This window comes from Haematobia irritans, chromosome 2, assembly GCF_050003625.1.
Source record: "Haematobia irritans isolate KBUSLIRL chromosome 2, ASM5000362v1, whole genome shotgun sequence".
Taxonomy (NCBI): Eukaryota; Metazoa; Arthropoda; class Insecta; order Diptera; family Muscidae; genus Haematobia; species Haematobia irritans.
The window spans coordinates 45431506-45503594 of record NC_134398.1 but is presented as its reverse complement, the minus strand read 5'-3'; the positions used below and the strand labels follow the sequence as shown (position 1 = coordinate 45503594).

The 72089-nt window shown below is 29.6% G+C and overlaps 5 protein-coding genes and 1 long non-coding RNA gene across 6 annotated transcripts in view; 1 reads left to right on the top strand and 5 right to left on the bottom strand.

Annotated features, from left to right (window-relative positions):
• Positions 1–977, bottom strand: part of Ance (Angiotensin converting enzyme) — a 17422-nt gene extending 16445 nt beyond the window's left edge. Inside the window, exon 1 of the mRNA XM_075293936.1 lies at positions 847–977. The gene's annotated coding sequence lies outside the window, so the exon portion shown is untranslated. The remainder of the gene's footprint in view (positions 1–846) is intronic.
• Positions 978–18541: 17564 nt separating this feature from the next.
• Acer (Angiotensin-converting enzyme-related) lies at positions 18542–26453 on the bottom strand. Its single transcript, XM_075293935.1, has 6 exons — positions 26199–26453; positions 25437–26001; positions 21404–22116; positions 20982–21337; positions 20645–20817; positions 18542–18812 (listed from the first exon to the last, which is right to left on the bottom strand). The coding sequence occupies exons 1-6, from the start codon at positions 26268–26270 to the stop codon at positions 18793–18795; spliced, it is 1899 nt and encodes a 632-aa protein (XP_075150050.1). The 5' UTR covers positions 26271–26453; the 3' UTR covers positions 18542–18792.
• A 3734-nt stretch (positions 26454–30187) lies between these two features.
• LOC142227511 (uncharacterized) lies at positions 30188–31217 on the bottom strand. Its single transcript, XR_012719869.1, has 3 exons — positions 31116–31217; positions 30722–31050; positions 30188–30657 (listed from the first exon to the last, which is right to left on the bottom strand). It is a non-coding gene; the product is annotated as an uncharacterized LOC142227511 (long non-coding RNA).
• Positions 31218–32477: 1260 nt separating this feature from the next.
• LOC142224147 (uncharacterized) lies at positions 32478–38185 on the top strand. Its single transcript, XM_075293933.1, has 3 exons — positions 32478–32799; positions 36786–36952; positions 37270–38185. Exons 1-3 carry the CDS (start codon positions 32547–32549, stop codon positions 37852–37854), a joined length of 1005 nt encoding a protein of 334 aa, XP_075150048.1. The 5' UTR covers positions 32478–32546; the 3' UTR covers positions 37855–38185.
• A 4064-nt stretch (positions 38186–42249) lies between these two features.
• Positions 42250–64657, bottom strand: LOC142224146 (uncharacterized). The gene is made up of 7 exons (XM_075293932.1): positions 64504–64657; positions 63795–64433; positions 61592–63467; positions 58877–61143; positions 58610–58808; positions 58349–58545; positions 42250–45970 (listed from the first exon to the last, which is right to left on the bottom strand). Exons 2-7 carry the CDS (start codon positions 64429–64431, stop codon positions 45408–45410), a joined length of 5739 nt encoding a protein of 1912 aa, XP_075150047.1. The 5' UTR covers positions 64432–64433; positions 64504–64657; the 3' UTR covers positions 42250–45407.
• A 4689-nt stretch (positions 64658–69346) lies between these two features.
• Positions 69347–71312, bottom strand: RtcB (RtcB RNA ligase). Its single transcript, XM_075293931.1, has one exon. The coding sequence runs from the start codon at positions 71184–71186 to the stop codon at positions 69666–69668; it is 1521 nt and encodes a 506-aa protein (XP_075150046.1). The 5' UTR covers positions 71187–71312; the 3' UTR covers positions 69347–69665.
• Between the last annotated feature and the right edge of the window lie 777 nt (positions 71313–72089).

Sequence of the window (72089 nt, the reverse complement as noted above, 5' to 3'; positions counted from 1 at the left end):
TTCTTTACTTTAAGGAAAATGTACCTTACTTCAAAGACTTGTAACTTTGACAGAGAGACGCGAATTTCAAAGATTCGTGTCTCTGACATTTAAAGAAGAAAATTTTTTAAAGCGAAGACTATAAACTTTCATTTAATTTAAAATTTCTTTATTTTTAAGAAAATTTACCTTAAAATTATGCAAATTGCGGTTTTTGAGTGAAGAAATTGTTTTCCATGAAAAGATATTCACAAACATTTATAATGTTAATTTTTCTCCCAGCATTCAATGCCATCTATCTACTCTAAGTCTTTTTAATTCATTCTACAGTAAATGCATGTATAAAATATTGGATTCACAAATTTCTAATCGAAATGCGTGCCATTGACTTTCATTTCAAGTCTTTGTTTCTCTCTCATTTTATTTTCACTCAAAATCAAAATCACCAACAACCACCACTTTTGAGAAAATTACCCACGAGATATAAAAAAGCAATCAAAGTAAACAAATTAAAAATAAATAAATTTTGCAAAAACAAATTGTAATTAATAACATGATAAACAACAAGCCTTCGAAAATGCCGACAAACATGAACGCGGATTTGATACCAAAAAAAAAAAGATGCAAAAAAGTCCAAAAATAAAGTTGCATAGAAATTGTCCTTATATTCAGCAAACAAAATTATTATTTTTGTTTTCGTATAATGAAGTTGCATATCTTTGTAAACTTGACACAGAAATTTAATTCGTTTGCGGTCTGATCTTAATTTATTTGAAAACACTTTTCTATTCAGATTTGTCTCTTATAAAATATTCACACACAATACAAAAAAAGTTTAAATTTTCTATTGTCAATTATCACACTTACGCTTGACCGCCTTCGCTTTTATGGGACGGACGGAATATTAAAACAAACCAAAAATTAAACGAAACACAGATCGAAACAAGTGTACCTAACGGCCAGCACACATGAACTGAAATTCAAAACAAATGTATAGCTCTTATATATGATCCTACAAAGTCTACTCAATGGGGAGCGTAATCAAAACCACTCTCGCTATATTTCTCTCAAATCAGCATAGCGTTATCATCATATCATAATTGATTAGAGCTCTGCTTACATTGTACAAACGCCGGTTATTTCCAGGGGAATAATTCTTGAGGCCTGTTTTGAGTAGAGCCTTTCAAGGTCAAAATAATGGTTTAGCTAGAAAAAAACATACCAGAATGTGGTAAACCGTTTTGACAAAATTTTGTATAGAAATAAAATTTTGAAAAAATTTTCGATAGAAATAAAATCTTGATAAAAATTTCTATAGAAATAAAATGTTGACAAAAATTTCTATAGAAATAAAATTTTGGCAAAATTTTCTATAGAAATAACATTTTGACAAAATTTTCTATAGAAATAAAATTTCCTATAGAAATAAAATTTTGACAAAATTTCCTATAGAAATAAAATTTTGACAAAATTTTCTTTAGATATAACATTTTGACAAAATTTTCTTTAGAAATAAAATTTTGACAACAATTTCTATAGAAATAAAATTGTGGCAAAATTTTCTATAGAAATACAATTTTGACAAAATTTTCTATAGAAATAAAATTTTTATAGAAATAAAATTTGACAAAATTTTCTATAGAAATAAATTTTTGATAAAATTTTATATAGAAATAAAATCTTGACAAAATTTTCCATAGAAATAAAATGTTGACAAAATTTTCTATAGAAATAATAATTTTGACTAAAATTTCTATTTCTTTATAATTTTGACTAACATTTTCTATAGAAATAATAATGTTGACTAAAATTTATGTAGAAATAAAAGTTTGACAAATTTTTTATAGAAATAAATTTTTGATAAAATTTTATATAGAAATAAAATCTTGACAAAATTTTCCATAGAAATAACATTTTGACAAAATTTTCTATAGAAATAATAATTTTGACTAAAATTTCTATAGAAATAAAATCTTGACAAAATTTTCATTGAAATAAAATTTTGACAAATTTTTTTTTATAGAAATAAAATTTTGACAAAATTTTCTATAGAAATAAAATTTGACAAAATTTTCTATAGAAATAAAATTTTAACAAAATTTTAAAGAACTTTAAACATTCTAATTTTTTATTAGGGCGTCAGAGTCTCCATTCTTCTCATTTATGCACTCAAATAAATTGTCGATATTAGGAGTGATCAAAAAATAATAATAATAATTTCTTTTTTTATAATAACCACAAAAATTTGAACAAATTCTGCAAAAAAAATTATTTGGTATTTTTTTGGTAAAATTCTCTTCAATTTTTGGCAGATTATTTTTGGTTCGAATGTCAACCGTGAATATGATGCAACTTTTTTACTAATAGAAAGTCGAGGAGTCAAAAGTCGACTTTTCGAAAATTCCAATCCGATTTACAATTTATTCTATTATATTTATTGTTGCTTTTATCTCAACTCCTGCATTTAATCACGTTCACCGCTATTCTATACTAATAAGCTTTAAACTCTATATGACCCGGCTGAATTATTACAAATCTACTGATCATCGTCTTACCCCTATTCTATTGTTCGGGTCACCTGTAGTATTTTCGAAGCCCTATCTGCCGTCTCCCTGTTTCGAAACCCTACACTTAAAGAAGTTTACTTAAAGACTTTGTTATTGATTGAAAGATAAAGATACACTGAAAAAAATGGACGTATTCAAGCTAAATTTTAGGACATGTAAATAACACAATATTAAGTGCATATTTGAAAAATTCCAATTTTCATTAAAAATTCTAATTTTGCATTAAATTTAGAACACGAAACGAAATTTCCGTTGAAGTCAGATTTCTTTGAAGTAAGGTAAATTTCCTCAAAATAAATAAAGGCATTTTATATTTATATAATAGATACTAATAGACAATCTTTAATTTAACTGAGATATGAAAAATACTTAAAATATTGGCTTTTATTTATTTGAGGATTTTGCATCCTTGGTTTAAAGTTTTTTTTTTTTAATTACACTGAATAAAATATTTACGTGATATTAAGGATTACGCAAACTACATTTTAGTATGCGAAATTTACAAAATATTAAGGACATTTTTTTTTAAATAATGACATTTTAATTAAAATAAAGTGTATAATCTTTGCTTCAAAAATTTTTTTCATTAAATTTAGGACACGAATTTTGTAAATTTGCGTCCCTCCGTTAATGTCGCATGTCTTTGAACTAAGGCTAATTTTCCTTAAAGTAAAGAAACACATTTTTGATTTAAAGAAATTGTCATTAAATTAACTGAAATATTGAAACTTAAGATTTAAGATAAAAACGCTTCAAATATAGGTTAAGACTTATTTTGAGGATTTAGCATCTTTGGTTTAAAGTTTTTTTTTTGGAATTAAGAAAACATTTTTAACTTTGACTTTAACCGCGAAAAGTGAATGGAAATTTGATAAATGAGATCTGTATCCTATTTTTAATTTTATTGGTCCTAGATTTAAAGCCAGATAGGGCGCTACCAAAATCCTTAAGGTAAGGTCAAAATCTTTGGATCCAAGTAAACTTTTTTTTCAGTGTAGGAAAACATTTATTTCCTTTCCTGTTTTTATTTGGATTTTCAAACTGATATTTATTTGCATGCGAAGAGCTTTGTCAATATATAGCAAAAAGATAATACAAATTAGATAAATTGGATCTGTATCCCAAGTGTTAATTTTTAGATTAAGCAACTTTAATTTTAGGATGCACAATTTATAAACTATTAAGGGCAATTTTTTTTATAATAATGACATTTTAATTAAAATAAAGTTCATAATCTTTGCTTCAAAAACATTTTTTATTCAATTTAGGACAAAAAGTTTGGAAATTTGCCTTCATCCGTTAAAGGTGTATGTCTTTGAACTATGGCACATTTCCTTAAAGTAAGTATGCTTAAATTTTGAATTTTTAGATTTAAGATATAGACGCTTCAAATATAGGTTAAGACTTCTTTTGAGGATTTTGTATCTTTGATTTAAATGTTTTTAAAGAATAAATCATTTTTTACTTAGAAGTATCTGTTTCTATTTGGATTTTGAAGCCTACACTGAAAAAATAGTGAACCCACCAGGAAGAAAACTTTTGGTTAATTTTAGAAAATTTTGAATATTTGTAGAAAATTTTAACTAAACAGTATTATAAACGTTGGCATCACGCCGATGTCATAAAAATAATTCAAAAAAATTTATTTAAGTTTTTTCACTTGTTAAAGAAAATTTTGTAGTTTGGAGTTAAGAATTGCAAGAATGTCTTTAGTGACATACGAAGTTCATGATGGACGCATTTTTGGTAAAATTTAAAGAAATTCTGAACTATTTTGTTGAAGACACGATTTAGTTAATCTTTATGCTTCATTAGAGTATATTTTTTTCCTCGGTTTTAGTTAATTTAACTAACGTACACAAAACATTATTAGAGTAAATAATAATAATAATTCCATGAACTAAAATAAAGTTAAATTGGCTTTAGTGAAATATAGAGTTCACTTTTTTTTTTTGAGTGTATATTTATTTGCACGTAAAAAGCTTTGTTAATATATTGCAAAAAAAAGAATGAAAATTCAATAGACGAGATTCTATGTATTCTAAATTTAATTTTATAGATTCTAGATTTAATATTAAATAACTTCCTAAAAATGTCTTTATTTTAAAGAAGCCCAATGTTTGACTCGAAATGGTGATGCGGAAACATTTAAGCTCCTACAGCCGAGTCAGAATGTTTGAACCACAGTCGGCTAAGAAAGCTCTATCTTCAAAAAATGTGACATATGTATGGTTTTCTTATATATTGGTACAACTACATTCTTTTCATATGTTCTATTTGTTTAGTCCAGGCTATAATTTTAATTTTCTTAATAATATTTTCTTAATAAATAATGTAAATATATTATATGTACTTTTTGGTATAATTTCAATGAATTTTTTATGATATAGTATATATTCCTTTTTTTCTTATACTCGTTAATAAATTCTAATGATAATTTAAAAAACTGAAATCAAGAAATGTCATTTCTTATCATTGAAGTGTAGAGTATTATATGGTTAATATATTGAGTTTCTAAGAAATAATATCAATAAGATAATTTCAGAAGAATTTCAAAAAACTGGCCTTACATGGAGAGAAACATTTATGTCAATAAAATTTCAAATTAAGTTTTAATTGAATAATGACATTGAAAGCCCAGCATTATAAATCATTTAATTTTTTTTAACTAAATACAACAATTGCTTTATTTGGATAAATTAATAATGTTTAATCAACCGTTTGTTTTTTATACCCTCCACCATAGGATGGGGGTGTATTAACTTTGTCATTCCGTTTGTAACACATCGAAATATTGATCTAAGACCTCATAAAGTATATATATATATATATATATATATATATATATTCTGGATCGTGGTGAAATTCTGAGTCGACCTAGCAATGTTCGTTCGTCTGCCCGTCCGTCTGTCCGTTCGTCTGTTGAAATCACTCTAACTTCCTAACGAAACAAGCTATCGATTAAACTTGGCACAAGTAGTTGTTATTGATGTAGGTCGGATGGTATTGCAAATGGGCCATATCGGACCACGTTTACGTATAGCCCCCATATAAACCGACCCCCAGATTTAACTTGCGGATCATCTTGAAGGAGCAAATTTCACCCTATCCGGTTAAAATTTGGTACGTGATGTAAGTATATGACCTCTAATACCCATGCAAAAATTGGTCCATACGGGTCCATAATTATATATAGCCCCCATATAAACCGATCTCCAGATTTGACCTCCGGAGCCTCTTGAAGGAGCAAATTTTATCCGATTCGGTTGAAAATTTCTATGTTGCGTAAGTATACGGCCACTAACAACCATACAAAAATTTATCCATATCGGCCCATAATTATATATAGCCCCCATATAAACCGATCCCCAGATTTGACCTCCGGAGCCTCTTGGAAGAGCAAATGTAGGAGGATTCTATCACCTGCATGCCGCGTTCGTTTTTTTTGTTCACTTGTTAATGAAAATTTCGATGTTTGAAGGAAAAAATTGGAGTTCATATTTCCAAAATGTATTTAGTGCCATACGAAGTTCATAATGGGCACATTATTGATAATATTTAAGAAATTCTGAACTATTTTGTGGGAGACACGAATTTAGTAAATCTTTATACTTCATTTGTGTATAATTTTTTCTCCTCTTTTAGTTGTTTAACTAAGGTACGCCAACAAAAAAATATAAAAGTCAAGAAAACTTTCTCAAAACTTTGCCATATAGGGTTCACTTTTTTTGAGTGTGAGAATATAAACTATATTTATACAAATTCACTCATGCCATACACATTTATACTCCTCACAACTGTATGGACCAGGGTATAAGTACATCTGTTTGTGGACACATTTTTGTAATCAAAGTCTAGATCACAGTTTTTGTCCAATCAACTTCAAATTTGGTATATGTATGCACCCTTCGAAAATAAAAGAAAAGAAGTACGGCAGTAAGTTCGACCAGGCCGTATCTTATGTACCCTCCACCATGGATTGCGTAGAAACTTCTACTAAAAACTGCCATCCACAATAGAATTACTTGGGTTGCGGTGACACTTGCCGATGGCAAGGCATCTTAAAACTTCTTAACACCGTCTTCTAAATTGTAAGTTAATCCATACGGGCTATATATTAAACAAAAAAAGCGGATTAAATACGTATATAATTCAGTTTGACAAAATTTTCTATAGAAATACAATTTTGACAAAATTTTCTATAGAAATAAAATTTTGACAAAATTTTCTATAGAAATAAAATTTTCACAAAATTTTCTATAGAAATAAAATTTTTGTAAATTATTTTTGGCGAATTTTACCAATTTTTGTGTGATTGGCGATCTGCGATCGGCTATATATAACTATAGACCGATATGGACCACTTGTTGCATGACTGTTAGCAGCCATACCCTAGTGCTATGTACCAAATTTCAACCGAATGGGATGAATTTTGCTCCTCCAAGAGGTTCCGGAGATCAAACCTGGGGATCGATTTATATGGGTGATATATATAATTATGAACCGATTTGGACCAATTTTTGCATGGTTGTTAGAGACCATATAGTAAAACCACGTCTCAAATTTCAACCGGATCGGATGAAGTTTGCTCTTCCACGAGGCTCCGGAGGTCAAATCTGGGGATCGGTTTATATGGGGGCTATATATAATTATGGACCGATATCGACCAATTTTTGCATGATTGTTAGAGACCATATACTAACACCATATACCAAATTTCAGCCAGATCGGATGAAATGTGCTTCTCTTAGAGGCTCCGCAAGCCAAATCTTTGGGTCTGTTTATATGGGGGCTATACGTAAAAGTGATCCGATATGGCCCATTTGCAATACTATCCGACCTACATCAATAACAACTACTTATGCCAAGTTTCAAGTCCATAGCTTGTTTCGTTCGGAAGTTAGCGTGATTTCAACAGACGGACGGACGGACATGCTTAGATCGACTCAGAATTTCACTACGACCCAGAATATATATATACTTTATGGGGTCTTTGAGCAATATTTCGATGTGTTAGAAACGGAATGACAAAGTTAATGATTTGATTTTGATTAAGTTATTTTTTTTTTTTTAATAATAAAATTTACTTGATTCAGTAAAATGTTCCTAAGCTGAAAGCAGTTAGAAATAGTTCATTAACTATAATTTTACAAACACTGATTTCTTCTCGGGGAGTACGAATTTACAAATAATAAAGAAATTTTTATTCGTAAAAATAACCAGATTTCCTCAAATTTTGTCAAAATTTTATTTATACAGAAAATTTTGTCAAAATTTTATTTCTATAGAAAATTTTATCAAAATTTTATTTCTATAGAAAATTTTATCAAAATTTTATTTCTATAGAAATTTTTTTCAAAATTTTAAATCTACAGAAAATTTTGTTAAAAAGTTTATTTGTTGTTGTTTTTTTATTTCAGCTTAAAACCATACATTGACTAAACTACAAGTGTAGCTTAACCAACAGAGGAAAAGAATATTTGTCAAATTTATTTGGGCAAAGCCCTATAGACTGCAAGATGGTTGGATGGACGCACGTTTCGGAATTACCACATTCCTCATCAGCATCCTCTACTTGCAGCAAAACTATCAACCAATTATCAGAATAAATTCAGGCAGTTCATTAAACCCAACAATGAACCACACTTGAACCTTCCGAAAAAAAGGTTTTGTATGATATCCGGCTTATGCCGAAATAAATTCGAAACAAACATATCTCTTTTCCTATGCCACTGTCAAATCATCGATTTGAGTGTAGTTGGCTGGGTCTATTTTGAGCGCGCTTCCTCTTCTTTTTCCATACGAGTAGAGGATGCTGATGAGGAATGTGCACGGACGAAAAAGATTGTTTTTCATATGTTTGGGTATAAACATTATATGTTTGGAACTCAAATTTTTAAACACAATATTTTTGAGTACAAACATATAATGTTCATAAACTAGCATAATATGTTTGGGACATATATGTTAATATGTTAGAACATATTATGTTTGGGACATAAAATGTTTGTAAATATAATATGCTTGGATGCAAACATATATTAATTTAGAAATAGCACATAAACATATATGTGTTTACAAAGAGAGACAAAGTGTATGCTGGAAGTAAAATAATGAAAGTAACCAATTGGCGCATTACAAATATATATACACAAAGAAAATTTCATTAAATATAGGAAAAATACTATGTGTGAATATAAACAAGTATAAATTTACATATTATGAGTAAAAATATATATGTTGTGATATAAGACTTCGCCAAAAATTGTATATGCTTAAGTAAAATATTAAAATGAGTATTCGGAGAGAAAATTCATTCGGAACCAAGATAAAATATATTTGAAAAAAGAGCATGAGTTTTGTTTATCATTTTCGCATTACGCGCTGAAAAAAAAGCATGCCCGGTTCCAAAGATTTTGTCTTTACTTTAAAAATGTTGGTATTGATTCCGAGCCAAAGAAGCGGAGTATACAAGTAAGGATACTTTTAAGACACTATTCTCTTTTAAATTTGGGTTTTGTGCACTTGCTTCTAGGAAACAAATTTTAATTTTTCGCTTTTTCAGCTTTTTTTGTTCATATGCTATCAAAGTCCTTTAAAAACGAGTTAACGACAACTTTATTTTCCAAATTAAGACTTGACTTCGAGTAGAAATTATGCTATGTTCCAAGTAAAAAACGTCTTTAAAATAAAGTGTTGAAAAACATGTCCTATATTTGAACGATTTTTTGCTTTGTTGTCAAAATGCAAAAAGACAACAAATTTAAAGACAATTTCATTAAATTTAAAGAATTTTTCTGAATTATCAAAGTCAAGTTGACCTTAGCTGAAACATTATTTCTTTCATGTTATGATACTCATTTTTAAGTGAAATCGCTTAACTATAAGGCCAATACGACTTCACTGAAAAGTTTATTGACTTTTGGACAAGTAAAAACAAACTTTATGTTAGAGAAATTCTTCTTCTATGCTAAGCAACATTTGTATTCGTATTTTAAAGACATGAAATCTTTGACCTCACGACAATATTTTTTAGTGCGGGCACAATTTTTTTGTTTCGTCAAAACAAATCGGAACGTAGGACGAGTAAGTCAAAATATTCAAACAAAGGTAATTAAAGGGATCTTCATAAAAACTAACGAAAGGGCACTTTTAAGACAAAATTCTCTTTTAAATGGGGTTTTGTGTACTTGACTCTACGAAGCACATTTCAATTTTTCGCTTTTTCAGCTTTTTTTCATATGCTATAAAATGTCCGTTAAAAACAAGACTTCCAGTAGAAATTATGCTATGTTTCAAGTAAAAAATGTCTTTAAAATAAAGTATTGAAAAACATATCCTATTTTTGAATGATTTTTGCCTTGTAGTCAATATGCAAAAATGCAACAAATTTAAAGACAGTTTAATTAATTTTAAAGAATTTTTCTGAATTATTAAAGTCAAGTTGACCTTAGTCGAAAATTTGTTCTTTCATGTTATGATACCCATTTTTAAGTCAAATCACTTAATTATAACGACAACACGACTTCATTGAAAGTATCGACCTTTGAAGATCTATAAAAACAAAGATTAGTTCCTCTTTATTAATGAGTAGTCCAAGAGGAGTTGACGGATTTTTTCGAAAATAAAAGTGGGCATTGAGTTCGAGTTTTGCCGCTAAAATTATTTCTCATTTTAGCGGCAAAACCAGAATAACATTTCAACTTTTTCCGGTAAATTGTATTATAACATGGTGGGGAAAGATCCAAAGCAACAATTGAATAAGTTTATTTTCTTTAAAAGAAATTATTAAAGAAAAGTAAAAGGGTAAATTATACCGGCCTTAAGAATTAAATTAAGTACAAAATTATTCGTTAATAAAAATTCATATTTATTTGTATTTCTAAATTAATGGTGTTACATGCTAGAAAACAATTGTTCACAACAAAATAAATTTATGTGCTGTTTTAAAATTACTGTTTAGAATTTAAATATAATGTGCTTTTGAATGGTTATCGTTAACCTTAGGATTCGATGGAAAAATATTTATATACACTCGACTTCACGTTCTTCTTTTGTAAGAGTTTTTGAATTTCTTCGAAAATTTTAAACTTGTATACAAAAACCTTTATTTGTTACACAATTTTTATTGTTGCAATAAAAAAAATAATATTTGATTTGAACTCAGTCCATTTCGTTTATATCAAGCACTTTTCTTTTCTGACTTTAAGTCTTTTATAAAACACACTTTACAATTTCGTAGTAAAAATTTAATATAATAGTATGTAATGCTGAACACCTTTTCGGGAACTTCCGAACGTATCTGGAATATATGTTAAAAAATATATTAAAAAAAAAATGGTGTTGGTCGAAGCAGGGATCGAACCCAGGTCCCCTGTCACGCAAGGCGGACGACCAACCACTGCTCCACGCTGCCAACAAATGTATGTTTAACAATGTTATGTTGTTAAACAATGTTATGTTTGCATCGGCTCGTGGGCGCCTCAAGCTATGCTATATAAATATAACTTATAACGATAATTATCTCTTGATGACCATAACAGCTATGTCGGCCAGTGGTTAGTGTGCTGGCTTACAAACTGTGTGGTCCGCTGTTCGAATCCCCGTCCGGCAAAAGGTAAAATTAAAAAAAAAATTATAAAATATAATAATTTCTTCTAAAATGTTTGTATTACAGAAAAAGGTGCTAAAAACTCGTGGAAGTGAGAAAAATGTGAGGGAATATACAATTAGGCAGAAAAAAATTTGAGCACAATCTTCTTTGGGAGAAAATTCTTCTAAGCATATAATATTTTTGGGTTCAAAATGTTTCCAAACATATTATATGTTCACATAAGAACATATAGTTTTTTGGAAGACAACATTATTGAATTTGGATGGAAAAATACAAAATGTTTGGAACTTAGACTACCCAAACATATTATATTGTTTAGACCAATATGCTTTGAAACATATTATATATTGGAAGAAATCAAACATATAAATGTTTGGGCAATACCCAAAAAATTATATGCTTGAAGCAAAATATGTTTGGGAGTATATGTTACAGAAGCGATTTTTTTGAGGGTGTGGTAATTCCGAAACTACACTAGTAGTTAAGTCTATGTATGGTTTTAAGCTGAAATAAAAACACAACAACAATGCTTAAAGAACAAAACCAACAATAACAAAACAAAACGAATGCAAAATTTTATTTCTATAGAAAATTTTGTCAAAATTTTATTTCTATAGAAAATGTTATTTCTATAGAAAATTTTATCAAAATTTTATTTCTATAGAAATTTTTTTCAAAATTTTAATTCTACAGAAAATTTTGTCAAAATTTTATTTCTATAGAAAATTTTGTCAAAATTTTATTTCTATAGAAAATTTTGTCAAAATTTTATTTCTATAGAAAATTTTGTCAAAATTTTTTTTCTATAGAAAATTTTATCAAAATTTTATTTATTTATTTTTTAGAAAATGTTATCAAAATTTTATTTCTATTGAAATTTTTTTTCAATATTTTATATCTATAGCAAATATTGTCAATATTTTATTTCTATAGAAAAGTTTGTCAAAATTTAATTTCTATAGAAAACTTTGTCAAAATTTTATTTCTATAGAAAATTTTGTCAAAATTTTATTTCTATAGAAATGTTGTCAAAATTTTATTTCTATAGAAAATTTTGTCAAAATTTTATTTCTATAGAAAATATTGTCAATATTTTACTTGTACAGAAAATTTTGTTAAATTTTTTTTTCTATAGAAAATTTTGTCAATATTTTATTTCTATAGAAAATTTGGTCAAAATTTTGTTTCTATAGAAAATTTTGTTAAAATTTTATTTCTATAGAATATTTAGTCAAAATTTTATTTCTATAGAAAATTTTGTTACAATTTTATTTCTATAGAAAATTTTGTCAAATTTTATTTCTATAGAAAATTTGTCAAAATTTATTTCTATACAAAATTTTGTCAAAATTGTATTTCTACAGAATATTTTGTCAAAATTTTATTTCTATAAAAAATTTTGTCAAAATTTTATTTCTACAGAAATTTTTGTCAAAATTTTATTTCTATAGAAATAATGTAACATATACTCCCACACACACATTCTGCTTCAAGCATATATAGTTTTTTTTTTCTGAGGAACGAAATTTTAGACGAACTAAATTTTCTTTTGATTTTAATATATGGAAATATAAACTACCAACAAATTTGAAGAGCTTCAAATGACATCGAAAGTGGTGGTCTACAAAATAATATAATCGGTCCCGCCAGACTTTGGACTATCCTTTCCATTCAAAGAAAACTGAATCCAGCATGAAAGAAAATGCAAGTTTATTTTATAGAATTTTAACTAAAATATTTTACAAATTGCAACATAATGTAAATAAGAGTATTATCTTGTTTGTCAAATCGAAGAAAATTCATTAAAAATATAAACATATTTTTTGTTGTTTAAGAAAATTCAATATTTTGAAGAAAAAAATAGGAGTTAAAAAATATTAAAATGTATATAGCGTTAGGCAGATACAATTTAAATAAAATTAACATATTTTCGAAAATTATTAAATTGATTTAAGTAAAATTTTTCACATTTGGCAATGTTTAACTAAAATCAACAAATTTTCATAATGCAAACCAAAGTTAAATTTCTACTGAAAATATATTAACAAAATATTTCAATCTCTTTGAGCTTTTCATTTCTAAGACCATAGGCAATGTTATTCATTCATTATGTAGTGCAATGGAAACATTTTTATTCCATCTAATTGACCGCAAATAACCTTCCAATTATGTGTCAAGTAATTATTTGAAATTATCATATAACAATTCAATTATAAAATCAATTAATATGTACACGCTCACAAAAAATCGCTTCTGTAACATATACTCCCAAACATATTTTGCTTCAAGCATATACATTTTTGGGTATTGCCCAAACATTTATATGTTTGATCTCTTCCAATATATAATATGTTTGAAAGCATATTGGTCTAAACAATATATGTTTGGGTAGTCTAAGTTCCAAACATTTTGTATTTTTGCATCCAAATTCAATAATGTTGTCTTCCAAAAAACAATATGTTATTATGTGAACATATAATATGTTTGGAAGCATTTTGCACCCAAAAATATTATATGCTTAAAAAAAATTCTCCCAAACAATATTGTGCTCAAAATTTTATTTATTTATTTATATATTTACAATCATAATGAATTATGAAAATAAACAGGTAATATAGGTGCTAACAACATAGGTTTTCGACCTGAATGCTCAAAACTTTCTTTCTGCCCAATTGTATATTCCCCCACATCTTTCTCACTTCCACGAGATTTTTAGTTCTTATCACCTGTTTCTGTAATACAAACATTGTAGAAGAAATTATTCAATTGTATGATTTTTTTTATTTTAATTTTACCTTTTGCCGGACGGGGATTCGAACAGCGGACCACACAGTTTGTAAGGATCAAAGAAGTAGCAGATCAATTGCCCAAGGAAAAATAAAATGTTAATTTTGTAATAACAAGCAACAACCACCAACTTAATTCAATATCGCTCCCTGTTAAATAGCGTTCCAAGCTACTAAACACATATATGTTTATAGGCTATTTCTAAATTAATATATGTTTGCATCCAAGCATATTATATTTACAAACATTTTATGTCCCAAACATAATATGTTCTAACATATTAACATATATGTCCCAAACATGTTATGCTAGTTTATGAACATTATATGCTTGCACTCAAAAATATTGTGTTTAAAAATTTGTGTTCCAAACATATAATGTTTATAGCCAAACATATGAAAAACAGTCTTTTTCATCCGTGTAGTTCAGGGCTAAAAGAAAGTTTTGGTTCAATTTGAAATCTTTCATAAAATTTAGAGATATAAAATTAATATAATTTTAGCATATTAGAGTGTAATGATTTATTTATTAATTAGCAATTTAAATCGATACTTTGTTAGTATTTCTTTATAATGAAAATAAAATTTACATAATATTAAAGATTACACAACCAAAACTTTAGGATGCGCAACATATTAAGTACAAATTACTTTAAAATAATGAAACTTCAATTAAAATAAAGTTTATAATCTTGGCTTCAAAAATTTTTGTACTAAATATAGGAGACAAATTTTGTCCAAATTGTATCAAAAAATTATTTTCTTTAAAATCTTCCTTAGTTCAAAGGCATACGACTTTTACGTAGAGACATAAATTTCCAAAATTAGTGTTCGTGCATAAATTATAAACTTTCTTTTAATTAAAATATTATTCTTTTAAATAAATTTGTGCTTAATATTGTGTAAATTGCGTGCCCTAAAATTTATGTTGCATAGTCATTCATATTAGATCAATACACCAATAGAAAAAGTTTCGTTATATTAACGAAATGTGTTGTTAAAAGTCAGCCAATGAACCAAGTTCGTTAATACAACGAAATTTTTCGTTATTATAACGAATTTTCTGTTAATCAACGTAGCGTTTCGTACCATTAACGAATATTTTAATTGTATTAATGAAAATGTTTCGATATATCAATGAATATTTTTCAGTGCGATCCAAAGACGCAGCTATTTGCAAACATTGATCTTTTTAAAACAACCTGACTTTAAATCAAGCCTTTGTAACCTTGAAGTTAGAAAGTTTTCTATTTACTTGTTACAATGCAAAGCGATACAGCGGTCATTGTCTGAATTTGAAAATTACAAACCACCGTTACAATCTAATATTGCAGTATTTGAGAATCAAATGGACTGGATTTGAATATTGATATTCTTCAACATAGGAATTTAATTAAATTCATTTCGTGGTTGGACATATTAAATACGGTATATACAATTTGAAATAATTCGGGATTATGTTGTTGTTGCTATAAGTGTTATATGTTACGGTATACGATTCGATAAGCTGGCATCAGACGGAGAAAGTTGTCGTGGGTGTACAAACATAGATTGAATAGTTTATCAATCGGAAATTAATCCCAGAAATATAGAAATAAAATCACCGCATAAAAATTGAATAAAAAAAGAAACACTGATAATGATAGAGAATGGATACATGCACTCAACAAAAATATGTTAAAGCCACTATTTAAGTTCATGGGAATTATTAGGTTTCATCTTCCTTGATTTAAATAATCAAAGGGGGGAAATGGAAGCAAATTCTATTTCCCAACAAATCTGCTTTTATATAAAATCCGAGTTATGTTTGTTTGTAGGTTCCTAGTAAGCTGGGAAACGACTGAACCGATTTACTTGTAATTTTCAGAGAACGTTCAGGGTGATCATGTAGTAAAAATAGGGTACCTCTTTTTTGATATTTTTTAGTCAGAATTGGCGTCTAGACAGGGATCCACTACTCGATATTTGGTCGGGGAGGATGGCCTTCCCTTTCCCCGACTTTTATTTAAAGTACAGTGAAAAAAACTAAACTTCTCTGATTTACTTTTTACAGAGGACGTGGGGGAGATTCACACAAAGTATTTCTTGAAATGTGCTGGGAACATGGTTTCCATCCAAGCCAAAAATAATCTTCCAAAGTTTGGAGATTTTTTTATATAGAAAATTTTATAAAATTATTATTTCTATAGAAAATTTTGTCAAAATTTTATTTCTATAGAAGATTTTGTTAAAATGTTATTTCTATAGAAGATTTTGTCAACATTTTATTTCTATAGAAAATCTTGTGAAAATTTTATTTCTATAGAAAATTTTCTCAAAATTTTATTTATTTATATAGAGAATTTTGTCAAAATTTTATTTCTATAGAAAATTTTGTCAAAATTTTATTTCTATAGACATTTTTATTTAAAGTTTATTTCTATACAAAATTTTGTTTCTATAGAAAATTTTGTAAAAATTTTAATTCTATATAAAATTTAGTCACAATTTTATTTCTATAGAAAATTTTGTTAAAATTTTATTCCTATAGAAAATTTTCTCAAAATTGTATTTCTATAGAAAATTTTATCAAAATTTTATTTCCATAGAACATTTTGTCAAAATTTTATTTCTATAGAAATGTTTATTAAAATTTTATTTCTATAGAAAATTTTGTCAAAATTTTATTTCTATAGAAAATTTTGTCACAATTTTATTTCTATAGAAAATTTTGTTAAAATTTTATTCCTATAGAAAATTTTGTCAAAATTGTATTTCTATAGAAAATTTTATCAAAATTTTATTTCCATAGAACATTTTGTCAAAATTTTATTTCTATAGAAATGTTTATTAAAATTTTATTTCTATAGACATTTTTAGTAAAATTTTATTTCTATAGAAAAATTTTGTTAAAATTTTATTTCTATAGACAGTTTTATTTAAATTTTATTTCTATACAAAATTTTGTTTCTATAGAAAATTTTGTCAAAATTTTAATTCTATATAAAATTTAGTCACAATTTTATTTCTATAGAAAATTTTCTCACAATTTTATTTCTATAGAAAATTTTGTTAAAATTTTATTCCTTTAGAAAATTTTGTCAAAATTGTATTTCTATAGAAAATTTTATCAAAATTTTATTTCCATAGAAAATTTTGTCAATATTTTATTTCTGTAGAAATGTTTATTAAAATTTTATTTCTATAGACGTTTTTATCAAAATTTTATTTCTATAGAAAATTTTGTCAAAATTTTATTTCTATAGAAAATTTTGTCAAAATTTTATTTCTATAGAAAATTTTGTCAAAGTTTTATTTCTATAGAAAATTTTGTTAAAATTTTATTTCTAAGACAGTTTTATTTAAATTTTATTTCTATACAAAATTTTGTTTCTATAGAAAATTTTGTCAAAATTTTAATTCTATATAAAATTTAGTCACAATGTTATTTCTATAGAAAATTTTGTCACAATTTTATTTCTATAGAAAATTTTGTCAAAATTTTATTCCTATAGAAAGTTTTGTCAAAATTTTATTTCTATAGAAAATTTTGTCAAATTTTTTTTTCTATAGAAAATTTTGGTAAACTTTTATTTCTATAGAAAATTTTGTTAAAATTTTATTTCTATGGAAAATTTTGTCAAAAATTTTTATAGAAAATGTAATTAATTTTTTTTTTCAAAATTTTATGTCTATGGAAAATTTGTACCTCTTAGTTGGAGGTACAAATTAGGTTAGTTTACGAAATCAAGAATTATACCAATCTACCAAACAGTAATCAATCTACCATTTTTGGTAGATACCAACTGTGGCTGGGAAGGTAGAGGGTGGTCCTTGTATGGAAAGTACATAATTTTGTGATATTTGCAAAAGAGGACTTTTTTTAAGTAAAAAACCTAAGGTTAAACAATGTAATTGTGCATATCTTACTGTTAGAGTCAAGAAATTTGAAATTTCTATTGAAGGTGATAAAAACTGAGTAACACATTATCGGAACATTTTTACTCCGAATTAACGTATTACAATTAAATGAAATTTTATTAAAATTTTTATCAAATGTTGATCGGAGAAATTCACTATAAATAAAACTCTTCCATGAGTGAAATCTCTCCTAGAAATAAGTACTGGCTGAACGGCTTATGGTGGTATGAGTGACATCACTTGAAGATAAATAAACTACATCTGAAAGAAAAATTATCCCCCCTGTTTTGGTTTACGAATTAGCAAAACGCAAAATTTCCCTCTATCGCTAGTTTCCAAACCATAATGATATATGATACAACATTTTTACATACTGTTCCTATGGATAAGAAAATTAAATGGAAGAAATTTCTTTCAAAATATGAATTGGTTCAGAAGTTATTTACAGATAAAAAATTTTGCGTTTTGCGAATTCGTAAACCAGAACATGGGGGTATATGTTCTTCCTTAACCTAAAGAACCAGCATCAATTCCACCAATAAATTGCAATTCGTATGCATGTGAATTTCGAAGTTATCTTCAAATCCTTTGCAATTTAGTTCAGGAGGATTATTTTATTATCTTATCCTGCGAAATATTCTGTGAAAGATAGGGTTGACTTACTTAATCCAAAATATTCATTAAAAATGCATTGCTTCATCAGTTTGTTTTAATATATTTTGAATACAATTAAAGGTATGTTTTTGAACTTATTTCATCTTTATTATGAGATTCTTAGAAATATTTAGAAACATGATTATTTAGCTGTAAAAATTGTAAAATTGAAATATTCATTTCAGGAATTATTTACAATCTTCTTGTTAAACAGATGCACCATAGAATCCATGGTACATCTAAAAAATACGATCACACCTTAAGTATTGTATCCTTTGATTGAATCCGCATTCTAGCAATTATGTGGAACTTCTAAAATAAAATATAAAATATTTGGATTAATACTCGTACATAAAAGTTAGCATTATTTTTTTTTTTTTTTAATTATTATGATAGTAATACGTATTTTCCATAAACATAGTGATAGGGAGAATAGTCCATGGGGATTAAGAAAAATCGTCCACATTAAAGGAGAAATAAGAAGTATATACAGTAGTAAGTTCGGCCGGGCCGAATCTTAAATACCCACCACAATGAATCAAATATAATAGTTTTCTTTGACAACTCTTCGTCGGTGCGGGTATCTTGATATATGTAGGATTTAAGGGGGTTTGAGGAAAGCTATTCACCCAAGCAGATGAATTGAGCCAGTATACTTCCCGAAGATAAATTTACCTATGAATACTAGATAAGATTCTGCCTATGAATACTAGATCAGATTCTGGATTTATAAGAACCAATTTTGTTTGAATTTTAGAGAAATCATAAACATATCGTGTAAATGATGAAAAAAGCCTTGATTTGAAATCTTAAATCCGTAGATTTTTACCGCAATTTTACTTTTCGTTTCAAGCAATTTATATGATCAGTGCTCCTGCTATACCCTCAAGATTTGAAATCGGTCGATCGATCAATGTCTTACATAATGGACCGGTAGAAATAAATGCGATACAAATTTTTGAGGGTCTAAAATACCAGTATATTTACAGTTTCAGGTAAAGTGGATAAAAACTACAGATTTTAGCAGCCTAAGAAATAAATCCGGGAGGTAGGTCTATATGGGGGCTATACCAAAACATGGACCAATACTCAAAATTTTCGACACACCTCTTCATGTTCCTCAAATACCTCTAAAATTCCAATTTCAGACAAATTGGGTAAAAACTACGAAATCTAAAATCGGGCGATCAGTCTATAAGGGGGCTATACCAAAACATGAACCGATACGGACCATTTTAGACACAACTCTTTATGGTCCTAACATACCTCTAGATTTCTAATTTCTGGCAAAGTGGATAAAAACTACGGATTCTATACACCTCGTTATGGTCATAACATACCTCTAGATTTCCAATTTCTGGCAAATTGGATAAAAACTACGGATTCTATAAGTCCAAGAAGTAAATTTGGGAGATCGGTCTATATGGGGGCTACAAGGAAACATGGACCGATACACCCCATTTTCTGCACACCTATTTGTGGTCCTAAAATACATCTCGATTTCCAATTTTAGGCAAATCGAATAAAAACTACGGTTTCTAGAAGCTCAAGACCCCAAATCGGGGGATCGGTTTATATGGGAGATATGTCAAAACTTCGAGCGATACTCCCCATTTTCGACACACCTATTTGTCTTAAAATACCTCTAGATTTTCAATTTCAAGCAAATAGGGTAGAAAATATATTATCTAGACGCCCAACAAGTAAAATCGGGAGATCAGTCTATATGGGGCTATACCAAAACATGAACCGATACTCCCCATTTTTGACACAAATATTTGTGGTCTTAAAAAACCTCTAGATTTTCAATTTCAAGCAAATCGAATAGAAAATACAGTTTCTAGACGCCCAAGAAGTAATATCGGGAGATCGGTCTATATGGGGGCTCAAGATATCTCTTTACATAACTCGCATAAAAACAAGATTGCACTAATTTAAGCTGGAATACGGCAGCACTTGACTATGTACCGAGCTTCCTTTAACTACGCATAGCCCATCAATTTTGATGCCACAGGCAGTAAATCTATTAAACCACAGGACTTACAACAAAGCTGGCGTTGTTCCCTGTAACCATTCAACCTAAGCTTAAAATCTGCTCCTTATTATAAAAAAAAAACAGGTCGACAGTTTTCTTCTAAACTTACTGTCAGTAGCTCCCCATCCAACAGATACGTTTTCTTTACGATTTTCTTCCTTAAGCCAAACACGCAAAGGCTCGAAATATTCAAGCAAGGCAGCTGGGTCCATAGTAGTTTCTCCAGTAAATTCTTTTAGAACTTCAGTCCAGTGACGAGAACTACCAGCAGATAGAAAATGCCTGAAAATATAAGGACAAACAAAATATAATAAATTAGGAATTTCCATGGATTGGATTTACTATAAAGCATATTCTCGTTCGAAATTTTAGCGATATCTTACTACGTGGGGAAGTTTAGTTTAGTTTTTTACTCAGTACATTAAATAGAGGTACAACAATCTTACCTGAAAGCATTCCCAGCCTCTTTGCTTTTATATATGTCGCAATTGTCCAATGTTTTGTGAGGATCTCCAGCTACATATTGACCAGCCTTTATACACAATGACTTATGGAACTGAAATTGGAATATATGTGCGGCAAAATAACGTAAGTACTCGACATCGGCCGACAAATGATATTTCGCTGGAGGGTCGAAATCACTATCATTGCGATTTATAGGAGGTTCAATACCAGTATATTCTGATCTCATTTGCCAAAAAGCACAATTCCAAGCAGATTTTTTAAAGTCATTACGATAAATGGCATAACGATATTTGTCCATTGTATATGCGAATGGAAGGAAGACAATCTTTTGTAATGCCTTAAAATAAATAATTTTTTTATATAAAAATATACGCTTACATAACACAGTATTCGGGGGACATACCGTTCTGAAGAGTTCATTTATGCGACTCTCTTCATCCAATTCAGCCACCGGTGATAGTCCAATGGTATTCAAATGTTTTACAGTAGCAACAGACAAAGCAATAACATCACCAACTGCTTCATGGAAACCTGGATTAGGGGCCCCTCTAAAGACGGTCGGTTGATCCTCATAAAGTAAATAGTATTGAATATGGCCCAATTCATGATGAACCACATACAAATAATGGGTATCTATTTCGGTACACATTTTGATACGAACATCACTATCCGCATATAGATCCCAAGCTGAGGCATGACATACAATAGTACGATCTTCAGGTTTTTCTAAAACACTTAAATTCCAAAATGATTGTGGCAGAGGACGCATACCCAGAGATTGGAAAAATTCATCACCCAATTCAAACATTTTCTTTACGGTGTAATCTTGTTTCTTCATTTCTGCTGTTACATCGGCAAAATCCTTTTTGGGGAAAGGTTTCAGAAGTTCAATTATTTCACCCCACTGTTGGCCCCACATATTACCCAGAAGATGCATCGGTATATTACCATTGGGCGCAACAATTTCTGGACCATAGTGTTGCGATAATCGTTGCCGCACATAACCATGCAATTCACGATAAAGTGGTAGAATAGCTTGATAGACATTGTCTAAGTTTTTCTCAAAGTTAGGATCCTCATAGAAATGAATCCAGAATTCTGCATTAGATGGAAAATCTACAGTAAAAGTTAGAAGTCATTATATTGTAATTGATCGCGAGTATTTCGGTCAAATTTTTGTTTATTAGCGAGGTTAATAGCAAATCAAAAACTTCGAGGAGTTGCTTTTTAGCAAACTGTGGTCACCCGAATTCGCACAATTTGGCCGAATTGAAATTGGTTGAATTGCAGGCTGCGATTTCAGTGTGTTATAGGTTATTTTTATATACAGTGACTCACAAAAGTATTCGTTTTTTTGTTTTCTTAAAATAAAATGTATTTTTTTGTAAACCGTTTAACATTTTTATTAAATAGTTTTATTAAAATTTTTCCATGGACATACATAAAAAAATTCTCACAAAAGTATTCGTCGCATCACTGACATTGTATGAAACAGTATTTTGGTCCACTTAGTATTTTGTATGGTGCCCCTTGTTAGCGCAAATGACTTTCTGTCGTCTTGGCATCGACTCTACCAATTTTCGACATGTTTCTTGAAAGATTTTTGCCCCATTCTTCCTGTAACACTTTTTAAGGGTTATCTTAGATTAAATTTAGCTTTGTCTGATCCACGATTCCAAATGAGACCCTAGTTTTCAATGGGGTTGGTATCAACACACAAAAAATTATCACCAAAATTTTTTCAATTAAACACTTAATTGAATTTGGAAACGGATTCAATTAATATGTTAATTGAATCAATTAATTATTTAATCAAATCCGAATAAAAACCAATTAAAAAATGATTGATATTTGTTACGTTTCCAATTAAAATATTAATTCATTCAATCAATTTGTTAATCATTTCGTAAATAATTTTCAATTACAAACGTGATTGAAATTTTTTCCGTTTCCAATTACACATGTGATTGATCCAATCACCTTTGTGATTGAAACTGAATAATTTTGAGCAATGGAAAGAGCGAAAAGAGAACAAGAGAATGGGTATTTATTCAACAATGTATGATGGCGAGATCAGTCTGTGGAAGTAACTCGTAACGAACGGTTGGGTTTTTGTTTTTCGCGTAAATTGAAAAACATGATTGGCGACATTCTGTCTGCTGCATTCAAAATGTGTGCATAGATATTTTGAACGCAACAACAAATCATAGCAAAGGGTTGAAATAAATAAAGTGTGCAACAACAAACGGCCACGTGGTAAAGATTTGAAAAAAATATATATATATATATGACAGAACGCATTTGAAATTACCAGTGTTTGTGGTATTGTAAAAATGGAAAACAATCCACGTTTATTGAAGGTAAGAAATTGTGAAATGTGAATACCGTTTTCCATTGAAGCCTGTTTACATTAAACGGACTAAAATAATATATTTTTTATTCATTTCTTTTAGTGACCAATTTTATTTCGTGAAATTGACCAATCAATCCCATCAACTCCATCATTTTATCAAATATATAATAATATGTTTGCAATAAAAAAGTGGGTACCGTATTGATCTTTTAAAATTATACATTTTTTTCACTCCTAGTTTTCTTAAAACCAAGAGCGGCATGGGTTTGTTGGAAGATTCACCTTGGAGTTGAGAAGTAGCGTTGGCATTAAATTGCATTTTTGTTTTACCCAAGTAGAGAGCAGTATATCTGGTATATAAACTAATGAGCTGAATTATGTAATGGTAAAAAAGTTCTTTCTTTTGGATTTAAAAATATGAAAAATATCCGAAAATAATAAAAATATGTATTTTCCTTTTATATTTTTTTCAATTTCCAAAATTTGCAAAGTATCATCAATATAATACCAAATATTACATTGTTTTCCCATTATTTTTGTCTTTGATTGGTTCAAATTTTAATAGACGATTTTAATGTGTGGAAATTTTGGAAAGGAATTGTTACTAAAATTAAATTACCGAGCTCCTTAATACACCTTTTTATGCTAAAAGACTACAACTGCAAAAGAAGATTATAAATCTGCAACCTGGAACTAAGAATTGAACTTGATATTCTATGCAGGTAATGTTTAACAAAATTAACTTTTAATTGAACAAAATTAAATTCGAATTATTCTGTTTACTTTCAGAAAAACTAGTTTAGCTTACAGGCTGCTGATTTATTGGAAATCTAGGCGCATCTACATATTAGAAGGAGCATGCTAACATGGTTATTATTATAAGGAAGATAATGATTTATATAATTTATTTTTTCACCCTATAGTTGTTATTTATAGTAGTTGTATTTGTAAGTTATGTTAGAACAAAATACAAATGACAAGAACCAAATTTATTTGTTTATTGCATAATTCAAAAAATAATAAAATATTAAATATGTTTTATAAGAAACACAAATGTTCTTTTTTTCAAAAGAAAAAAAAACTAAATACGATTTTGGGGTCGTAATATATAAATTTTTTGATCGAAATTTATAGCCAATTTCAATTAATTATTTAATTGAATGAATCAAATAATTGATTGATTTTTGTCGCGAAATTAATTAAAATTTTAATTAATTCAATTAAAACTGTGATTGAATTTTATGTTAAAAATCAATCACGTTTTTAATTGATTCAATCAATCGTGTCCGTTTTCAATCAAAATGGGTGATTGATACTATCATTTTCGTGATTGAAGACATTTCAATTAAAAAAATGATTGAATCCGCGATTTTTGTGATTGAAATCAAAAAAAAAATTTTGTGTGTAGGCTTTGCGGTGGCGTTTTGAGGTTTTTGGTGTTCTGAAGGAACCACATTTTCCCATCCCAGGCCGTGTGTTTGGGGTCGTTTTCTTATTGGAACAGGCAGTCTTTATCTCGGAATCCCATTTTAGCAGCGATGGAGTGAAGATTTATTTTCGAAATGTTTAAATACATTTTGATGTCTATTGTCTAATCAATAAAAACTGTGTTTCCACCTTAACGTGCTGACATACAACCACCATACTTCACACTTGATTTTACATTGTTTTTATTTTCAAGGCGGAAGTGATAAGAGAGAAGTTCACCAATTTGGTATTACAATGGACTGAACAGTCTAAGTGAGCCCGATACATCGGGCTGCCACCTAACCTAACCTAAGGCGGAAGCCTGGAGAAACCTTGAAAATAAAAAATGGGTTTTCCATGTCTCGGTTGAGTAAATTTTTGACACATAGTGCTAAAATTCGACTCCTATCGACATAAAAATATGAAGTGACTTGCCTTTTGAAATAGATGGACCAAACTAATTTTTTTCTTTTGAAATACGAAGGAAAACTTTCGTATGAGATAGGGGAATAAAAGGTATCTGTATTCTATCCACAAAACAAACAAAGACTAATCTCAAAAAGAAGGCTTACCAGTCTCCCCCTCTTGTTAACCTTCTATCACTTTCAAAACTTACTATTTAATTTGGCAGCTTTGTTAACCAATTCCACATATTTTGCGAAATTTTCTTTCATTGGTGTCCCGGCTTTATCATGCCACTCTTTCCAATAATGTGCCAACTCCTTGGGGTCACGGCTGTTTGATAGACGTTCTTGGATATGAGGCTCCAAACTTAAGGTACAGTCACTTGCATCTTTATAGGAACACACTTTTGTGCTGGCGTAATTTGATTCCATTTTGCTAATGGAATTCTGAAGTGTTTCAAAATCTTCAGAATTCAAAATATCGGCACCCATCTCTGCAGAGTATTGAGCCAATCGTTTTAGACAAGGATCTGAGAGTTTCTCATAATGACGTTTACGAATCATTTCCACTGATTTAAAATTTTCGGCTGCGTTACGGGCACTTATGGCAATCATACTCAAACGATTGTCTTCGGTAACATTTGTACTATATTCCCAAGCTGCTAGATATTCAATATGTTTCCTTTGCCTTAATAGTTCTCCTTGTTTGTCGAGAAACTCACGAATTTCTGGATGTTCAGCGGAGCAACTATCAGCGTACTGAGCAAGGTCAACAGTCTTTAAGACAGGATAGGAAAAATTAAGTTAAACTGCTTAGAATGGAGGAAGTTATTCCGCATTGGAATAACTGTAAATCAGGCATATCATCTTACACCAATTGGGACAGAGGACCGTCATCGAACAAAACAATCCCAGTTGGATTTGATAATTCTCTTTTACCGCATATCCTTCATTATGATGTTTCATCTACTCACCTTCAAACAGAGAAGGGTCATAAGCCCTATCCACAGTATTCGCCGCATTTTTATCACGTCAACATGCACCATCTGGACTAAAACTGGTTAATCGTTTTCTTTTGTTTTATAATTTTGCAAAAACAGGCTTTCCAGAATGGCAGTCTTTAAATGCTTATTTTTTCAAAATGCTCTTATCATGTATATGAACATCTATTTATAAACAAATTTTGCCGACATTAATAAAACAAAAGCTCTCAAACAATAACAAAAAAAAGCCGGCTGTTATTAGAGCTACAAAACAAACCGATAGCACTATCGATTGTATCGATAGTGCCATCGGTAGAATACCGAAAATTTCGGGATTCATGGAATCCCGAATCCAGGGATTTATAAAAATCGATCCCAATGGAAAGCACTAATGTTTACTACTGCTGTCACCCGGGATAAATCCCGAATCCCGGAATTTTTCGGGATCCCAAAAAATAATTCCAATTTATTAAATGTGTGGCTTTTTTGCATTTTTTTAAACACATTGGAGTCTTCATTCAGTACAAACAGCCCTTAGATTTCATACCCGACAAATTCAATTAATAAACATTTATGGTACACTTTGAGCAAGAATTTATTATACATGAGGTATTTATAAAAAGCACAATTTCGTCAAAAATCGAAGTAAACGATAAAAGTCTCCTTTGAACAATGAGTTCATGTAAAATGGAATTTGTGTCACATAAAGGTAAGTACTATGTTCGATTTCGAGTTGGAAATTTCGCGGTTACTTTATTAAAGCAGTTCAATATAAAGCAGATAAATTAACTCAATTGATGTGCAGTTTCTTGTTCCTCTGAATTTCGGCAAGAAATTATGGAAATATTTTTTTTTTCGTTTATAATTTTGATTACTTCAGGAAAAGTAATCGCGAAAATAAATTGATTTTCAACTCGAAAATCGAACACTTTAAAATAAAAAACAATGATAAATGTTCCATCGGCAATATGACAAGCCCGCGCTTATCTGATAAAAATTTGGGTGCCTTCCCTGCCAACATTTTTTGAATTTGGGGGCGCTTCTGAGAATCCCCACTACGTCGAAAACAGTCGTATACGATATCCAAAACTCCTCGGAAAAGCGCCGTCACTATTGAGAAGTTGTACCACGCCAAGTTACTACAAAAAAGTATCGCAAGAGTGCAATTATTAGGAGCCCTTCTGGATACATTTAGAAGGACGCCAATAAGAGCCCCTTCAAACAATCAGACAAAGGCCATTTTAAGATAGTTGTAAAAGAATCATTGTGGTCAAGTAAAACACGATTGTTTAGATGTTTATTAATTTTATGAAACATTAATAAATTCTCATAAATATAACATATACGACTATCACATCACATTTAACACATTTTTATGCATTAATAAGAGATTGATGTTGAGTTACAAGTTGTAAGTTAAATGTGGTAGCGTCTATCAGCCAGTACTTTTATTCCCAATGGAGGCAGCGTGTCTGGAAAAATATTTGAAAAACTAACACTTTATTCCATTTGGAAAGTCAAAAATTGTTCACCAATTTACTTTTCACAATTTTAAGCGTAATAACTATGTTTTCAGCACTTTTTTTTCGTTTTTATTGAAATAAATTATAATAAGCCAGTTGCGCTTGGTGTTTCACAAAATATAAAATGGCTCTTGTAACAATAGCGATGGCAAAATACTTTCATGCGAATAGTGATGGCAAAATACTATCACAGTTGGCGATTGTTGCAGTGTCACTTACGAGTCTGTGGTAGCGATGAGGATGAAATGGAACATTGAAATGTTGGCAGGGTTGATATTTTTAAGAATTTACTTAAAACGAAGAAAAACAAAAGGATTAACGCAAGTGTCCGAAAATATACCTCATCTAATTATAATCCTTAACATGTTTTGCTGAGTAAGATAGCGATATGAAATTGCTCTTAAATTTATTTTTTATAATTTTTTCTTTTCTTCATATTGTTGGTCTAATTGATCGTTAAATATGATAGCAATTAGAAATTGATTTTTAATTTACTCTTAAGCTGAGTACTATGTTCAGTTTTCAAGCTGAAAACCAACTTGTTTTCACGGTTACTTTTTTAATTAATTCATTTAGAAATATAAAATCATTTGCAATCAATGACTTGGATCTTTTCCATCCATTATTTGGCAAGACTTGATCAAAATATAGCCGTCTTCATAAATATATTTGTACTTTTAATTTAGTGTTTTGGTGAAAAAACCGAACATAGTATTCACCTTTATGTTCTTTTGTTGATAACATTGAATTAAACTAATCAATTTTTTGGCGATGTAGATTTTTTTTTATTTATTTAACTCATTTTACAACCAATCCGAAATGGCCATATACGGTTATAGGGATACTCAAAATAAGAATTACATTAAATTTACTTAAAAAAATTATAAAAATAATTAGGACTACAATCAAGGACTGCAAAAACTTGACATATAATTACACCTTAATACTAAGTATATATCCCCTGCCAACATTTTTTGAATTTGGGGGCGCTTCTGAGAATCCCCAGTACGTTGAAAACAATCATATACGATATCAAAAACTCGTCGGAAAAGCGCCTCACTATTGAGAAGTTGTACCACGCCAAGTTACTACAAAAAGGTTTCGCATGAGTGCAATTATTAGGTGCCTTTATAGATCAATTTAGAACGACGCCAATAAGAGACCCTCCAAACAATCAGAAAAAGCACATTTTAAGATAGTGGTAAAAGAATCATTGTGGTCGAGTAAAACACGTTTGTTTAGATATTTAATAATTTGATTAATTATTTACAAATTCTTAAAAATATAACATTTATACCACTATCACATCACATTTAACATAATTTTTTGCATTAATGATGAGGTAGAGTTACAAGTAGCGAGTTACATGTTGCGGCGTCTATCAGTCAGTGTTTTTATTCGATGGAGGCAGCGTGTCTGTAAAATATTTGAAAAACAATCACTTTATTCCATTTGGAAAATCAAAAATTGTTCACCAATATACCTTTCACAATTTTAAGCGTAAAATCTATATTTTCAGAACTTTATTTTCGTTTTTATTTAAATAAAATATAACAAGCTGGTTGCGCTTGGCGTTTCACAAAAAATAAAATGGCTTTTGTAAAAGTAGTGATGGCAAAATACATGTATGAAGTACATTTTGTACTTTATGATATGCTGCCCCCCATCACAGTAGGATGATTGTAGTGACATTTACGAGTCTGTGGTAGCGATGAAGATGAAATGGAACTTTGAAATGCTGGCAGGGTCTTACTACTATATGTAGACTACGTTACAAAAACAATTTGATATATAAATATAAAAATTTAGGAATTGATTATTACTTTTTTTGATTTTTATTACTTAAAATATTTAAAGAATTCCGAAAATTTCTGGATCCCGAAAAAAATCCCGGGATTATACATTTTGAAATCCCGAATGACAGCCCTAATGTTTACCCTCAGACTAAAAAGATATTGCATTTGAAAAACGCTAATCTTGTGTTAATTCGGTAACATTTTGTCATCATTTGTTCCGGAGGATTTAGCACTTTTTTATTAATGACAACGGCAATACTGCCAATTAACTCTTCGCTAAACGGAAATATGCGACGTACAAGCATTCAAATAGTTATTGGCATTAGGTGAATAAACCCAATAAACACAAACGTTTGAAAACTACTAAAATTCAATAATTTTTCAAACATTTTTTCAAAGGATTAGGGTAATATTCAAGTTGAAAAATTGTTGCGAAAATCGCGTTCTCAACAAAAAACAGACATTACCCTCAACAGTAAAATTCAACACAATAGCAATAATTTCTCAATTGTAATCCTCAAATTGAAATGCATCGCTACTCAATAATTTCTCAAACAGTTTTCAATGTGAGAAAAATAAAAAATTAGCATTGTTGCGAATACTTTCAAACCACAATTTGTATGAAAGTCAATCCTAGTTCTAACTGAAAGTCAATACTAAATTTCAAGGGATTTTGTAACTTTTATTATTTTTTTTCGTTAACAAATATAATAATCTTAAAAATAACATTAATAATATATAAAAAATAATAATATAATACCAATCAAAATGTAATTATCTTATTAAACGTATTAATAAATAAAACTATGAATACAATACAATGTTGGTGTCAAATAACTATTATTTAATATGCTGGCAATTTGAAATAATTACTATCGGGGAACTTGCTGGCTTGTGTGCTAGAATAGATTCCAGCAAGAGGAAATCACAAAATATCAAACTGATGACGGGTTGTAAATTGATGTAAAATGCATATTTTCATCCAGAAGTTCTTGATATAGGAATTGTTGCACTTTGTTTTAATTGGTTGCACTTTGTAAGTTTTCTGAAAACTTTTCTTTTTTGTTTCCTTCATCGGTTTTTCATCGGCCAACATCTTCCAAGAATATACCATCCAATGATTTTAGTTTTCTGCAAAACAATCGAGTTTTGTGATTTCCATTATGTTTTCATTTCACTTTTTATTTTGACTTACCAATTTGTATTTCTTCCAACTGACCACGTACTTCGTGATTTCCTCAAGAACGTTGGTGTTACAAAATTGTTGTTATTAAAATACTGGAAATTTTCAGGAACTTGATGACCAGATAATTAGAATAAATTTCCAGCAATTTCAATTCACAAAATAACAAATTAAACCGATGATGCTATGTAAATTAAACTATCGATGTGATGCGAATTATCATCCAGTAGTTGTTGATATGGAAAAACATAAATAGCAAGTTTTTTTGGTTGCACTTTGATTTTTGGAAACTTTCTCTTTCGATAAGTGTCCAAGAATCAGCATCCAAATATTTTAGTTGTCTGCAAAGAGATTTGAGTTTAGTGACTTCCTTAAAGTTTTCATTTCTTGTTTTAGTTTTACTTACCAATTATTATAAGCAATTTCAATTGATTATTAAAAAATTTCCACATTTTTGTATTTCTTCCACGAACTTTGTTGTCCAAAGTAGTATCATAGACCAAGGAAGGTATAGACATCTCAAGTTAATTCACAGCGCTGTAGTTTGTCTGCACACCGTAGATGGCTCTTTTTCGTCTGCAATTGAGTGATTTTTTAATTTGGCTTTAATTTGTTTTCTTTCCTTTGTTCTCTCGTTGAAACACCAAATATTGTGAAAGTTTATAAAATACTATTCATCACACCTTTTTTGTAATGCAAATTGACTAATTTATACGGTTATTCTCGTGTTCCAAAAATAAATTGAGTCACTTGACTGCGCAATTGAGTGGAATGACTGCGCACTGCAAGTAAACAAAACCATGGTGAATTATCAAGGTATGTCTCTATATTTTCTTGGTCTATGGTAGTATTGAAAACCATGTGGTTTTTTGTTGCATTTCAGGGTAGTGTTTTGTAAAAGTTTTCTCCAATTATCTTCAACACATTTTCAAAGTTTTCGTCAACATTTTGCCAAATTGGTTGTAATTCGCAAACAATTTGAAGATGTATTGAAGATGAGCTGTTTCAAGTCAAGTTGAATTTATGTTGAAAATGAAATTTACCCTCAAACTGAAAAGGTGTTGCATTTGAAAAACGCTCATCCTGTGTTTATTGAGAATGCATTGACCAAGGAATGTATAGACATCTCAAATGAATGCACAGCGCTGTAGTTTGTCTGCACACCGTAGAGGGCTCTTTTACGTCTGCAATTGAGTGATTTTTTAATTTGGCTTTAATTTGTTTTCTTTCCTTTGTTTTCTTGATGAAACACCAAATATTGTAAAAGCATATAAAATTCTATTCGTCCACACCTTTTTTGTAATGCAAATTGACTGATTTGTAGGTAATTCTAGTTTTCCAAAAAGAAATTGAGTCACTTGACTGTGCAATTGAGTGGAATGACTGCGCTCTGAAAATAAACAAAACCATGGTGAATTCTGCGATGTCTATACATTCCTTGGTCTATGGTATAGACATCTCAAGTGAATTCACCATGGTTTTGTTTATTTGCAGAGCGCAGTTATTCCACTCAATTGCGCAGTCAAGTGACTGAATTTCTTTTTGGAAAACAAGAATTACCGTACAAATCAGTCAATTTGCGTTACAAAAAAGGTGTGGATGTATAGAATTTTATATGCTTTTACAATATTTGGTGTTTCATCAAGAAAACAAAGGAAAGAAAACAAATTAAAGCCAAATTAAAAAATCACTCAATTGCAGACGTAAAAGAGCCCTCTACGGTGTGCAGACAAACTACAGCGCTGTGCATTCATTTGAGATGTCTATACATTACTTGGTCTATGATCTGTTGCATTACGATGATGAAATTCTAAACGGATACAAATAGCGCATAAATATGGAGCTACGGGATAATACGGAGATACAAACATTTGTTATATTAGATGTGGAAATTAATCAAATGCCCGAACTTCAATTTAATAAGTGCTCTCTAACGGAATTTTGTATGTATGCATTCTCTGCAAAATATTTGATAAACGACGTTACAAAAGATCGGATAGTGAAAAGAGCGCCAGATTTACCGAGAGTTCTATATAAACAAAAATTAATGATAAATCCTATGGCTAGGATAAGTGATAGAACCTTAACAGGTACGTATGAAGGATTCTGTTGACAAATATTATTACTGCATATGGGGATTGGGGATTACTCATATTCCAGGAAAACTTAGTGGTATTAGTGCGTTCCGATGAATTAATTTTATTTTTAAATGGTGAGTACTAAGTTCGAGTTTAAGGTGGGTACTAAGTTCGAGTTTAGCCGCTAAAATCGCTAAAGTGAAAACTAAATCAGTAAGAACAAGTAAGGAAAGTCTAAAGTCGGGCGGGACCGACTATATTATACCCTGCACCACCTTGTATATCTAAATTCTCGATACCATATCACATCCGTGTTGGGGGCTATATATAAAGGTTTGTCCCAAATACATACATTTAATTATCACTCGATCTGGACAGAATTTGATAGACTTCTACAAAATCTATAGACTCAAAATTTAAGCCGGCTAATGCACTAGGGTGGAACACAATGTTAGTACCACAGTAGTGGTGAAGGGTATAAAAATATGGGAAACATTTAAATCTGAAGCAATTTTAAGGAAACTTCGCAAAAGTTTATTTATGATTTATTGCTCGATATATATGTATTATAAGTTTAGGAAAATTAGAGTAATTTTTACAACTTTTCAACTAAGTAGTGGCGATTTTACAAGGAAAATGTTGGTATTTCGACCATTTTTGTCCAAATCAGAAAAACATATATATGGGAGCTATGTCTAAATCTGAACCGATTTCAACCAAATTTGGCACGCATAGCTACAATGCTATTTCTACTCCCTGTGCAAAATTTCAACTAAATCGGAGCAAAAAATTGGCCTCTGTGGTCATATGAGTGTAAATCGGGCGAAAGCTTTATATGGGAGATATATCTAAATCTGAACCGATTTGGCTGATATTTTGCAAGTTTTTCGAGACTCATAAAATATTCGGATGTACGGAATTTGAGGAAGATCGGTTGATATACACGCCAATTATGACCATACCGGTGAAGAATATATATGGCAGCCATATGCGTAGGAAGGCCTCTGGGGAGGGGGCTTAGACCCCCCCCCAGTAAAATTTTAGCCCCCCCCCAGAATTTGAAAACCTATTTACGATTTTACAATTTTATAAAAATTATTAAGCAAGTATATACTCGTACAAAGTTCCACTAAAGACTTTCATGCACAATCGAATTACTTGGGTTGTGGTAGAAGTTTGATATTTATGAAATAAAGCTGTGGTTGAACTTATGATTTAGTTGAATAAAAAATAGTAATTGATATTAGAACTATTCTTTCATAAATTAATATCTTAATAATGCTGCAAAAAAGCGTCGCCAAAAAGAAATGAAAATGTTCTTTTTGGGTCTGGAAGTGGTACACTCTTACTTACTCTTTTACTCTTTTTTTTAAACTATTTGAAAAAAGAAAACAAAAAATTACGCATTAAAATATAAAAAAATTAAGTAAAAAAACTTTTTGTGTAGTTAAAATAGTTAACTTCTTTGTGAGGACATTTTTGGAAGTGCTTTTAAAGTTGTGCCTTTAGAACAACTCCCAATTTTTTGCTGGGAAAAGTGTGGAACTACCCTACGGGAAATGGATCAACCACAGAACTGGTACAGGACTAGTCCCTGGTGTGTATGGACCAGTCCCAGTTCTTATCAAAACGTATGGAAAGGACCGTCCACCTTTCCATGGGTTTGTCATTGACGGAGTAAACTTACATTTTAGGACGCGTGTTGGACTCACCCCAAAGGACATGTCTTGGAACAATTTAGCAGGAGCAACCCATAAACAGGTCCTCAGGAACCAGTCTCGGACAAACTCTTAGAAATCTCTTTCAATTTGGGCTCCTAATCGAACCCGAAATGAAAAAAAAATTTGAAATATATCGAACAAAAGGTTATTCTGATAATTTTATTTCACTAAATTTTATTTCACAATTTGCACCAATTTCCCGTAGGGTACTTTTAGTTGCTTTATTATAAATTGATTCTCGAGTTATTTTGATGTCTATTTTTTTATTAAATTTTATGAAATAAAACATTAGTTGAACCTATAAGTTCAGTCTATAAAGTTTTAGCTAGGGGGGCTATAGCCCCCCCCTAGGAAAATTGTCTAGCTACGCTAATGATGGCAGCTATATCTAAATCTGAACCGATTTTTTCCAAAATTAATAGGGATCGTCTTTGAGCCGAAACAGGCCCCTATACCAAATTTTAGGACAATCGGACTAAAACTGCGAGTTGTACTTTGCACACAAAAATACACCAACAGACAGACGGACATCGCTAAATCGACTAAGAATTTAATTCTAAGCCGATCAGTATACTAAAAGTTTGGTCTATGATTACTCCTTCTTGGCGTTACATACAAATGCACAAACTTATTATACCCTGTACCACAGTAGTGGTGAAGGGTATAAAAAGGCATAAAATTATACATATTTGTTGCAGATTTCACTATAACTTCGTGGGGAATAGCCTAAAGCAAAATCGTCATTTTTTCACGAATACTTTTCTTTAATAATGCATTTTACGGAATACAAACATTGTGAAAATTTGCTTTGGGCTATTCCCCATCAAGTTATAATGAAATCTGCAACAAATGTGTATAATTTAATGCCGTTTTTTACTGATTTAGTTTTCACTTTAAGTTGAGTATTAAGTTCGAGTTTAGCCGCTAATTTTCACTATAGTGAAAACTAAATCAGTAAAAAAAGTGATAAAATTATATATATTTGTTGCAGATTTCATTATAACTTGATGGGGAATATCCTAAAGCAAATTTTCATAAAGTTTGTATTCCTTAAAATGGAGTAATAAAGAAAAGTAATCGTGAAAAAAATACGATTTTAGCGGTTAAACTCGAACTTAATACCCACCTTTAGTGAAAAAAATTACGATTTTAGCGTCTAAACTCGAACTTAATACCCACCTTTAAGGTGAGTATTAAGTTCGAGTTTAGCCGCTAATTTTCACTAAAGTGAAAACTAAATCAGTAAAAAGAGTAATAAAATTATACATATTTGTTGCAGATTTCATTATAACTTGATGGGGAATATCCCAAAGCAAATTTTCACAAAGTTTGTATTGCTTAAAATGGATTATTAAAGAAAAGTAATCGTGAAAAAATGAAGATTTTAAGGTGAGTACTATGTTCGGTTTTTTCACCAAAACACTAAACTAAAAGTACAAAAATATGTATGAAGACGATTATATTTTGATCAAGTCTTACCAAATAATGGAAGGAAAAGATCCAAGGAATTGATTGCAAATAATTTTATATTTCTATATTAAATAATTAAAAAAAGTAACCGTGAAAACAAGCTGGTTTTCAGCTTGAAAACTGAACATAATACTCAGCTTTAGCGGTTAAAGGTGGGCATTAAGTTCGAGTTTAGCCGCTAAAAACGTTATTTTTTGACGATTACTTTTCTTTAATAATCCATTTTAAGCTGAGTACTATGTTCACTTTTCAAGCTGAAAACCAGCCTGTTTTCACGGTTACTTTTTTTATTTAATTAATTTAGAAATATAAAATTATTTGCAAACAATTCCTTGGATCTTTTCCATCCTATATTTGGCAAGACTTGATCAAAATATATTTTCATAAATATATTTGTACTTTTAATTTAGTGTTTTGGTGAAAAGGCCGAACATAGTACTCACCTTTAAGGAATACAAACTTTGTGAAAATGTGCTTTGGGATATTCCACTGCTAAAATCGCCGTTTTTTCGCGATTAGTTTTCTTTAATAATCCATTTTAAAGAATTGAAACTATAAAAAGTTGCTTTGGGATATTCCGCACCAAGTTATCTTAAAATTTGCATCAAAGAGGTATAATTTTGTACTTTTTTTTACTGAATTATTTTTGATTTTAGCGGCTAGCCGTGAAAAAAAGCCGAACATAGTACCACCTTTGCAAACTGTTTTACTGGAATATATAAAACGATTTTATCCCATTTGTTTCGTTCCCGCCAATTTCAATTGTGTATATGGTCTATTCCAGAATAGTTTTCTTTTTTATTTAAGGTCTTGATAATTACATGTTGGAAGAGGAAGCGCCGTTTAATGAAAACACAGCAGATTGTATTATGATGTTTTTGAACCAATTAAAACATCCGATATGTCTGGTAGCCCATAATGGTATGAATCACGATTTTAGAATTATACGGCATGTTTTCGACAAAGTTGAAAGGGTAAACAAATTGAAATTCGTATCCATAGAATTAATTCAAAAAGACATTAACTCGTAAAATTCAATATTCTGCATTTTAAGATAACTGGGAAAAGACAAATTGCTAGACAATACAGGAGTTATAATGTCTTTTAGATTGTTCAAACACAACATCGAAACAATGTAACTCATATTGAAAGCATTCGGAACGAAATTGGTATGAATTCATTTATAATCAAAATTTACTAGATTTGTTTTGAAAGATGGTTAAAAATGAGTTACATCTATGGGATGTGTTACGTGTACTTGTAACTTATGTTTTTCTCTCCAACATTTTAGATATTTCCGTCTAATATATTTTGCGTGGATTCGCTCAAAGCCTTTCGTGAAATTGATAACATTATTTCAAGAGACCGAGAAAACAGCATAACTCAACAAGAAAATAATTTGGAGGAAAATGTTGAGAACCGATCTTTAGAAAACATACCAGATGATATAAATCCGAATGAAAATATTGAAAACGATTCCAATATTTTCTCTAATATTTCGGAAGTAACACATACAGTAAACGAAGATAATTGTAATCATCTTAGCCTACAGAAACTTAATGAAACTACTCCAAAACGTAAGGTTACCAATGATGTTGTACCAGGCATTTCAAAGAAAATTAAAACTGATAATACTATAACCAATACAAGTGTAAAACGTAAATTAAAATTCTTCACCAAAAAACGTAGTTATAGATTGGGTGAATTGTATCGGAATGTGTTCCCTGAGGAAGAAGTCGTAACAAGTTTACATACAGCTGAAACAGATGTCCAATTACTATCACAACTGATATTGCATTATGGAATAGAATTTCTGGAGTTTGCCAAACACCAAAAGCAGCCTTTCTGTGATGTGGCTAAGCTTGGTCAAAAATGAGCAAAAGTCATAAATGCATCAACGTTGTGCTCTAAAGATTTATATATAAAACAAACTTTATTATATTAAAGGAACAATGTGATAGTTAATCCATGTCAATATTACATTTACAGATTCAGTTCAACTTTTATAATTTTTTTTTTATTCAAATATTTGTAATTATTATGCTTATACAAATTTTTTATGTAAAACAAGCTTTATTATATTAGATAAACAATGTGATAATCTACGTCAATATTTTATTTACAAATAATCAAATTTTTTATTCAACAATTTGTAATTATTATGTAAATATAAATTAATAAACAACTTTACAGCTATGAATCAAAAATCATTGATTTTCATTTAATAATATCGACATACATCGGCGAAAAGTTTGGAAATATGTAATTAAATTTGTTTCATTTATATTAATGCGATAGGCCCTATTAGGGCCTATCTTGGATGAGACTCAACAACAGCTTAGGGAAAAGTCCAAACGATTTTTGATTTCGGTATGGACACTTCCGTTTACCAAATTTTATTTCTACAGAAAATGTCAAAATTTTATTTCTATAGAAAATTTTTATTTATTTTATTTTTTATATTTTTATTTCTATAGAAAATATTGTCAAAATTGTATTTCTATAGAAAATTTTGTCAAAATTGTATTTCTATAGAAAATTTTGTCAAAACTTTGTTTTTATAGAAAATTTTGTCAAAATTTTATTTTTATAGAAAATTTTTTCAAATTTTTATTTCTATAGAAAATTTTGTCAAAATTTTATTTCTTTAGAAATTTTGTCAAAATTTTATTTCTATAGAAAATTTTGTCAAAATTTTACTTCTATAAAAAATTCCGTCAAAATTTCATTTCTATAGAAAATTTGTCAAAATTTCATTTCTATGAAAATTTTGTCAAAATTTCATTTCTACAGAATTTTTTTTGCAATTTTTTTCTATAGAAAATTTTTGCAAAATTTTATTTTTATAGAAAATTTTTGTTAAACTTTCTTTAGAATATTTTATTTTTTCAAAGTTTCATTTCTATAGAAATTTTTTGTAATTTTGTTTTCTATAGAAAATTTTGTCAAAACTTTATTTCTATAGAAAATTTTTTAATTTTTTTTCTATAGAATATTTTATTTTTTCAAAGTTTCAATTCTATAGAAATTGTTTGCAATTTTGTTTTCTATAGAAAATTTTTGCAAAATTTTATTTTTATAGAAAATTTTTGCAAAATTTTATTTCTATAGAAAATTTTGTCAACATTTTTTTTCTATAGAACATTTTTGCAAAATTTTATTTCAATAGAAAATTTTGTCAAGATTTTATTTCAATAGAAAATTTTATCAAAATTTTATCTCTATAGAAAAATTTTCCACAATTTTATTTCCCTAGAAAATTTTTGCAAAATTTTATTTCTATAGAAAATTTCGTCAAAATTTTATTCCTATAGAAAATTTTGCCAACATTTTTTTTTCTATAGAACATTTTGTCAAAATTTTACTTCTATAGAAAATTTTGTCAAAATTTTACTTCTATAGAAAATTCTGTCAAAATTTTATATCTATAGAAAAATTTGTCAAAATTTCATTTCTATAGATTTTTTTTTTTGTAATTTTGTTTTCTATAGAAAATGTTGTCCAAAATTTTATTTCCCTAGAAAATTTTTGCAAAATTTTATTTCTATAGAAAATTTTGTCAAAATTTTATTTCTATAGAAAATTTTGTCAAAATTTTTTTCTATAGAAAATTTTTGCAAAACTTTATTTCTATAGAAAATTTTGAAATTTTTTATTTTATTTATTTTATTTTTTCAAAGTTTTTTTGCAATTTTGTTTTCTATAGAAAATTTTTGCAAAATTTTATTTTTATAGAAAATTATTGCAAAATTTTATTTCTATAGAACATTTTGTCAACATTTTTTTCTATAGAAAATTTTTGCAAAATTTTATTTCTATAGAAAATTTTTGCAAAATTTTATTTCAATAGAAAATTGTGTCCAAATTTTATTTCTATAAAAATTTTTTGAAAATTTTTTTTCTATTTTGTAAATTTTTTTTGCTACAGAAATTTTTTGCAAAATTTTATTTTTATAGAAAATTTTTGCAACACTTTATTTCTATAGAAAATTTTGTAATTTTTTTCTATAGAATATTTTATTTTTTCAAAGTTTCATTTCTATAGAAATTTTTTGCAATTTTGTTTTCTATAGAAAATTTTTGCAAAATTTTATTTTTATAGAAAATTTTTGCAAAACTTTATTTCTATAGAAAATTTTGTCAACAGTTTTTTCTATAGAAAATTTTTGCGAAATTTTATTTCTATAGAAAATTTTTGCAAAACTTTGTTTTTATAGAAAATTTTTGCAACACTTTATTTCTATAGAAAATTTTGTAATTGTTTTTCTATAGAATATTTTATTTTTTCAAAGTTTCATTTCTATAGAAATTTTTTGCAATTTTGTTTTTTATAGAAAATTTTCGCAAAATTGTATTTTTATAGAAAATTTTTGCAAAACTTTATTTCTATAGAAAATTTTGTCAACATTTTTTTTCTATAGAAAAATTTTGCAACACTTTATTTCTATAGAAAATTTTGTAATTGTTTTTCTATAGAATATTTTATTTTTTTCAAAGTTTCATTTCTATAGAAATTTTTTGCAATTTTGTTTTCTATAGAAAATTTTCGCAAAATTGTATTTTTATAGAAAATTTTTGCAAAACTTTATTTCTATAGAAAATTTTGTCAACATTTTTTTTCTACAGAAAATTTTTGCAAAATTTTATTTCTATAGAAAATGTTTGCAAAATTTTATTTCAATAGAAAATTGTCAAAATTTAATTTCAATAGAAAATTTTTGCAAAACTTTATTTCAATAGAACATTGTGTCAAACTTTTATTTCTATAGAAATTTTTTGCAATTTTTTTTCTATAGAAAATTTTTGCAAATTTTATTTTTTCTATAGAAAATTTTTGAAAAAATTTAAATTTATAGAAAACTTTTGAAAAATTTTATTTCTTTAGAAAATTTTTGCAAAATTTTATTTCTATAGAAAATTTTTGCAAAATTTTATTTCAATAGAAAATTTTGTCAAAATTTTATTTCAATAGAAAATTGTGACAAAATTTTATTTCTATAGAAATTGTTTGCAAATTTTTTTCTATAGAAAATTTTTGCAAAATTTTATTTTTATAGAAAATTTTTGCATAACTTTATTTCTATAGAAAATTTTGTAATTTTTTTCTTGTAGAATATTTTATTTTTTCAAAGTTTCATTTCTATAGAAAATTTTGTCAAAATTTTATTTCTATAGAAAATTTTTGCAAAATTTTATTTTTATAGAAAATTGTTGCAAAATTTTATTTCTATAGAAAATTTTGTCAAAATTTTTGTTCTATAGAAAATTTTTGCAAAATTTTATTTCTATAGAAAATGTTTGCAAAATTTTATTTCAATAGAAAATTGTGTCAAAATTTTATTTCTATAGAAAATTTTTGCAAAACTTTATTTCAATAGAAAATTGTGTCAAAATTTTATTTCTATAGAATTTTTTTGCAAATTTTTTTCTATAGAAAATTTTTGCAAATTTTGTTTTTTCTATAGAAAATTTTTGCAAATTTTATTTCTATAGAAAATTTTGTCAACATTTTTTCTATAGAAAATTTTTGCAAAATTTTATCTCAATAGAAAATTGTGTCAAAATTTTATTTCAATATAAAATTTTGACAAAATTTTATTTCTATAGAAAAATTTTCCAAAATTTTATATCCCTAGAAAATTTTTGCAGCATTTTATTTCTATAGAAAGTTTTGTCAAAATTTTATTTCTATAGAAAATTTTGTCAAAAATTTATATCTATAGAAAATTTTGTCAAAAATTTATTTTTAAAATTGTACTTCTATAGAAGCTTTTGTCAAAATTTTACTCCTATAGAAAATTTTGTCAACATTTTATTTCTATAGAAAAATTTTGCAAAATTTTATTTCTATAGACAAATTTTGTAAAATTTTATTTCTATGTAAAATATGAAGTACTTCTTAGTTGGAGAGAAATAATTTTCAAAATCTACCAAAACATCAAAAATTCTTCCAAACAATAAAAAATCTACCATTTTTGGTAGAATTCTAAAAACTGAGGCAACCGTGTTCGCCATGTAGAATTGAAAATACATGGTAGCGTAACGTATGAAATTTTGCCGTGAATATTCTACACGATGCATTACTCTTGTACCAGACGGTGAGTCAAAATACTTATCTACTCTACAAGAACTACTTTCCTATTATATACCGGCTAGGGTAATTTGGTATAGATTCGCATCACTCCTAATTGATTTTGATATTGTTTCCTTTCCACACAAAATTTCTTAAAACTGCTTCAATGTATATGAAGGGAAATTAAAAATGCGTCTATTTAAATACATTCAAAATCCATAATTTATTAAATCCAGTTTTTTTTGTTATATTACTTCATCTCAATAGATTAACTGGTACATTTGGGGATATGATCTAGGCTAAAATATTTTATAGTTATTACAATTACGAAAAAGCTTAGGCAAATAACAAAAAATTGGTAAATATAAAGAAAAATTCTCATTTTAAAGCTAAATAATGGTGAATATGATCAAGAAAAATTAACAATAAATAATGTAATAAGAAACTCAAAAACAATACAACATAGTGAATTTATATATTCATGTAACGTACAAAGAAAATATCTAAGACAAAAGCTTATAAATAAAAATAACAATATATATTTATTTTATAACCGCAGCGCATTATAGAAAGTTATTGAATTTGCAAACGGCAAGCCATGACTTCCATGTTACTGGGGTAGGTATAGGTATTAAAAAATTAATTTGCAAATGTTTTGAAGCACACATTTCGGAAAAAAACAAAATCATTATAATTTTGATTTTAATTTGAAAAATCGAAATAAGTGTTTATACATTTCTTTGAGCTATAAAATATGTTTTTTTGTTTTTAATATTGGTGTATAGGAAATGTTTTCTATTAATGAATTTAATCTAAAAATGGTAAATTATTAAAATTGTCAATTATTCATATTTAAATTTATTGATTAATCTATCAAAATAAACACCAGTGTTATTAAAAAGGAGTTTTGTTTTTGCGTTCTAAGCAAACGACCTGGTAAAATTTTATAAAAGTTAAAATATTTGCTCTCTTTCTTAATATTCAAACAAATATATCAAAATGTTTACTCAATATTCAGAACAACATTTAACATTGGTATTTATATGGCTACGGTTCAAAAATGATATTACAATGTTTTTTTTTTTTTAATTTTTACGGCATATATTTTTATAATACTAAAGAAAACATCATAAAATAAAATTACAACTATCTCTGGTGTCTCAGACACATATTTTGTTTGTTTTGTGGTGTTTCTAAAATATCTAAAATAGTAATAGCATTATGTTGTTTATGTTAAGGTTATGTGAATATTAAAAATATGCATATATGAAAAAAAAAACTTAAAGCAAAAATATGTTACATTTATAATAAAAGGATTTCAAGTAGTTGTTTTTACACACATACAATTAAATATTAGTTGTCTTCCCTTTCTATTGCAAATTTATCATGTATGGATTAGAAAACAGTCAATTACAATTCCAAATATCTAGTTAGCACAGCAAAACATAGCAAATTGAAAAATTTTGTTTGGACTTTAAAAAACGAGAGTTTGTGTATTTTAAATTCACTTGAAACTTATTTGGAATTTTAATTTTTGTTCATTATAGATGTATTTTTTAATGTAGTTTTTCATTTAAATTCTAGAAAAAAATATTAAAAGTTTACTAGGTTCGAAAAATTACAAAAAAAAACTTTGAATTTAAAATGATAACAAAAATAAAAAACTTTCACAAACAATTTTAGGAAAATCATTATTTAAATTATAAGTCTTTACTAGGTTCTAGAGTGAAAACTATATGGCTCAGAAAATTTTGATTATTCAAAATCAATTATGAAAATAGTTCAAAAAGTAAATTTTAAAAAATTGGAGACTTATTTGATGTGGTTAAATCTTACATGATCCAAACAAAATGTTCCGATAACATCTAACAAATATTGTATTGTGTCTGATATAGACACAAAGGAAGAGAGATACGGTATATAGATATAGACACAAAGATCTTATATTTTATCTGAAGATATAATATAGTGGCAAGTTTTTCATATTCCTCCATATCTCTCGAGTTCTGAATTTTTAAATTTTTTTATAGAAACTAATATTCCGTTTTTGATGGGGGATTCACTCCCATCAAATGTTGGATAAGATACCTTACACACATGGACAGATTAGTAGGTATGCTAAAAATTTCAGAAGCTTTCATTAATTTTGAAAATGTTCACACTTTTTTACGTATTGGAAGAACACATACAATTTTTGAAAGACTGGATTTGTTTAGGAAATCACAAATTAAAAATTTGAGGTCTAAAAAAAATTATGCCCTAATTATTTTAAACAATCCATATATAATGGACATTAATTACAATTAAAAAGAGTAATGCTTTGAACTATGGGATATAGGAGTCACCTGGTCCTCTGCAAAAGCTTAGTTATTTTAGAAAATAAAAGACTTAATCATAACCAAAAAAAAACTGAAAAAAATCTACTTTTTAATTATGGATATTGGATACTAAATTTTGGAGAAAGTAGAACATCGCTCTTTTTGTATAAAGAAAATCAATAAGTGGGGGTTTCGACTTTTACAAATTAGGAAAAGTCGATATTAGATATTTTTCCGACCTTCTTCAATTCAATGTCCACCTTTCTTTTTTTCGATTTTGGTACCTATCAAAAGTCAATTTTACTCGATATAAAAAAAAAAACAAAAATCGATTATCCGAATTTGAAGATTGCAAAACATCAACTTTGAGTGTGTCAAGATGAGAAGCTTGTAGCTGAAATTCGTTGGAAACTCATTCACTGATAGTAACCCACTAAATAGCATTATTGTGCCATGTCGGGAGGCTTTAAAATATATAGAATTTTAATAATTGAAAGCGTACCTAAATTTCTGTCCACTAGTGTAAATTTAAATATACAACAAAGGCAAAATTGAAATCTCAAAATGAAAACAGATTTTAAAACTATTTATTTTCGAGTTTTAAAACTTATAGCCATTATTTGTTTTTTCATGGTAAATATTCTGAGTAGTTAAGCCTAAAATTGGTAGCCGTAGTTCTAAAATACTATTTTAATCACAAAGGAATCGGAAAGTCTCGCAGTTCTTTATGTAAAAGAAGAAAACGGATTTAAAAAATTTTGTGACATTTTAGAGGGCAAATATGAAGTCAACATAACATATGGGGGAAACATAAAATACCTTTTATTACCGGCCAATCTTACAAATGATAATAATTTACATTGCCGGGCATTGTCTCTATATTGGAAAAATTCTAACCATGGAAAATCATTTTTAATCCTAGAAAATTGTTACAAACAAGAAATATTAAAAGCAAACCACTCTGCCCAAGGCAACAAATTCAATAAAGAACCCCTATATACATGTGAGTGAACTTAATATCTAATTACGATTTTCAAATTATTTGCAGATAGTTGGGTTTTGTTGTATGGCTAAACCAGCAGCTAATTTAAGAACATGGTTTGCCAACGTATCCACATTAAGTGCTTGCTCTGAAAGCTCAATTAATTGCGATTTACAACGACTAAAGAAACACTCTCGATGAGATTGCCGTTGTTGTTGTGGCACCAGCACCATTAACATTGGATTATCACAACTTATCCATATTTCTTCATCATTACTATTGGTTATCACTAAATGTTCTCCAGTGTTGATTGAACGCTTAATACCCTTGAATGAGGCTGGTAATTGTTGTTGTTGTAATATACGATATGATGGCTGTGTATGTGTTATTGTACAGGCTATGGTTAAAAGTTCTGGGGGTTCATCACATACATCTGGTTTAAAATCTCGATATTGAAATAAGATGATCATATTATTTTGATCCATTTCCTGACTGGGATAATAAATGGAGCCAAGATTTTTTCCCAGTGGTATAGCTAGATCATAGTTCATTAAAACGTCACCACTGCGATGATCCCAAACTGTTATTTGATTGTCACCATAACCAATTAGCTTGTCATCTAAAAGAAAAGAACGGAAATAAATATATAAAAAACAATCATTGATACCTTAAAATAGTAAGTTAGAAAGTTAACTAGTGTATACGACATATTTACCTACAACCAGATATCAAATTTTATAAAAATAGAATAAAAGTTTCGGTCGGGTATGGCCAAAAATTCGAATCAAGGAATTTGGGGTTTATTAGGGTTTCATTATTCAATAAAAAAAAAAACATAGATAGAAAGGGCACTGCCTTCTTCAGCATATCACATTAACAGTTCAAAAGAAAGCCATATGAATTTCAGGCAAATCCCATTTTTATGTGCGATCAGGGGGTTAACATAGAAATAAGTCAATATACAAATGTATAAAATTAGAAATAAGTTTTCTTTTTGCTCTGCATTGTAATTTCATTGTGACAATCAGTGTTGCCATTATAAAGGATCTTTTTCTTGGGTGGGGTCGAATTTTTAAGTTGGGGTCTGGAATGGGGATTTTTTTGAAATCGGTTCAGTATAAATAAATCAAGCACAATGAATCGTCAAAGTTTGAAAAATAAAACTATTTTTCTCTTTATTCCACGGCACACAGTTGCCATTCGAGCCAAAAATATTCTACCAAAATTTGAAGAAAATTTTACCAAAAAACTACCAAATAAAAAATATTATTTTGTAGTTATTATGAAAAAATGTTTCTTCATAAGAAATTCTTTATTATTTTATTTTAGAAGTTTAGTATTTTTCGATCATCCCTTGAATTGTAAATGTGTCGAAATTTTAAATATTTTTAGTTTGCATTAACAAGAACAAGTTACTACTTCTACAAAAGGCAGAAAAAGGGAGTCAAAAACAAAAATTAAAATTTTTAAATATATTGATTTTATAGGAAATTTACTCAAAATTTAATCTTTATAGAAAAATTTGCTAAAATTTTGTTTCTATAGAAAATTTTCTCAACATTTTATTTCTATTCTGTTATTTTTTATTTCTATAGAAAATTTTATTTTTATAAAAAAAAATCTAAAAATTTTATTCTACACACAAAAAAAATATTTTTTGTCTTCAATCACAAAATTAATTGTTGCAATTAATTTTTAATTGAAATGTCTTCAATCGCAGAAATGATAGTATGAATCACCACATTCAATTAATAAATTAATTGATGCAACAAATTTTTGTGATTGAATTTTATTTCAATTAAAAAATTTTTGAATCAATTAAATTTTTAATTGAACATAAAACTCAATTGAAATTTTAATCGGAAAAATTTTTGTAATATTTGTTTTTCTGTGTATAGAAAACATTGTCAAAACTTTATTTCTATAGATTTTTTTTATTTATTTTTTATTTCTATTCTATTATTTTTTTTTATTTCAATAGAAAATTTTCTAAAATGTTATTTCTAAAGAAATTTTTCTCCAAATTGTATTTTTTAATAAAAATTTTTCTAAAAATTTTAATTTTATAGAAAATTTTCTTAAAATTTTATTTTTATAAACAATTTTCTAAAAATTTTAATTCTATTGTTGTTTTTGATCTCAGCTTAAAGCCATGCATTGACTAAACTACAAGTGTAGCTTAACCAACAGAGGAAAAGTATGCTTGTCAAATTTATTTGGGCAAAGCCCTATAGACTGCAAGATGGTTGGACGTACAGCTGTTTCGGAATTACCACATTCCTCATCAGCATCCTCTACTTGCAGCAAAACTATGAACCTCCCGAAAAAGGGTTTAATAGTCGGCTACTGCCTAAACAAATTTGCCAGCATATCTCTTTTCCTTTGCCAAACTCAAATCATCAAATTTTAATTCTATAGAAAACATTGTCAACATTTTATTTCTATAGAAAATTTTGGCAAAATTTTTGGTGGAAATCTACCAACTGTGGCAACCATGTATAGAATAGGGTTGAAATGTATAACTAGAAGCGGATACAGGATTTTATTTTGGAGACCCAAGCGCTAATTTATAATTTTTTTGGCTTGACTAAGATATTTTTCTGCAATTGTGAAATCACCATTCGAGCCAAAATTTGAAGAAAATTTTACCAAAAAACTACCAAATAAAAAAATATTATTTTGTAGTTTTTGATCAAATTTGTGTAGTTATTATGAAAAAATTTGTCTTCATAAGAAATTCTTTATTATTTTATTTTAGAAGTTTAGTATTTTTCGATCATCCCTTAAATTGTAAATGTGTCGAAATTTTAAATATTTTTAGTTTGCATTAACAAGAACAAGTTGCTACTTCTACAAAAGGCAGAAAAAGGGAGACAAAAACAAAAATTAAAATTTTTAAATATATTGATTTTATAGAAAATTTAATCAAGATTTTATTTTTATGGAAAAATTTGCTAAAATTTTGTTTCTATAGAAAATTTTCTTTGGTATAGAAAATTTACCCAAAATTTTATTTCTATTCTATTATTTTTTTTATTTCTATAGACAATTTTATTTTTATAAAAAATATTCTAAAAATTTTATTCTACACACAAAAAATATATTTTTTGTCTTCAATCACAAAATTAATTGATGCAATTAATTTTTAATTGAAATGTCTTCAATCGCAGAAATTATAGTTTGAATCACCAAGTCAATTAAAAAATAAATTGATGCAACAAATTTTTGTGATTGAGTTTTGTTTCAATTAAACAATTTTTGGATTCAATTAAATTTTTAATTGAACATTTTAATCGGAAAAATTTTTGTAATTTTTTTTTCTGTGTATAGAAAACATTGTCAAAACTTTATTTCTATAGATATTTTTTATATTTATTTTTTATTTCTATTCTATTATTTTTTTTTTTATTTCAATAGAAAATTTTCTTAAAATTTTATTTCTATAGAAATTTTTCTCCAAATTTTATTTCTTAATAAAAATTTTTCTAAAAATTTTAATTTTATAGAAAACATTGTCAACATAGAAAATTTTGGCAAAATTTTTGGTGGAAATCTACCAACTGTGGCAACCATGCATAGAATAGGGTTGAAATGTATCAATTAAAAAATTAATTGATGCAACAAATTTTTGTGATTGAATTTTATTTCAATTAAAAAATTTGTTGAATCAATTAAATTTTTAATTTAACATTTTTTTCAATTGTAATTTTAATTGGAAAATTTTTCGTAATATTTTATTTCTATAGAATTTTTTTTTATTTATTTTTTATTATTTTTTTTATTTCTATAGAAATTTTTCTCCAAATTTTATTTTTTAATAAAAATTTTTCTACAAATTTTAATTTTATAGAAATTTTTCTTAAAATTTTATTTTTATAAACAATTTTCTAAAAATTTTAGTTCTATAGAAAACATTGTCAACATTTTATTTCTATAGAAAATTTTGGCAAAATTTTTGGTGGAAATCTATGTTACCAACTGTGGCAACCATGCATAGAATAGGGTTAAAATGTAGAACTAGAAGCGGATACAGGATTTTATTTTGGAGACCCAAGCGCTAATTTATAATTTTTTTTTGGCTTGACTAAGATATTCTTCTGCAATTGCGAAATCATTTCGTGAGGACTCGGGCCTAAATTTTGCCCTCTCACTGGATTTGGACAATATATCCCGTAAATATAGTAATGTGAAGTTCATCTTCATATTGATCTAACACCCTATTTTATTACTTGAGTAGTTAGAAGTAAATTTTCGTTCGATCACCACGTATTTAGGTGATCGAAGAACTACCATTTTCATTTCTCGAGTATTTGGAAGACCAATACTGCTCTCCTGGTTTTGTGTATCGAAATCTTGATCTTATTGCAACCCGCAAGCTAGTATGACAAAAACTTTATATATATTTTTTCAAACTTCAAATTATTACTGATTTTCTAAAGCTTCTATTCCTTTATTTTTTCTTAACTTCATAACTTTTTAAAAAAATATTTGGGATTTTTGTGAGAAATGTTTATTCAAATTGGGGAAAGCGTCCCTATTTGGGAACAAGAGCCAGAAAAATACTGGCAACACTGGTCACATTAAGCTTGCGAAATTGTTCTTTTCGATTAATCTATATATCCATGGCAAAATATTACACAAAAAAAAATCACGAAAAATTTTTCCATTTAAAGTCTTAAATGAGTTTTAAAAAATATTCAATTAAAAATTGAATTGATTCAACAAATTTTTTAATTCAAAAATCAATCACAAAAATGAATAATATCAATTAATTTCTTAATTGATACTATTCTTTCTATGATTGCAATACATTTCAATTGAACAATTAATTTGATCAATTCATTTTATGATTGTATCAGATTTTTTTTGTGTTTGCAATTTTGGCCAATCGGGTAGGTTCTTGTTTTCATATGAAAGGTTGACACAAGCTACTTTTCACACCACATATGAGAATAATTTTCACAACATTTTTTTTTTATGGTGGAAGCAAAGGAAATCTTTTTTATTGGCAAAGAGAAGGGTTTGAAATCTAAATAAATCGTTTATTATCAATTGTTCATATGTTTTCTATTTGCTTGATATTGGTATTGGTTAATAAAATAGAAAAATTTGCTAAAATTTTGTTTCTATAGAAAATTTTCTCAACATTTTATTTCTATTCTGTTATTTTTTATTTCTATAGAAAATTTTATTTTTATAAAAAAAAATCTAAAAATTTTATTCTACACACAAAAAAAATATTTTTTGTCTTCAATCACAAAATTAATTGTTGCAATTAATTTTTAATTGAAATGTCTTCAATCGCAGAAATGATAGTATGAATCACCACATTCAATTAATAAATTAATTGATGCAACAAATTTTTGTGATTGAATTTTATTTCAATTAAAAAATTTTTGAATCAATTAAATTTTTAATTGAACATAAAACTCAATTGAAATTTTAATCGGAAAAATTTTTGTAATATTTGTTTTTCTGTGTATAGAAAACATTGTCAAAACTTTATTTCTATAGATTTTTTTTATTTATTTTTTATTTCTATTCTATTATTTTTTTTTATTTCAATAGAAAATTTTCTAAAATGTTATTTCTAAAGAAATTTTTCTCCAAATTGTATTTTTTAATAAAAATTTTTCTAAAAATTTTAATTTTATAGAAAATTTTCTTAAAATTTTATTTTTATAAACAATTTTCTAAAAATTTTAATTCTATTGTTGTTTTTGATCTCAGCTTAAAGCCATGCATTGACTAAACTACAAGTGTAGCTTAACCAACAGAGGAAAAGTATGCTTGTCAAATTTATTTGGGCAAAGCCCTATAGACTGCAAGATGGTTGGACGTACAGCTGTTTCGGAATTACCACATTCCTCATCAGCATCCTCTACTTGCAGCAAAACTATGAACCTCCCGAAAAAGGGTTTAATAGTCGGCTACTGCCTAAACAAATTTGCCAGCATATCTCTTTTCCTTTGCCAAACTCAAATCATCAAATTTTAATTCTATAGAAAACATTGTCAACATTTTATTTCTATAGAAAATTTTGGCAAAATTTTTGGTGGAAATCTACCAACTGTGGCAACCATGTATAGAATAGGGTTGAAATGTATAACTAGAAGCGGATACAGGATTTTATTTTGGAGACCCAAGCGCTAATTTATAATTTTTTTGGCTTGACTAAGATATTTTTCTGCAATTGTGAAATCACCATTCGAGCCAAAATTTGAAGAAAATTTTACCAAAAAACTACCAAATAAAAAAATATTATTTTGTAGTTTTTGATCAAATTTGTGTAGTTATTATGAAAAAATTTGTCTTCATAAGAAATTCTTTATTATTTTATTTTAGAAGTTTAGTATTTTTCGATCATCCCTTAAATTGTAAATGTGTCGAAATTTTAAATATTTTTAGTTTGCATTAACAAGAACAAGTTGCTACTTCTACAAAAGGCAGAAAAAGGGAGACAAAAACAAAAATTAAAATTTTTAAATATATTGATTTTATAGAAAATTTAATCAAGATTTTATTTTTATGGAAAAATTTGCTAAAATTTTGTTTCTATAGAAAATTTTCTTTGGTATAGAAAATTTACCCAAAATTTTATTTCTATTCTATTATTTTTTTTATTTCTATAGACAATTTTATTTTTATAAAAAATATTCTAAAAATTTTATTCTACACACAAAAAATATATTTTTTGTCTTCAATCACAAAATTAATTGATGCAATTAATTTTTAATTGAAATGTCTTCAATCGCAGAAATTATAGTTTGAATCACCAAGTCAATTAAAAAATAAATTGATGCAACAAATTTTTGTGATTGAGTTTTGTTTCAATTAAACAATTTTTGGATTCAATTAAATTTTTAATTGAACATTTTAATCGGAAAAATTTTTGTAATTTTTTTTTCTGTGTATAGAAAACATTGTCAAAACTTTATTTCTATAGATATTTTTTATATTTATTTTTTATTTCTATTCTATTATTTTTTTTTTTATTTCAATAGAAAATTTTCTTAAAATTTTATTTCTATAGAAATTTTTCTCCAAATTTTATTTCTTAATAAAAATTTTTCTAAAAATTTTAATTTTATAGAAAACATTGTCAACATAGAAAATTTTGGCAAAATTTTTGGTGGAAATCTACCAACTGTGGCAACCATGCATAGAATAGGGTTGAAATGTATCAATTAAAAAATTAATTGATGCAACAAATTTTTGTGATTGAATTTTATTTCAATTAAAAAATTTGTTGAATCAATTAAATTTTTAATTTAACATTTTTTTCAATTGTAATTTTAATTGGAAAATTTTTCGTAATATTTTATTTCTATAGAATTTTTTTTTATTTATTTTTTATTATTTTTTTTATTTCTATAGAAATTTTTCTCCAAATTTTATTTTTTAATAAAAATTTTTCTACAAATTTTAATTTTATAGAAATTTTTCTTAAAATTTTATTTTTATAAACAATTTTCTAAAAATTTTAGTTCTATAGAAAACATTGTCAACATTTTATTTCTATAGAAAATTTTGGCAAAATTTTTGGTGGAAATCTATGTTACCAACTGTGGCAACCATGCATAGAATAGGGTTAAAATGTAGAACTAGAAGCGGATACAGGATTTTATTTTGGAGACCCAAGCGCTAATTTATAATTTTTTTTTGGCTTGACTAAGATATTCTTCTGCAATTGCGAAATCATTTCGTGAGGACTCGGGCCTAAATTTTGCCCTCTCACTGGATTTGGACAATATATCCCGTAAATATAGTAATGTGAAGTTCATCTTCATATTGATCTAACACCCTATTTTATTACTTGAGTAGTTAGAAGTAAATTTTCGTTCGATCACCACGTATTTAGGTGATCGAAGAACTACCATTTTCATTTCTCGAGTATTTGGAAGACCAATACTGCTCTCCTGGTTTTGTGTATCGAAATCTTGATCTTATTGCAACCCGCAAGCTAGTATGACAAAAACTTTATATATATTTTTTCAAACTTCAAATTATTACTGATTTTCTAAAGCTTCTATTCCTTTATTTTTTCTTAACTTCATAACTTTTTAAAAAAATATTTGGGATTTTTGTGAGAAATGTTTATTCAAATTGGGGAAAGCGTCCCTATTTGGGAACAAGAGCCAGAAAAATACTGGCAACACTGGTCACATTAAGCTTGCGAAATTGTTCTTTTCGATTAATCTATATATCCATGGCAAAATATTACACAAAAAAAAATCACGAAAAATTTTTCCATTTAAAGTCTTAAATGAGTTTTAAAAAATATTCAATTAAAAATTGAATTGATTCAACAAATTTTTTAATTCAAAAATCAATCACAAAAATGAATAATATCAATTAATTTCTTAATTGATACTATTCTTTCTATGATTGCAATACATTTCAATTGAACAATTAATTTGATCAATTCATTTTATGATTGTATCAGATTTTTTTTGTGTTTGCAATTTTGGCCAATCGGGTAGGTTCTTGTTTTCATATGAAAGGTTGACACAAGCTACTTTTCACACCACATATGAGAATAATTTTCACAACATTTTTTTTTTATGGTGGAAGCAAAGGAAATCTTTTTTATTGGCAAAGAGAAGGGTTTGAAATCTAAATAAATCGTTTATTATCAATTGTTCATATGTTTTCTATTTGCTTGATATTGGTATTGGTTAATAAAATGGCATGAAAGCCAACCAACAACAAAATATGTCAAGATTTTCTTTTCACTTGTTCCAAAAAATTTCGAGCGGTTTAAAAGCTTCTGAATTTATTTATGTTCGAAACGACGTTGTTTCAGGATTTTGAGACAGCAACATTGAAACTTTTTTAAGTATGAAATATTGATTTATAATTATGTGTTTTGGAGATAGATAAAATATAGAGAAATTATATAGAAGTGTGCACGTGACACGAAATTGTCGCGACTCATGGCAACGGCGTGAATGTGTATGATTAACAAACCAAAATGTCGTGCGTGAGTCACGAAAATATTATCTTCGTGAGTGTGCGTGAGTAAAGATTTACGATCACGAAAATAATCCCGCTCACCAACATAAAACGCTTAATGCTTAGTACTAAGTTCGTTTCTGCAAAAAACGAATATCTTCATCTATCTCTGTATTTTATTCCGCGCTAACGTTTTTTATATGGAGTATAACAATTTTTCGTGCGAAAACGTGATGTTAGTACTAGGGAGCCACCGTGGTGCAATGGTTTGCATACCCGCCTTGCATACACAAGGTCGTGGGTTCGATTCCTGCTTCGACCATACACCAAAAAGTCTTTCAGCGGTGGATTATCCCACCTCAGTAATGCTGGTGACATTTCTGAGGGTTTCAAAGTTTCTCTAAGTGGTTTCACTGCAATGTGGAACGCCGTTCGGACTCGGCTATAAGGAGGTCCCTTGTCATTGAGCTTAACATGGAATCGGGCAGCACTCAGTGATAAGAGAGAAGTGATACATCGGGCTGCCACCCGATTTTAATAATGGTCATGTTTTCAGACACGTCGCTAAGGTAAATTACTCAAAAAATTGTTCGTAAGTCACGACATTTTTCGTGAGTCACGATATTTTACGTGAGTCTTTTCGTGAGTGTGCGTGAGCGTGAATCCTACCAAACAATATCGTGCGTGAGTAAGATTTTTCCGTCGTGAGTGTGCGTGAGTAAACTATTACTCACGTGCACACCTCTAAAATTATATCACCGAATGAAAAAAATGTTTCTTTATAAGCATCATCTGCAGCATTTAAAGCCGCAATCACATCACCATGGGAATCCTTATCACAACTAGAATTTAATTTATTTTCTTGGATATCATAAGCAATCAATCGGTATTTGATTTCGCTGAACGTTTTATACACATCCATATCTACATGCGATGAAAACTAAAATATAAGCCCGATCTGGAAGAAATTTCGACACAACAATTTACATTAACTAGTCTTGATATTCTGTTGCTTTTTCGGGGGGATGTTAAGAATACAGATGTCTTACAAGCTAAGATTGATTTTGTAACTAGTAATTTATACAGTTGGATGTATCTCAATAATCTTTCCGTCAATGGATCTAAGACAAAGGCATTAATATTTTCATCTCATCCTGATATTGGACTAACTCTCTCTTCCAATGCACTATGGGCGGAAATCGCAAAACTGCGGCAAAAAGTCAAATTTTCAAAATGAAAAAGTATTGGATGTTCCAATTGAAATTAATATAGAACATCTTGGAAAGTGCAAATCGAACGTTAATTTAAAACTTGGCAATCCTGTTCAGGAGAAAAAGGCTGCCAATGTTTACCAAAATTTATGCAAGTTGCGTGTAATCAAGGAGAGCAAAAAATTAAAAATTTCGTGCTTAATTTTATTTCGCAATAAAAGTGAATAAAGAAAACTTTTAAATGTGGACTCTAAGAGGAGGGTTAGTAGTTCAAGATGTTGTAAACACTTTAAAAAAATATTTTTGTTTTTGAACTTGAATTTGTGGATTCAACAGTGCTGTTTATATGTGAAAATTTTAGTACATACGTATTTTTGCGAGGAATAGAACTAGAAATGTTAACGATTGTTAATGAAAATCTTTGCTTATTATTGTTCGTGAGGAAGTGTAATTTTTGTAGAAATAGTGAAGATAAAAAAGCGAATTATTCTCATTTTGTCTGAAAAACAAAAAAAGATAAAAATGCTATCATTTTTTCTGAAGATGTAAAATACCACATAAAATCGACGAAGAATTAAGCAAAGTAATTAAAACACAATGAATTATATCAAAAGGAAGTGTGAAAGCCACAAGATAACCAAAATAAGGGTCCTATGGCCAAAATTTGGAAAATTCGGCGATACGTATATATGGGAGTTATATCTGAATCTGAACCGATTTCGATGATTTTTTGCAGGTATAGTTAGAACTACAGAAGACATTACATACATTCTTCCAAATTTGAGTAAGATCGGTTAAAAATTAAGGGTTTTATAGTCAAATTTGGGAAATCGGGCGATACATATATATATACACTGAAAAAACAGTGAACCCACCAGGATGAAAAATTTCCGTTAATTTTAGAAAATTTTGAATATTTTTAGAAAATTTTAACTAAACAGTATAACAAACGCTGGCGTCACGCCGATGTCATAAAAATAAATAAATATTTTTCGACAAATTCAAGAAAATTTATTAGACATAATTAAGTTTTTTCACTTGTTAAAGAAAATTTTGTAGTTTGAAGGAAAAAATTGGGGCTCAAAATTGCAAGAATGTCTTTAGTGACATACGAAGTTCATGATGAACGCATTTGTAGTAAAATTTACAAATTTAAAGAAATATTGAACTATTTTGTGGAAGACACGAATTTAGTTAATCTTTATCCTTCATTTGTGTATATTTTTTTCCTCGGTTTACGTTAATTTAACTAACCTACACAAAAAATTATTAGAGTAGAGGAAACTTTCTCCAAACATAATAATTCCATGAACTAAAATAAAGTTAAATTGGCTTTAGTGAAATAGAGAGTTCACTTTTTTTGAGTGTATGGGAGCTACATCTAAATCTGAATCGAATTTGATGAATTTTTGCACACTTTAAGGGTACTACAAAAAATTACTTCGTGTTACATTTGAAGCCAATCGGGTAGTAAATAAGCGCATATACATATATATGGGAGCCAGCGTTGCCAGAATTGTTTCACCAAAAACCGCTAGATTTGCCAAAAAAAGCTAAAGAAAGCAAAAAAAAAATAGCTAGAAAAAAGCTATTTTTTTGTATCAAAAGTTACATTCTTGATTGAAATTTAGCAAACTTAAAGGTTTATTTCAGTTAAAATACATATTATTTTAATTGTATTCATTTTAATTCTACTTCTGTGAGACTATAACAATATTTAAATCATATTAGCTCTGTTTGCGTACTCAATACATTTTGATTACTATCACAAATTTTTACTGGTAGTCCTTCGTTTACATTTCACAGTAAAAACATTTTTCCCAGTAAAAACTTGCAATTCCAATCCAATTGCACTAGAATTATAAATATCTTTCGTTTTAATTGGTTTAAAACCGCCGATTTAATGATAAGTTCGTGAACGTGTACACTTCTACTAATTTTACCCAAGAGAATAAAAACCATTCTTACTATCTTGCAAGTTTATACTGAATAACTTTTATTGTTGTCCAATTTTCGTAAAAGTAAATCCATTCCATTAACCCTCTAATGCCCCATTTTTTTTCTTACATACACTGAAAAAAAGCATGTCCGGTTCCAAAGATTTTGTACACTAATGACTTTGGTATTGATTCCGAATTGGAATTTATTCGTTTTTTCAGCTTTTTCTTCATGAGCTATCAAAGAGCTTTAAAAACGCGCTAACGACAATTTAAATTTCCAAATTCAGACTCGACTTCAAGTAGAACTTATTCTATGTATACGTGTTGAAAAAATCTTCTATTTTTGAACGCTTTTTTGGTTTGTGGTCAAGATACAAAAACTCCACAAATTTAAAGACTTTTTCTTTAATTTTAAGAATTTTTTAGAATTGACCCTAGCATTCTTTCATGTAAAGATACCCATTTTTAAGTTAAATCACTTAGAAATATCGATATACCATGTTTGGAGATACTAGATTGATTGTAAATAATTTTCGCCTCAAATTTTCAATTTCCGCCCATAGTGCAATGGGTGTGATATTAAAGTTGTTCACCATTTAAAAAAATATTTTGGGGTTACCATTGACGATAGACTTTCATTTGGCTTCAAATTATATAATGAAAATAAAAATAAAAATAAATGTATTGGACAATACCAAAATTATATGCCTTTATATCGCAGCACCCCCGAAGCAAGGCATTTACCTTTACCATGGATATAGAAGAGAGTCTATTTGTAACAATCTATAACTAATTTTTTTAACTATTTCGCCTAAATATATCTAGCGCCAATTTTTTTTTGTTTAAATAATTATAATAAAACTCTACTCTAAGTGAAACAAGTTAACTTACCGCTCATGCACTCTAGGTATCGTATTGTATGACGCATACTTTTAAATTCCCGTATACTGGCCAAAGTATCCAGCTGTGGGGTTAAAGAATATTTACATAATCCGGAACGCGTTTTTCCCAAAACATTTTCTTGTGGCCAAGTCATAATAAAATAACGTGAATCACTTAATGTTGTGTAATTAACACAATGAAGTTCACTGAAAGGCAAAACAAAGTAGATTAAATTTTGTCTAAGACATTGAGCAACAAAAATCCATATACCTTTGTATGGTATCTAATGGTATGGAGCTTGTTTTTGCAATCATCTCTTCATCATGATAATAGTAAATATTTATATACATAGACAAAAGATTGCATTCCCGATGATTTTTAGGTAATTGTCGGGCACGCATCTCAACATAGATGGGAGTTGAATTGTGTAGGCAGATACGATTGGAGAATGGTGCTTGAACCTCTTCATCTGAAAAATATTGAAAGATATTGAAAGAAACACGCAAAAGGAATTATTTTCCAAAAACAACAACATACCATACTTCAAACGATTAAGCTCTCCCAAAGGTATCCAATCCCCTTGTACTGTTGGCATTGTGTTGGAGTCACCATAGGGATTTGAAGTCTTGTTGACATATGACCTTAACTCTTCCTGCATTCTTGATGGTGGGACAATATTCGGTTTCGTCTCATGGTGGGTAGATAGATTTGAAGCAGCAGCGTATAATATATTGAGTAGACGAGAATTTTTCCAAAAACTAATTAAACGCTCCTGTACCACTATAAGTGTATCCACTTCATAGTATATATATTGAACTTGACCATGGTCACCTTTTAAAGGATTACGCATAGTCTTCATAGATGATGGCACAAGATTAAAATATTGTACACCATCATATTCATTTGGAGCTTCACATTGGGTCCAGTTATCTTTGGTTTCAATAGGCGTTGATGCTATCATGCATGAGGCTGTGCTATGCACAGATCTTAATGTAATGGGAGAGGAGGGAATAGGTATACAATGGCTTTGTGTGGGCCTTTCTTCAAAAGAATTTGTCGTAGAAGAAACAACCACAGTGTCATTTTCTTGTAGATGACGACAAGGAGATGCTAGCGGCACACTCTGTGTATTATTGGACACCACCATATTATCCTGTAAAACGTTATCCTTTTGATCTAATTTAATTGTCGGCGGTGTAGTTACCCTTTTGTATGTTGAGTTGGATTTTTTCTTTTCATATTTATCCATACGAATACCATCATTGGCCCTTTTTCTAGATTGTAATTTTTCTGGTTTTTGTGGTGACTTAATGGCAATTTGAGACTTTCGTAACATTTTCGCTCTGAAATTAATTGCTGCACTTCCCCCAAAAGACATACGGCGTTTGGAACGCTGCAATAGAGCAGAAGCTTTTGCCATTAATCGTGTTCTTGTTTGGTTATTAAAACTTTCCAAGTCACTAGTCTCAGTTTGAGCATTACGATAGGTTCTGGTGTTATTTACCATTGGGGACTTGGTTGAGGATCGTTTATCGGACAATTCTTTGGATCTTAAAGATTTTGTAGAGTTATTGATGTTTGATGGCATAATCTTCATATCCTTTGGAGTTTTGTTCACTTGTTGTTGTTGTTTTCCTTCAATTTTGCTGGACTTTATAAGAATAATTTTTCGAGTTCTTAGTTCACGTTTTGGAGTACTTCTCAAACTGCATGACAAAACATGCTTTTTCGATTTCCTTCGGGGCCTAAGAAATTTGCTTGCTACCTTTTTGCCATTAACCGCCTTAGCTACTTTCGAAGCAACCTTCGAAAATTTAGTACCCAATGGATTTTGGGTTTGACTTTTTTCTTTACTAGGCGATTTATTGTGAGTTGTACCAGAAGGCGTTCCATTCTTCGGGTTGTTATCCAATTTATTTTTAAACGGAGAACTTTGTTTCAAAGATACTGTGTTCATTGGTACTTTGTCATCTTTTGTACTCTCTAAAGTTTGTACAATAAAAATACTGGGTTTAGTTTTACGTGATTCTACCAAGGCAGCCTGTAATTTGTCTTTTATTAAAATCGAGTTGGGTGTTAAAGCTCGATCTGCCTCAAAATGTTCGCCTTCTGCAGAAACATTTTTCGATGCAAAACAATCGATTTCTTGACTGGAATTAAATTCATTATAAATGGAAGGACTAGACTTATTGATTGAGGCTCTTATAGGAGATGATTTAATTGCAATATCATCTAGACATTTATCGCCAGTAGTAGAAAGCGATGCTGGAGATTGCAACATGGTCTTCTCTTTTGCCGTTTTAATTTCCTTATCCTTTAAATGGGATTTTGTACTTTGGGATAAAATTGTTGCAGCATATTGTGAGCTTGCCAATTTATTGGATTCGCACAACTTTTCCCTAATTTCATTCCTTTTGTAATATTCAGTCTTTATTTCTGTTTTTATATCTTGACCATGATCTTTACTCTTATCTGTTGTACTACAAAGATAGGAGGATTCTTTCCTATTTAGTTTAGTTTGTCGCGTCTCTCTCATAGGCATTGTACTGGACGTAGGTGTATTTTTATTCATAGTCATAATATTACTGCATCCTTCATCAATTTCATGGCCTGAAGATGGTGACGTAGCAATATGACACAAGATTTTAATATGTGGTTCATTGGTTAACATAGGTATAGATGATGGTTGCGATTTAACTGACGTTGCAGGTGCTGTTAAAGATATACTGCTATTATCCCTTTTCTTATTCTTCTCTTTTAACATAGATGAGGATCGTGAGGGCTCTGAATTTTGAGAAGTTGAACTGAAAAAAAGTAATAGTTTAAATAGTACATATTTTTTTATTCAAATGACAGCTACTTTTACTCGAAAGAATTTGTCGAGTAACTTGTAGTACAAAAAAATTAAAAAGAGAAATGCATTTTGACATTGTTCTTGTTCTAAATATGTTCTAAAATTGTTTACTACTTTTACTATTTTTTGGGCTTGAGGAACGGTTTCTAGTAAATACTAGTAAAAGTAAGTAACTAGTAGTAGGTAAAGGAACACAAATAATGTGTTTCACAATGTTTAATATTAACTTATGCATGCTTTAAGCTAGGACAGGAGTCCAATCACTGATCTCCGCAAATTAATAGGCTAGCCTAAATCAAGGCAAACTCGATACATCGCGAGCAAAACTACATGCTAACCCTTGTAGCTCTGTGGTTTGCACAGATATATTTATTTGATAATATTTAATACACACTTACCATTCATTTTGAACGTGATGCTCGACAGATTCCATTGTTGTCATTGAACCAGCAATTCTATTCGCTCGACTATGCTTTTTCAATTCTTTTAGTTGTTTCTCTTTTAAGGCCCACATTTCACGTTCTTCCTTTGCAGATTTTTCTTTGCGTTCTTGTTGTTGCTGACGCAATACACGCATTGAACGTCGTGTTAGGTTACATTGAGCCAACTCAGCCACAGCATTGGCCATTGCCGTAGCCGTGGACATGCCAGTTAAACCCAAATAATTACAAAATTCATGTTGTTGATGATAGACTCCATTGAATTCATTATTTCCCCCCTCATCATGTTCCATTTTAACATCCACCATGGATGGAGATTTAGAAATGGCCGCAGACTCAACGCGATTTAGATTAGGTGATGTATTCGTATTTGACTGAGATTCAGGTGATATAATAGACGAACATGGATTAGGATTTTTTAATGGCAAATTATTACAATAGTTGTCTGCGGGCATATCATCAGGTGTTGTAATACTTTGAAAATATTTTGGTGGTACGGTAGGTGTTTTGAATAGGTCCTGTTGTTGTGTGTTTTCAAATATTGATTGTTGTGAACACGTCGCTTGCAAGACTTCTGTACTGGTTAATATTTCCGTTTGATGCTCATCTGTTGTAGAATTTGGTTCGGGAGGTTTTTTTGCATCCGAACATTTGTCTATCTCTCTGTTAAGACGGTCCAACCGAAAAAACGAATCAATTTCTTCGGTTTTGGCTTGGCATAGCCCGTTTTTTGAATTCTTGGTTTTATTGGTTTGATTAAATGATTTTGGGTTTGTTTTATGACGTAGATTAATTGGAGTAGTATTAGCTGGGGCCAAGGCTTGATTTACTTTTAGTTGCATATGTGGAGGTACATCCTGGCTATTTGCTTCTTCAGAACTGCTGGGACAAAGTATTTTTTCATGGATCTGTATTTCTCTTCCTCCTCCACCTGTGGGGGGAAGTCTCCGATGAATGCCGGATATTTTTTTGGAGTTCTGAAAAAAATAACGATGCTCGTTTTCCGAAGACGACGTAGCGGGTGGAGATGTTGAATTTTGATTTCTTTTCGTTGTTTCCTTCGCAACGCGTTTCTTTATCTCGTTGGATTCTACGTTGGCGGCGAGAGTCTTACCACGCCTTTGTTGAAGTTGTTGCTGAGCTGTGGCTGACGTGGTGGGCCGTTCATCCATATGCTTTGCACTTTCACTTGACTCACTGCTACTATCCGAGGATTCCTCGTGCCCTTTGTGTACCACGGCCGAGGAATAACCAACACCTGCCCCACCTGGGCCAGTGGCACCAATTCCACTAGAACGTTTATTTTTTTGGGCCATATCCATATTATTGAGAATCATCAACTTAAATAAATCAAAGTTATATTGTTTCTCTCCATCAATGGTCGTTTTTTTGTTCTTTGCACTTGCTAACTGGGATTTTGTTCTTTGTTCTTCCAAACGTTTGAACTCCTCGTCGAACTTATCTACATCTTCCACATCGCTAAAATCGTCGTCACAAACCCATCCGTCGATTTTTTCCATTAGGGTCATCTGCGGATTGTGAGCCGTAATCATGGCCAACTGACGCTCAAATGAATCGGCAGGTAGCGTATTTTTGAGCAGTGGTGGTCTTGGTGGATATTTGCCACCACCGCGTGGTTGTTGCGGATTTGAGGGAGAACTAACGGGGAACTCACTGGTAGACTCTGTCGAGCATTTATTTGCAGCAGCAGCGGCAGCATTATATCTGGCATTGATTTGCTCTCGCTTTTGTTTTTGGGATGTTGTCGTGGAGTTTGAATTGATTTCTACGATTTGATCTGGGGGAGTTTTTAGTTCTGGCGGTGTCGTTGGATCTGAAAATATCACGAAGTTTTAGTATGTATAATACCACTAAAATTTGTTTTAAAGAAATACTATACAATAAGAAAACAATGGATTTTATAGAAGTTCTTATTCATGGGTGAAAGGCTTTACTACAATGCTGACTAGGAACAATATAATGACTTTAAGAAGAGAAACATCTACCAGAGAAATATGAAATTAGTAATAAAAAGCTTGAGATGGTCACGTTTGTTTGCCTATAATGTAGTAGCTTTCAAGTACATCTGAGATCAACTTCCTCTATCTCATAAATATAAAATTTTGGGCCGAAATCTATGCAAAATGCATAGATCACTTACCTTCAGTATTTTGTATCCTTTTACGTTTATTGGGTACATGGGTATACCAGACGGCATTTGCTTTTTGGCCAATGGGTGTTTTTTCTCGTTCGGACATGATTATAATTTGGCCATCAATCTCTTCAATGTCATCTTCCTCATCGACTTCAATAGCCTCTACCAGACCTTCGGAATCTTCGTGATACTCCTCAAGCATTCCCACCAGCATATCCAGTTTATAATTGAATGAAATATTGCCATCTTCATCACCAAACCCCTCAAAATCTGTTAAATCATCCAAACTAATGCTGGCTACGTCTGGACCAGCCGCCATAGCCGCAGTTGCCGTTATCAATTCCGTGTCTTGTTTTTCTTCTCCGTCACTAGAGGAAATTGTGTGAATATGTTGGTGTCCCTCAGGACGCGGGTTCTGGTTGCCATCACTTGATTGATGAGAAATTTGCCTTCTTTGAAGGGGAGGAGAACGGGATCTAGATTTTGCATCTCTAGTTTCTTGCATAGATGTTGAAGAATTGAAAGCTAGATTTGGTAATTGGTGATGGTGCACTTGCAAAGCTGGAGATGTGGGGTTCATGTACTCATATCTTTCATCCGATGTCGACGAATATACAAATTCATTGGTGAACATACGAGGCATATCTACAATTTGGTAAAGTAGATTTAAAGCAAGTCAAAGGGAAAATGGCTATTAAGGAATAATATAACCTACCTTTGAGTCAAACTATTCTATGGCCTTCCTAAATATTATTTCCAAATCTTTCCTATTTTTTTAGTGGCGCCTTTTTCGTGATGATTTATGTTTTTTGTTTATGATTAAAAAAATATTTTGCTTTGATACTGTGGTTGCTGCTTGGCTTCGTCAATTCCACTACTACGATTCCACCTAGGAAGAAGAAGAAGTACAGCCCCCTCCTTTAGACGATCATATGCCCTCAGGACATATATCGGGACCGGCATCGTAAAAATTGACGCCGTTCAGAATGTGTGCCCCCCGCATACCCTTATACAACCACCTCCCTTAGACGATCATATGCCCCCAGCGCAGTCCAATTTCTTATAACCAGCTACGTAGTCGAATCGAAACTTAACGGCGTCACGCCGTCGGCCTTGTTCAAACCGAAGTGTTTTAACGATATGGTTACTCTATCGTAACTGTAATTGTGGCGTAAACAAACGTATAAATTACATAAAAACGTATTTTGGTTGTCCACTTGTTTAAATCCTTTAAAATATAGTTCTAGTGACTTTTTCCTTCTCTAAAGATTGTAGGACAATTTTTACTTTAAAAAATCGTGAGTTCATGAATACAGTGTCATGATAAAAATGTGTGCGAAATTCAATATTTGTAAACCTTATTTTGCCGAATAAATCTTCCTAGGGAGTCACTGAACAACAAACAAGCTTAGTTGGAGCCCCTAATTAAATTGGAATGTATTAGTATAAATGTTTTTCTTAAAAAATCATGATTAAGTACTTTTAATGTTTGCCGAATCGGTAGAGATTGACAACGAAATGGAACAGTTGTGTGACACTTTTTTTAGCATTGGTCCAGTTTCGACCGAACATTACAAAATTTTTTCAGCGGTGGTCTATCTCAGTAATTCTGATTACATTACTGTATGTTTTAAAGCTTCTCTAAGTGTTTCCACCGTAAATTAAAAAGGGAGACCCTTCTCATTGAGCTAAACATGGATTCGGGCAGCACTCAGTGACAAGAGAGAAGTTCAACACACTGTGGTATCGCAATAACTAAATAAACTAAGTGAGCCTGATATAAGGGGCTGTCACTAAGCCCAACCTAGATAAGGTGGATACAAAATGACCGTGACGAAAACCAGCTTGGTTTTCTAGTTATTTTTTCAATTAACCCTTTCACTACCGAAATAAACCATTAACCCTCTAATGTCCCAATTTTTTTGCCAGCTGATTAAATTTTCAATGTTAAGGTGGGTATTAAGTTCGAGTTTAGCCGCTAAAAACGTCATTTTTCACGATTACTTTTCTTTAGTAATCCATTTTAAGGAATACAAACTTTGTGAAAATTTGCTTTGGGCTTTTCCCCATCGAGTTATAATAAAATTTGCAACAAATACGTATAATTTCATGCATTTTTCTTACTGATTTAGTTTTCACTTTAGCGATTTTAGCGGCTAAACTCGAACTTAATACTCACTTTTAACGACACAAAAGCAAGAGAACTAACCAAGAAAAATGTATACCGTAAAATACAGCATATGCTGCAAAGCCTATTGAATAGTTTCAAATAAGTATTCTTTTTATTTTGCCCATTTTTGTTGTGTTTTACTAAAAGCTTCCTTATTAAATGAAGCCCGCCTAAAGGCGGTCTTGGGCATTAGAGGGTTAATTTTTCTTCTGTTTTTTGCTTGCACTAACAGCATGAAGAGCAAAAATTGCAATTTTGAGGACCTGCCACAATTACTTCACGAGCTATATGAGCTTGTTCTGTAAACTAGATTCTTGAATTGTGACCAAATGGTCTTACGAATTTAAGCGCTATTTGGTCTATAATATCTTCCGAAGTATGAGAAAAAATACAAAAAAGAATCCGAAAAAATATTAGCAATAGTTTTTTTTATGGATGAGCATTTACTAGAGACATACAATAGAAACAAGTAAGGAAAGTCTAAAGTCGGGCGGGGCCGACTATATTATACCCTGCACCACTTTGTAAATCCACATTTTCGATACTATATCAAATCCGTCAAATGTGTTGGGTGCTATATATAAACGTTTTTGTCTCAAATACATACATTTAAATCTGACTCCATCTGAACAAAATTTATAATCTATAGACTTAAAATTTAAGTCAGCTAATGCCCTGGGATGGTACACTATGTTAGTAAAAAAAATATGGGAAACATTTTAATCTGAGCCAATTTGGAGGAAACTTCGCAAAAGTGTATTTATGATTTATCGGTCGATCGATATGTACTAGAAATAAAGAAAAAGTTGAGTCACTTTTACAAGACTTAGCAATGGCGATTTTATAAGAAAAATGTGGATATTTTGCCCAAATCGGAAAGGCATATATATGGAAGCAATATAGAAATCTGAACCGATTTCAACCAAATTTGACATGCATACTTAGCATTTTAATTCTACTCCCTGTGCAAAATTTCACGTAAATCGGACTACAACTTTGAACTCTGTGGTCATATGACGGAAAATCGGGCGAAAGATATATATGGGAGATATATCTATATCTGAACCGATTTCAATAAAATTTAGCACACTTGACTACACTACTAATTGTACTCCTAGTGCAAAATTTCAACCAAATTGGGCTAAAACTCTGGTTTCTGGAGCCATATAATTCCATATCGGGCGAAAGACATATATGGGAGCTTTATCTAAATCTGAACCGATTTCAATCAAAATGCACACTTGACTATACGACCAAGTGTTATGTTTGTGCAAAATTTCAAGCAAATAAGGGTAAAACTCTGGCTTCTGGGTCCATATAATTTCATATAGGGCGAAAGATATATATGAGAGCTATATCTAAATCTGAACCGATTTATTCCAAAATCAATAGGGTTCTATTATGACCAAAAACAGGAACTTGTGCCAAATTTGAAGGCGATTGGACTTAAACTGCGACCTAGACAAAAATGTGTTCACAGACAGACGGACATGGCCATATCGACTCAGGGACCCACCCTGAGCATTATTGCCAAAGACACCATCTGTCTATCTCGTCTCCTTCTGGGTGTTGCAAACATATGCAATAACTTATAATACCCTGTTCCATAGTGTGGCGCAGGGTATAAAAAATGGCCTCAAAGTTTGGTATTTTTCTTTTATTGTTAAAGTCGATCGTGTATAAAAATGTATTTTAGTGTATAAAAATGTATTTTAGTGCTCACCAAAAACAATGGAAGATGAAGATGGAAAAATGGCAGCAGAGGGTATCAAACCATTGACGGCGTTCGATGCAAACGTGTCATTTATGATTTTTTGTTCCACAAATTAAACTAAGAATAAAAAGAAATTTATATCAGGAAATGACGTAGAACAATCGGTCAAAAGTTTCTCATTATTATTTACACAAAATTTAACATCATTTGTGAGTTTTTAACAAAAAATATTGCAAATTAAAAATGAACGAACGTGTATGTATCGAACACCGTAAATGCAACTTTTGGTATGACGTCGCCCATTTTCCAATCTTCCTTTTCTATTGTTTTTGGTGCTCACAAATATGGAAAATATTTATAGCTTATTTAGATTATAGCTTCTACTTTGCAATAACATCGAGAAATGAATAGAAACTAAGTGGAAAAGTAGAGTTTGGCATCCTTTTCGAATGTGCTCCTAGGTGGACATCGGTAGTCAAAGGGTTAATAAATTTTATATAGAAATAAGGAATGTTTCGCAATGCATGCAATACGGTTTATTAATATTAAACAAAAGATGTTGATCAATTAGAAAAAATATTGTACAGTGGTTCAAAAACGATAAAAAATCATGCCATATTTATGAAACATGGGCCAATTATCTCCAATATTTAGTTTTCAACTTTAGATCCATCAATTGGTTAAAAAGCTTAGCGCCATATCACAATTAGGAATATCACTGTATATATATAACAATTTTTGGACTAGGACTCGGTTTTAGTCCATCCTCATAACATCCATACACACCCCATGTGAGCTAATATTGTAAAATCAAACATACTTAAAACGAACTCAGTTTGGTTTTATTTCAGATTTAGATATAAATCACATATATTATAAATCTTTGCCAATTAGTGAAAACATTTCGTATAGTCAGGTCAGATTTACATATACTTCCAATACATTTGCATAGTCGATGAATTATTAAGTGTGATAATAAGATGTTATTTTATGGTATTTAAAGAAATGATTCATTTTGATATAAATGATCTGATGATTATTTCATTATAAGGAGGAAATAATGCCGTTAATAATAAAAAGTTATACAAAACAAATTGCCACCACGTTTCAGTTTCTTGCAACTATCCGAAAACTTTTCCTGTAAAATAGCGATTGTTTCGTTGCTTGTGAGGTATCCAATTCCTACTATAACAAGTCAAACTTCAGAACGTATTCAAGCCCAAGATGCCACCATTTTCCTTGTTGTAAATAGATTATAAATATTTTTGCGGTGAATTTTAATCATTTCTACGCGTTGTTCAAGCATTTATCGTTCCATTTTTAGTATTAGTGTGGTTTATATTTATCGGATGTCAAGGAATAAAAGCTTTGAAATACGAATTGAAAATTACACCTCCTTAAATTAAAGCTCTTTACACAGCTAAATTTGACGTAAAATTAGTTTTATTAAATCGGGGTTAAGCCTTCAGTAGTTTTAGCGATAAAAGTCTCATGATTTAAATATAATCGGTTCGGACCGACGGTAGGCTTTCCTTACTGGTTGCTTCTGATAACAATCCGTATTACGTATCGAATAAAAGTGGGAATCGAATTCTATGAATACACATCTTTACCAACTTTTTCGCCTACATATGTCCAAGAACGTAGGTGTTATACATTAAAAACCATTGGATATATTTTGTATCTTTTGTTATTTTTTATTTTCAATATTATAATAAATTATAAATATGTAAAAATATTACAATGATTTCACATTACAAAGCAGGTCACTAAACTCTGGAATCACAGGAAAATTCAAAATAAAATTGCCACAACAGCATGGAAAATATGCTTTCGTACTGATGGATTATTTTTATTTATTTTGATTTTCAAAGTGAAGCCAAAATATAGTACCCAGTTCAATGGTTAAAATGCTAAACCATTTTTAATTCCTCTTTATCTTTATTCATACTATCCGATAATATTTCGTCGACATCCTCTATAAATAACACTATTAACCTTTAATAACTGCTATTGGTCGTAATTTAATACATTTCTTGCTGATGCCTGCCGCATGACATGTATTAACTACATCGGTCACATCTTTATAAGATTCAGGGGCTTCTTCCATTACCAACTTTGGCGATGCCACACGTATAGCGATTCCCAAATCTTCTAGTTTTTCCAAAACATCTTTGTAGTCCAGATTACGACGAGATTTGGCTCGCGACAATGCACGTCCTGCACCATGGCAAGTAGATCCGAATGTCTCCTGCATGCCTTTCTCAGTACCAGTTAAAACGTATGAACAAGTACCCATGGTTCCACCCACTAACACAGGTTGGCCCGTTAATTGATAATCGACTGGTATGAGGGGATGGTGGGGTGGAAAAGCACGAGTTGACCCTTTGCGATGCACCAACAGCTTCTTTTCCTTGCCATCCACGATATGATTCTCAATTTTCGCAATATTATGCGATACATCATATATTACATGCATGTCTAGATCATCGGGTGTTGTATGGAACTGTTTGGCAAATGCCTGCCTTGTTAAGAATGTCATGGAACTTCGATTGACCCACGCAAAGTTAGCAGCCGCTGCCATAGATTTCAGATAGTCTTGACCCTCTTGGGAGTTGATGCGAGCACAGGCGAGCTGACGGTCATTGGTGTTTATATTATCTCTCTTCATAGCTTTTTCCATTTGAACTAAAGCGTCTGTGGCTACTTGGTGGCCAAATCCTCTAGATCCCGAGTGTATCATAACACACACCTGACCTTTTTCCTCAATGCCCATTTTTGAAGCACTCCATTTATCATAGATTTCATCAACTATTTGAATTTCTGCATAATGGTTGCCTGCGCCTAGAGTGCCCAACTGTGGAAGACCTCGTTTCTTGGCTCTCATACTGACTTTCGATGGATCAGCATTTAACATACGACCATATTCTTCGCAATGTTCTTTATCTTCGGCCCAGACATAACCCTCTCTCAAACTCCAATCCATACCCATTTCAAGAGCCTCTTCTAAATCATGGGCATTCATTGGAATAATGCCTTTAGAACCGACTCCAACCGGTATATGATCAAACAAACTCTGCGCCAGCTGCTCTTTGACCGGCTGAACATCCTTCTCGTACAAATTTGTTCTTAGCAAACGAACACCACAGTTTATGTCGAAGCCCACACCTCCAGGACTTACAATTGAGTTTGGATCGTCCATATCAAATGCAGCCATATTGCCAATAGCAAAACCATATCCAGAATGAATGTCTGGCAATCCAATAGATCTACCCACTATTCCGGGGAGAGCAGCAACATTAGCAATTTGTTTGACGCCCGGCAAGAAACCACCAACAGCACCAGGTCTGCATGAGTTTTTCAATTCTTCTAACATAAGCTTTTCCAATTTTTCATTGACATAGAAGCATCCTTCCACGTTCATATTAGGTTGAAATCCCTTCTTGATACGCCAACAGCAAGGGCTCACTTTCTCCAGATATTTGAGTTCCTCGACATAAGGTCTAACAACCATTTTGAAACTTGTATTTGGACGTTTCGTATAGGTTAATCAACTCGACGAAATTGCAAATATTTTCTAGATCGATATGAAACTATAAACGCCGGTATAGTGCTATTTGTCGTTCTGCCCAAAACAGGGTGTTCATTTATATATCTATCATTTTTTTTCACAATGAGCAGTGTTGCCATGTATAATTTAAAGAGAATAACTAGCATTATTTTCTACACACTGCGTTTTTGTTGTGATATATGAAATTAATTGAGCCTTTACACTATAGAGATGATTGCAAAATTTTAGATCGATGCAAAATCACGATGCATCTCTGAAACAGCAAATTAAAATTTTTTAAACGAATATTCTGTGCATTCTGTCAAATTTCAATATTTGACGTTTGGAGAACGACTATTTTTATCAATCCTAAAGGTGGGTACTAAAGGCCGAAACACAATGAAAAAAAGCAGGCGTATGCTTTAGCTTTTTTCCAACACACGTAGAAAAACGCAATGCTCGCTTCATAAACATAAACAAATTTGTATTTTCAATTACAAACCTGGAAGCAAAAATTTTTTAATGTCAAAAACAAAACAGCCTACCAAAGCCCAAAAAGTTCAAATATTTTAAACTTATTTGGAAGCTTCGGCGCCAAGCTTACATTTATTGTGTACAGGCTCATATAATTACGTGTGCTTCAACTTTTTTCAGAGCAAAGAATATAGCGAAGAATTAAGTGGCATGTTCATTGTGTGTCGGCCTTAAACGCCGAAACAAATGAACACGCCGCTTAATGACTTCCTCAAGGCATATTAATTAAAGGTAAAGTCACGAGCAAGCGTGTATTCCAAGCAGTTTTTAAAGTATAGGACTTGTATGTTTTTTAACTTCAATCAATAATTCCTCGACAATATTTTAGATTGT

What these genes read in the sequence shown, in the direction of transcription:
- Acer (XM_075293935.1), bottom strand. Translation starts at nt 26,270, where the DNA reads ATGGTGCATGTTGACGTGATAAAAATGCGGCGAATACTGTGGATAGGG. An exon ending in TGACCCTTCTCTGTTTGAAG is followed by an intron (nt 26,002 to 26,198) that starts GTGAGTAGATGA and finishes CCTGTCTTAAAG; the next exon opens with ACTGTTGACCTTGCTCAGTA. An exon ending in TGGATGGGGAGCTACTGACA is followed by an intron (nt 18,813 to 20,644) that starts GTAAGTTTAGAA and finishes ATTTTATTTTAG; the next exon opens with AAGTTCCACATAATTGCTAG.
- LOC142224147 (XM_075293933.1), top strand. Translation starts at nt 32,547, where the DNA reads ATGGAGCTACGGGATAATACGGAGATACAAACATTTGTTATATTAGAT. An exon ending in AAGTGATAGAACCTTAACAG is followed by an intron (nt 32,800 to 36,785) that starts GTACGTATGAAG and finishes TTTTTATTTAAG; the next exon opens with GTCTTGATAATTACATGTTG. An exon ending in TTTTCGACAAAGTTGAAAGG is followed by an intron (nt 36,953 to 37,269) that starts GTAAACAAATTG and finishes CCAACATTTTAG; the next exon opens with ATATTTCCGTCTAATATATT.
- LOC142224146 (XM_075293932.1), bottom strand. Translation starts at nt 64,431, where the DNA reads ATGCCTCGTATGTTCACCAATGAATTTGTATATTCGTCGACATCGGAT. An exon ending in AAGGATACAAAATACTGAAG is followed by an intron (nt 63,468 to 63,794) that starts GTAAGTGATCTA and finishes TGATATTTTCAG; the next exon opens with ATCCAACGACACCGCCAGAA. An exon ending in CCATTAGATACCATACAAAG is followed by an intron (nt 58,546 to 58,609) that starts GTATATGGATTT and finishes TTTGCCTTTCAG; the next exon opens with TGAACTTCATTGTGTTAATT.
- RtcB (XM_075293931.1), bottom strand. Translation starts at nt 71,186, where the DNA reads ATGGTTGTTAGACCTTATGTCGAGGAACTCAAATATCTGGAGAAAGTG.